At 43.1% G+C, this 60,948-nt stretch overlaps 6 protein-coding genes across 6 annotated transcripts; 3 read left to right on the forward strand and 3 right to left on the reverse strand.

Annotated features, from left to right (window-relative positions):
- Positions 1-4,959: 4,959 nt before the first annotated feature.
- On the reverse strand, positions 4,960-8,455 carry LOC306753175 (homeobox protein engrailed-1-B-like; the record flags this gene model as incomplete). Its single annotated transcript, XM_079237032.1, has 2 exons — positions 4,960-5,732; positions 7,906-8,455. The coding sequence occupies 2 exons, from the start codon at positions 8,453-8,455 to the stop codon at positions 5,410-5,412; spliced, it is 873 nt and encodes a 290-aa protein (XP_079093158.1). The 3' UTR covers positions 4,960-5,409.
- Positions 8,456-23,199: 14,744 nt separating this feature from the next.
- On the reverse strand, positions 23,200-24,502 carry c1ql2 (complement component 1, q subcomponent-like 2; the record flags this gene model as incomplete). The annotated part of the gene is made up of 2 exons (XM_079237033.1): positions 23,200-23,379; positions 23,906-24,502. The coding sequence occupies 2 exons, from the start codon at positions 24,500-24,502 to the stop codon at positions 23,200-23,202; spliced, it is 777 nt and encodes a 258-aa protein (XP_079093159.1).
- Positions 24,503-30,787: 6,285 nt separating this feature from the next.
- steap3 (STEAP family member 3, metalloreductase) lies at positions 30,788-34,818 on the forward strand (the record flags this gene model as incomplete). Its single annotated transcript, XM_079236585.1, has 5 exons — positions 30,788-31,015; positions 31,499-31,765; positions 31,860-32,384; positions 32,475-32,633; positions 34,531-34,818. 5 exons carry the CDS (start codon positions 30,788-30,790, stop codon positions 34,816-34,818), a joined length of 1,467 nt encoding a protein of 488 aa, XP_079092711.1.
- Positions 34,819-36,471: 1,653 nt separating this feature from the next.
- LOC306752840 (acyl-CoA-binding protein-like) lies at positions 36,472-38,646 on the forward strand. Its single transcript, XM_079236656.1, has 4 exons — positions 36,472-36,525; positions 36,801-36,918; positions 37,879-37,941; positions 38,092-38,646. Exons 1-4 carry the CDS (start codon positions 36,520-36,522, stop codon positions 38,175-38,177), a joined length of 273 nt encoding a protein of 90 aa, XP_079092782.1. The 5' UTR covers positions 36,472-36,519; the 3' UTR covers positions 38,178-38,646.
- Positions 38,647-39,544: 898 nt separating this feature from the next.
- On the reverse strand, positions 39,545-43,549 carry sctr (secretin receptor; the record flags this gene model as incomplete). Its single annotated transcript, XM_079236524.1, has 13 exons — positions 39,545-39,730; positions 39,823-39,864; positions 39,962-40,100; positions 40,339-40,430; positions 40,842-40,911; positions 41,013-41,073; positions 41,176-41,329; positions 41,401-41,533; positions 41,618-41,727; positions 42,297-42,403; positions 42,773-42,886; positions 43,336-43,435; positions 43,508-43,549. 13 exons carry the CDS (start codon positions 43,547-43,549, stop codon positions 39,545-39,547), a joined length of 1,350 nt encoding a protein of 449 aa, XP_079092650.1.
- Positions 43,550-45,021: 1,472 nt separating this feature from the next.
- Positions 45,022-60,747, forward strand: cfap221 (cilia and flagella associated protein 221; the record flags this gene model as incomplete). Its single annotated transcript, XM_079236846.1, has 24 exons — positions 45,022-45,142; positions 45,317-45,417; positions 45,814-45,900; positions 46,019-46,114; positions 46,419-46,519; positions 46,726-46,829; positions 47,741-47,900; positions 50,131-50,245; positions 50,658-50,784; positions 50,967-51,078; positions 51,471-51,558; positions 52,739-52,828; positions 53,258-53,353; positions 53,728-53,815; positions 54,099-54,187; positions 54,562-54,642; positions 55,550-55,657; positions 55,803-55,976; positions 56,105-56,190; positions 56,342-56,417; positions 56,651-56,751; positions 59,459-59,581; positions 59,656-59,763; positions 60,618-60,747. The coding sequence occupies 24 exons, from the start codon at positions 45,022-45,024 to the stop codon at positions 60,745-60,747; spliced, it is 2,562 nt and encodes an 853-aa protein (XP_079092972.1).
- Positions 60,748-60,948: the final 201 nt, after the last annotated feature.

Consider the following 60,948-nt stretch of genomic DNA (forward strand, 5'->3'; position numbering starts at 1 on the left):
TGTCATCCACCCGGCCCTTTTGTTTTTCCCTCTTTTCTCGTGGAATACAGATGTTTCCTTCACGTTTCCGCACCTCGCCGCTGTTTTGCAGTCAAACTCCTCGCACGGATTAATGCGCTGCATGTGATGACTTATTTTGATGTCGATGAAGCAGATAAAACTTTTTTTTTAAGTATCGCACGCCGCATAGCTGTGATGGAATTTCAGCAACGCCTGCTTTTTTATTAGGGCTAGAGAACTGCGCCGCCTCCCCAGTAGCATGTTATTTATTGGAAGATTACATCGCATCTTTAAAAAAACTAAAACAAAAACAGAGTTGGTTGAGGATGACTGGATTCTCGGGGACCAAAGAAAGTCACATCTTCGCCCCTATATGACATAGATTTCGAACATTTGATTCATGTAATTCCAGTGCTGTTTTATTAAAAACATGCAAGACCCCATGGAAAAAAGCAGTTTTTACAGAGAAGGAAGCCGTCCTTTGAACGTGAAAAGGGAGTCTCTTGACTCTCTCTTTAGGCCTGAACCAGTCTGCATTACATCCAGTGTTTTCGTGATACCCCTCCACCACCACCACCCTCTCCACACCCCCTTCCTTCAAATCACCCCCTGTTGGGCAGAGTAAACAAGAGGCGCTGTGTATATCCTCCATGTAATCTGGATTTAGCTCGGTGAGATGGCGGCTGTTGGAGCAGAGGGCCCCCCTGGACGCTCAGCTGCATTGTGGGAGGTTCCCTCTCAATGCCACCTTTGTCTGTCAGAGTCTGTGTTTGTGTGTGCGTGTGTGCATGTGTGTGTGTGTGAGTTGGAGATAGTCCAGTTGACAGCCCACAATAAGTCATGAGTAAACTTCCCCCGCGGTGAGAACCGATCTTGGTATACGTGAACGCTTGAAAACACCCTGGACTCAGACACACACACACACACACACACACACACACACACACACACACACACACACACACTGCAAATGTTCTTCCAAGTCAAGTGCAAAGAGGACTTGACCCCTCTATGGTTCACAGACAAACCAATAACATTAGTGAGGACTAAGTTCCAGCTGTAATTCATACTAATCTTTCACACATTTAACCGACTGAAACTCAAATCCAACTTGATTTAAGACTGGAATCTGAGTTGTTTTGCATTTATTTTACCATATAAGAAATTATTATTATTATTAGTTTGATGATCTACAGCTAAAGCAAGAGAGCAGCTACATTGTCTATAGCTAGCCGGTGAGTTAGTATGTGTCACCTAAAAATGTTCAGTATTACATATACTTAAAAAAAGTAATTAGTTTGGCCTTGGCATTCGAGCTAGCAAGTGCTAACTGGCTAAACTCTGTGGTAGTTGCTCATTTGAGCAGCAGGAGGCTCGTAATTGGCTGAAAGATGAGAGGTGGGCGGGCGACACTAACAGACATGAAGAAGTAAAGTGTGCCATTATGAAAATAAAAAATAAGGAAAGTGGCAAGAAATAAAAGCTGAACTCTGACGGGACTGAGCAGTTTGATCCAACAGACAAACTCCATTAAAACCAATGAAAACAATAGATCCTGTGTTCCCATCATGCACCTGGATGAGGTGTTAATCCTTTATACATGTTAGTCCATTATGGAGGCAGCAGCCAGGAAGGAATCCCTCTAAACTTGTGTGTGTGTGTGTGTGTGTGTGTGTGTGTGTGTGTGTGTGTAAGCGGTCTCTCGCCTTTTTGTTATTTTATTTTTTTAAATAATGTGCACATGCTCGTGCGTCTCTGCGTGGCCGCGTTTCATTGCGCGTGCACGTATATTCGTCTTCCACTTCCGTGTTGACGTGCATTTTCCAGCAGCAGCTTGCAAAACAAACACTCAGTTCGCGCGGACTGGTGAGGTCACCGCCCCTCTTGGTTTGAGTGACAGGTGGTTGGCCCGCATGCTTCTGCAGGAGGGGAGTTATGTATGTGTTTTACTTAACTTTTGTAGTTAAATAAAAGTAGAAATAAAAGTAGTGCGTTCGGAATTTTCTAAGTAAAAGTACATTATTGTTGTCAGATAAGAACTTCGTGTCTCGTTATGCAGACACTCTTTATAAAATGTAGATTATTATATTGTGTTTCGTCCGAGGTGGAGCCAATAACTACTTTATGTAGTGTACTTAACTATTAGAATGCGTCATATTGTATCAGCTTCATTGCAGTGTAATTCTTTGTTGCATCCGGTGCCTCGTGGAATGTAACATTCCTCATTATATATATATTTTTTAAATAAAACCTATTTAATTAGCTAATTTCAGACGCGTGAATTACGCACCAACGCCACCTCTGCTGTACTTTGTGCGGATATTATTATATAACATGTTCTCGGGTTGAGGCCCCGAATACAAAACTCCCTCCCTTTTTTTTTTAAAGCACCAGAGATTTCCAGAGTGTATTCTCCTTTTTATTGCTTTCATTTGCATATAAATTAAATCCATATTGTGCCTGCGAGGCAGACTATGCTAACTATGCAAACGATCCCCGGCTTTTCTTTGTTTTACAGATAAACCCTCCGCTCCCTAAACGACGAGGTGGCAGAGGAGGGGGGGAGTCATCTCGCTGTTTCATAATTGTATGAATTTTAAATACATTGTCAGCGGATCCTCTTCCGCGTGCACAGCGGGGAATGAGCCTATGATATTAGGAGCTGTGCATGGGGTTATAATGGCAGCCTCTTCACCTCTGTGCACACAGACACACACAGACACACAGAACCCCCCCCCCCCCCCCCCCCACACACACACACACACACACACACACACACACACACACACACACACACAGACACACACACAGACACACACACGTGCGGGCCAGATGGCCACCAAGCCCGCGTGTGTAACTTTTCCTCAGCACAAAAACAAACCCTTCATTCAACTCCTATTCACAACAAAGTGCGTTACGCAGTCCCCTGGAAGTGTCTTAAAATGTGCGTTAGACCCACAGAGGCCCATCTGAAGAGACGTGCATGATACACCGATGTGTGTCATTGCACATGAAATCGAGCCCTATGAATATTCATTCACAAATTTCAGTGACATTAAATTATTCCTAATATTGCTGTTGCCCTCGAGGTTTCACTGCTGCTGCACAGATATATGCTGCACTTTTTTTGTTTGTTTAAAGCAGGTTAACCTGCACAAGAGCTCTGCTGCCGACTGCGACATCAAGATGAAAAGCAAGAATCCCTGCATGAAATATGGAGTTTTAAAAATAATCATAAATAAATATGAGCAAAATCTTGTTTAAAAAAATCCAATACAATCAAATGTTGCACATTAACAGGCGCATGTGACGGTCAAGTAAATAAATAAGGTCTTTATAATTTAATTTAAAAAGATGAGGTGTTAATTAAACGTGAAATAACCTGCCTATATAAACCATAGCGAGTCCCTGCTCGTCATTATTAAAATCAATTATTAACACGCTATGCTGTGTTCTTATTAAATCCCCCGCTCTATAGGCTGAGCACCAACACGCAGCACTTGGAATAATTAAAAAGCCCAAAACGCGGAGGCCGTGAACTCCTCCGCCGCAGACCTCTGCAGGCTCGTTAGCTCTTAATTAAATAATCCGGTTGTTGGTGAGCAGACTCTTTTCATAGAGATGTTCAGATTTAAAGCCTTCGCTTTCTCATCAATTACACAATGCGATCAGAGGGAGACTTCTCCTCTGGCGTATTTATGTGTGTTAGGGAAAATATATCTGCTTTCACTGTCATGGCAAATAACTCGGCACACATATTAGAAGCTTTTTTTTCAAGTTTTCAGAGGAGGTTTACGCCTCATTTGATGCAAAATGTCTTACAAGGAAGCGTTTTTTTTCTTCTTTTATAATTGGAGACAATAGGATTAAAAAATATAAGTAGCTAAACAGGATAATGTAAGTGGAAATGACTGCGAATTATAAAAGAGGCCGAACTGGTTTACATGATGATATGAATCTCACTTTCCCTGAGAGTATAGACGAAGTGAAATTAAAAACGAAGTGCGTTTTTGTGCCTTTGTAATGTGTTTTCCTTCAACAGCCCCATGAAAATGTAAATGAAATTTCTAAAAATAATATATTTTTTTTAAACTCCCATGCGTTGAGAAACAATCAACAAGAGCTAGAAACCACTTCCCCGTCATCATACAATCACATGCAGGGACCTCAACTTTGTCTGCTCACGCTGACCTTGAGCACACACACACACACACACACACACACACACACACACACACACACACACACACACACACACACACACACACCCGCCATGTCACAGGGTTCACAGCCAGGCTCCATCAAACCTGAACCTGAGGTCACGTGAGGTCAAACAGGCCACATGTACCCCATGTTCCTCCCTCACAGCAGAGAAGAAGCTCCCTGACCCTGACAGGGTTTTTCAGTGAATGTATTCATTCCATTTACGCTCCAGGAATCCAAGCGAGTGAAACCTCACCAGAGATGTTAAACCTTGTAAATGCAGGAATAGATTAATAGGTGAAACGCTATCCATTATGGGGAAACAAGCGGTGTCTGATTAGTGAAACAGGAACTGCAGAGTCCTTGTGTGTGCGTGCCATCATCTCACATAGAAAATAATACTTTAAAAAAAATAAGAAGGTTAAATCATCCATATGATAGTGAGAAATAATTTTAAAGCCTTATTAAATAGGGGTTACTCCTGTATATTTGCTGCATGAACTATGTTTTATGTTTATAGGCATTTTGGGAAGTCCAGTTCAAGCCGTGCTGGTTGTGAGGTTGGAGTGACAACGTTATAATAATAATAATAATAATAATAATAATAATTATAATAAAATTGCCCTTCACTATTTTCTTCTTAAAATTCCAACTACTAAATGAAATTAAATAAATAATTTCCGCTGATAAAAAATATGCTTTTTTTCCTGTGGGAACGGATGAAAGAAGGAAAAGTTTAGGTCCATATCGACCGCTCTCTCTTTATTTCAGACTACACGTGAACATATTAAAAATCTTTGGCTTGTTTTGAGTCTGCGGGCTGGTGTGTGGAGGGGAGAACGTGGCGCTATGTGAAGACATGGGGACCACAAAAACACTACAAACCTAAAGAACCAGTTCGACATCCTATAACAGTGAGGACAGACAGGAAGGATCCGGGTGAGCGGTGAAATTAAATATACTGTATACAACATGATAACAGTTTTTGGCTATATAAACTTTAATAACGATCGTTCATTTATATAATTATGTCCATATACTGTCACCATAAACAGAAATCTGTGTTTTTAAATAGCGTCTCCACTTCCAGTTTATTTTTTTCTCCTTTCTTTTTTCCATTTCGATCGTCATTATCTCCAAAAGCCCCAAAAAGTCAGGTGGCGGCCCTCGGCGGGGCCGCGCCTGGGCGGGAGCGCGCCCGGGCCTCTACTCGCTGTCCTCCTTGTCCTCCTGCACGGTGGTGGTGGAGTGGTTGTACAGTCCTTGGGCCATGAGCTGCAGGGCCAGCCCGTTCTTGTAGCCGGTGGCCTTTTTGATCTTGGCCCGCTTGTTCTGGAACCAGATCTTGATCTGGGACTCGTTGAGGTTGAGTTCCTGCGCCAGCGCCTGTCTGCGCTGCTCCGTGATGTACCGGTTGGCCTGGAACTCGGTTTTCAGTCTCTGCAGCTGCTCGGCGGTGAACGCCGTCCGGGGCCGCTTGTCCTCTTTGGGGCTGCTCTTCTTCTTTTTCAGTTTGCGTGTCCTCGGGCCTGGCGTGGAAACAACAATGGGAATAAAATATTTATTCTACTGCCTCAGCAAGAGCACAGCGTGGGCATCAAATGTAGGTCACCTCCTAAAACACGCTCGATCAATTCGTCTGCTTGAGTCTTCACAATAAAAATATATAATACTTTATAATAACACGCTATGAAGCATTAGTTAATACTTCATTTGCATGGTGAATTCATCATATATAAAGTGTGCAACAATGCTTTATTAATAATGAATTAAGTGTTTCTCATACTTAACTAATGCTTTGTAGCGTGCAGTTACACACAGCTCGGATCCACGGCGGCCTCGTCCCAACACCAGGATGTACTCATAACCATATTCACCATAAAGCTATTCCATGCGGATTCTTCCACACATTTAAAAACAAAAGAGCAATAACACACTGACCGAGTTCCAGTCATTTTAACTTATTTTAAATCATTTATAGAGAATTGTAGCGAAGCGCTTGTGACTAATTCCTCCGCCGCGCAATATAGGGCCATACAGCGGGTCTGACATCACGTGATTATGAATTCATATCCAACTAATATTAACTGGTATTGAATCCGAGAGAGCCTCCTCGGGTCACGTGTGTGTGTGTGTGTGTGTGTCTAGAGTAGAGTTATGACGCATTCATAAAGTTGTATTGCATTCATAAAGTTGTATTGCATTGCCGTAACGTGGCGAAATGAACGCAGAGCTCACGTAGCATGGATTAGCACGAGACCACAAACTGTCACAACATCCCGCAGCTCCACCCCGCCGCGTGGGGCGAGGAGCCGGGACGTTAACACGAGCTGCACACACTTTAAGAAAGAAAGAAAGAAAAGGCACGCGATAAACGGAAATAAAATGAAACAAAAAGTAACGGCAGGGCCTTTGACCTTCGTCCCTCGTTTCTCTAGAACTGAGCAGGAGAGCACGAGCCGCTAAACACAACAACACGTGAGTGTTAATTCTCCACGAGGAGGTTAAAATTAGGTATTGTGTCCAATTATACGACACATTTTTGACTTGTTGTTGCTGCTGTTGCTGTTATTATAATTGATATTTAAGAGCACTTATTTTCACTGTAAATTACAAGCTTATAAATACTTGAATGCATCCCCTGGACAAACCATAGCTGACAGTCACCCGTTCAGGTTAAAAGGAAATAATTGCAGTGAATTAAAATGTAATTCTCTGTTTTGTTACACATATTATTATATATTTGTAAAATAAAGCACAATGACTGCAGATATTCTGGCCCCATGTGTTTCATTTCGTTACATTTATTTGATATATAATAAAAACGTGCACTGCATTTTGAAAAATACGCCTCGTCTATGGGATCATTTATTGAGGTAAAACATATATATGGTAACAAAAACGGGTGAAAGGGACGCGGTGAAGTTGTTTTGTGGCTTTAAAAAAAAAAGTATCAGTATAATATCTGCGTAATGTTAACGTAAATGATACCTCGGGCTGCTATCTGCCACAATACAGCTGCGGTGTCGGAGCCGTGTATCTATACTGATATAGTTCAGCTATGAAATATAATCCATAATCAATCATACATTTCTGAGAACATGCGCTGTCTTTTGCTTACGCAGAGGAAAACATCTCAACGAATACAGACTTGCACCACAACGGAGGCCTTATAATACATGTATTACTACTTTCATCCATAAAGGGAATTAGACATTGCATTGGAAATTATTCCCACGTTTGAGCTGACTAAATTGCACATTAATAAATATCCTGCAACACAGATGAGACACTTTATCCCATAATGCGATTGTATTTCTGTGTGTGTGTGGGTGTGTGTGGGTGTGGGTGTGTGTGTGTGTGTGTGTGTGTGTGTGTGTGTGTGTGTGTGAGTGTGAGTGTGAGACAGAGAGAAGAGTAATATAAATGACCTGTTTGGTTTATGACCTTATACTTACACTATTCATTTTTATTTTGGTAATGTCTGTCCCTATTTAATTTAAATAAATAATTGTTTTTTTAAAATGTAGTTAAATTCACACTGGAAAGCATTAAGCTACATATACAAAATAAAATACTATGTCATGGATAACTCTGAAGGAGTTTAATAATACTGGAGGAAGACGCGGCTGTCAACCCGACCGAGCTCCCCGGCAATCAAACCCCGCAGGCGGACGAATTCGGGGACTATTAGCGCCTTACCAGATGAGGGCCGGTCCGAGTAGCGCGTGCAGTAAACCCACGCGGGCCACAGCATCGGCTGGCTCTCCTTCGTGGGCGTGGAGCCTCCATTGCTACCGCTCACGACCATTATCGACGAGGGGCTGTCCGCATATCTGCCGCTGCCGGCGCCCGCCGCCTCGCCCGGTTTCGACGACTTCTGCTTGGACGAGGGCGAGGAGGACGTGGACGAGGACGACGAGGAAGAGGAGGAGGAGGAGGGCGACGAAGAGGGGCTGTCGCTGCTGCAGTTGGAGTCCAGGCAGAGGCTGCCGGCGTGCGGCGGCCTCGCGCCCAGCGGGTTGACGTTCTCCCGGCCCGGCGTCTGGCTACGCTCGCGGTGGCCGGGCTCCTTCCGGCAGCCGAAGTCCGGCCGCAGGATGTTGTCGATGAAAAAGTTCGTGGTTCGGTGGGCCTGCTGGGCCGCCTGGTGGGGTAAAATCACGGGAGGGGATGGGAGGTTTGGCGACAGGGACATGCTCTCCTCCTCGGTCGAGTCCCGGCTGCCGTGGGGCTCCTTCCGCTCCTCCATACAGAAATGTTCGGCCTCTCCGCGCCAAACTTCCACTTGTTGCTCGCGCTCCAGTCCGCCCTCTCGGTATCCAGTTCAGTCGGACGGCATGTAAAATGCACAAAACGAGCCTCTGTCGCTGGAGAAGAACGACCAAACACCTGCGCTAATGTTGATATCACCTACAGCGGCGACATGTCTCCTAAAACCCGTCCGAGACCTCCACGCGCACAACTCCACGCTCTGCCCGCTGTCCCTGCCGCTCTCCGCTGCTGCAGCGTAATATCTGTGTATTCGCTCTTCCTAAACTCCCCTAAAACCTTCACCCCCTCTCCTCCTCCTCCGTGTGTTTCTTTCTCCCAGCCGGAAGCACGTGTGCGCGTTCACGTGCAAGCGGACCAATCGGGCGCGGAGATCGTCCCTGTCACAATTGACGACGTCCAATGAGGTGGTTCAGGGAGCGCTTTGAGCGCGAGCACGCGCTACAACATAGAGGTCCCCTCCCCTGTGCGCGCGTAGTTCGATCGATTTCGGGGAAGCGCACGTGCGCACACACGCACGCAGCAGCAAAACAAAAACAACAGCGGGACGGCCACCATTATACATGTTACAGTGCCTGAAGTACTCTTTCTTCAATCACATATTGTTTACTTATATCCTAAACGTACATGCATTTATGAGAAATGTATATTAATAATGTGACTAAAACAATATATTTTGAATTTAGTTGAAGCTCGGCTAGGCAGGTGTTTATGGTCAGCGTTGACTCCAAAATGCCCAAAATGGAGGTGATATTTTCACAAAATGTTGCTATTATAGAATGAAATCTAAGTAAGCTAAACGTCTCTAAAAAGGTCTATACTTTTGTCATTGTCATTTCCTTTTTTTTTTACATTTTATATTATTTTTATTAGACTTTCTTCTCTTTCTTTCTCCTCCCGCGTGACGCATTTATCCTATTCGTGATTTAAACACCCTGATTTTGTACACACACTATTTGTATTTTTTTGTAAAAGAGTATATAAAGTTTTAAAAGCACAATGACGACTTACAGCGCCGGAATGTGTCTCGATAGTGGCTTTGTAAAAAAATAAAAAATAAAGATCTCTAATAAGAATAAAATCGCCACCATGCAGGCTCTAATTGGCGATTTGAAATAATAACATGAATAATCATAAAAGCAACAGCATGAAAGCGGGGACGTGTTGATGGTGAAATCTTTATCCCACAGGCCGGAGTAAGGAGCCGTGGCTACTTAATTAAATTCCAATTAGGGACAGTATCAATATGCTGTTTAGCCGCAGCCCTTTGTGGGCAAACGAGCACTCAGCGCGCTCTTATCTGCGCGCAAAGCGAGCGCTCCTCGAGAGCGGCTGCAGAAGATAATTTATAGCTTTTAATTAGTCTTCATTCCGCCCGATCGGCCCGGCGTTCATCACGGGGAGCGGGGGAGTGAGGACAAAATAAATAAAAAAAACGAGTGAAAAGCGCTGTCACCGGTCCCTGGCAGGGCCCTTAATCACCGCGAGGCAGGGGCCGCGCTACAAGCCGCGTAATTTCCAAGGTGCTGATAAAGCGTGTTGAATAATAGCGGGGGCCCCTCGGAGACACCATTTACAGGAATGGCTTTATTGACGGCTTAACGTTGGTAATTCATTTTACCTTTCATGTATCGGGAGCCGGATTTGTCGCCGTAATAGGATGATAAATGCACTGACGGATCGCAGCCCCGCTTTTTATTGAGTAGCCCATATAGTCAGTGCGCTGCTTCGCGCGCGCGCGCTCGTGCGCACGCATGCACGCACGATGGCGTATGATGAGGCTCTTGTTAAAAAGCTGTCTGGAGTAAAGGCGTGACAGTGAGGGCAGACTGCACTCTTCTGCTTCTGTAACGCACACGCACGCAGACACACACACACACACACACACACACACACACACACACACACACACACACACACACAGCAATGTGATTATTTTACTTCCTGCGTGGAGGATTAGATGAGACAAACGAAGGAAAGCTGTCTTTATGAACATACATTTGATCTTGTGATCTGTTTGTGATTCTGCCTTCATTCTGGCTCGCCATATAGGCATTATTTTAAATAATAGTATTATTTATAAATATTGGCCTTTATGGAACACTGAGATAAGTGTTCCATAAAGGCCAATATTTAGTTTTAATAACGACCTCTCTTTGTTTCCCTCCAGCTACCTGAAGACTGAGCATTTTTAAATAGGTCACATGTTATAAAGTAAATTGTTTCCCCCATAAAGATAAACATGTAAAACAAAACACATTGTAAGACTATTCTTCTTATAAAAAAAACAACCCTGTTAAACGTATTAAAACCCAAACAGCAGCTCCATCATCCTACATATGTAACAATTTGACGTTGATAAAATCTTTCACCTTCCAAAGTATATTATATAATAATGTGGTCATCTGAATTAAACACATTAAACAGTGAAAGTGGAACCTTTTGTTGTGCCCACAAAAGAAAACGCTTCACTATTTTACTTTCTTCCTTTTTTTCATGAGATAAATGTGCTTTGTTTGTGCTGAAACAACAACAACAACTCCTCTTCACTATGTCAGATGAAGTAAAAAATAAAAAAGTGTTCATATGACAAGATAAGGTGCGATAGTTCGCTCTTTGAGTGGATTCTGTCTCAAAGCCTGCAGCTGCGGGACTGTGCTGCCACCTAGTGGAGGACAACGGGAGGTTACTGTACAGAGAGAGAGAGAGAGAGAGAGAGAGAGAGAGAGAGAGAGAGAGAGAGAGAGAGAGAGAGAGAGAGACAGTACTGTCTTTCTAAGAGGCTGCAAGGTTCTGCGCATGCGTCCTCTTTATTCTGATTATTTTTACCTATGTCAATTTGAATTTTCAGTAAAAGTTGACAAAAAAAGAGATCATAAGGGCTTTATTTGTCATCCTCAATAAAAAGACAACAAGGACCCTTTATTTGTGGATACAAGTGCATTAAATCAGGTGATAAATGCAGATAAAGCACATTTATGGGATTCCATCTGGCCTCAATGACGACCGACCGGTTGCCCTCAGCTCATGTGATGAAGGTGCTGGAGAGGCTGGGCTTGGCCCACCTCCGACCGCAGGTCACATCATCACTGGACCCTCTGCAATTTGCTTACCAGCCTCATGTGGGAGTGGGCGACGCCATCATCTACCTGCTGCAACGAGCTCAGTCGCACCTGGATGGAACCGGTGTCTCTGTCAGAGTCCCTTTCTTTGACTTCTCCAGTGCATTTAACACCATCCAACCACTGCTGCTGAGTGAGAAGCTGCGGGTGGTGGGGCTCAACGCGTCCACCGTCTCCTGGATCACTGACTACCTCACAGGCAGACCACAGTTTGTCAGACTGGGCCGTGTGCTGTCTGAAACGGTGGTCGTGATGTTGGAGCCGTTGACACCAACAGACTTAACAAACTGGTTAAGAAGGCCGGCTCCATCATCGGCTGCAAACATGACTACCGGTGGTAGAGAGGAGGACACTGAAGAAAGTATTGTCCATATTGGAGAACGGAACCCGGACCGCCCTCTCCACCTACTGCAGGGACAGCGGAGCACTTTCTCCTGAAGATTCCTCACGCGCCGCTGTCACAAGGACCGAGGAGAACATTCCTGCTCACGGCAATAAGACTTTACAATAAATCGCCTCTGGCCAGATCCTCCGTCAAGTGACCATCAACAACAGCCCTTCCACCGCTTTTGTTGTCTAGTTAGTCGCTGTACATTTTTTATACACTTCATATACTTTGCATTTTTGCACTTTCTTTATTGTTTAATTTCCTAAATTATTACGCTCTACTGTTTTGTTTTGTTGTATGTATTGAGTATTTTGCATTTCTGCTATTTTTTTGTGATATTTTGTGATATCTTTTATATTTATTTTAAATGTTCTGCTATTTTGTTATCTTTCCCATCCATCTATCTATCTATCTATCTATCTATCTATCTATCTATCTATCTATCTATCTATCTATCTATCTATCTATCTATCTATCCATCCATCTATGTTTTTGCTAGGAAACAGTGTGAACCTCTGGGCTCAAAGTATCCACATCTGGAAAGAGACATTCAATAGAAAGTATGGAACTTTGTCGACATCTAGTGACTTTGATGTGTAAGTGCATGATCTTTTAATTTGTATTTTATTTTATTTTTTAAGGTATTTCACTTTGGACATGACATGTTACATATTGTAAAGAGTAATACACCTACCAATCTGCACTCTAGATTGATGTTAGGCCTCATTCAACTTTATTTATCTGTTTTTGTTCAAGGACCGAGTAAATAGGAAGAGCATAATAAATAAATTAATACATAAGTTAAATACATTTAACATACGTACATTTCTTTAAGTTTATTTGTAAAACACCCTTCAAGCTTACAGGCTATTCAAAAGTGTTTTACGCGAGCTGGAGAAATACATGAGAACGACATAAAATAAAATAAATGCTTGACTAAAATGAAAGAGTACAATTTATTTTACTTTTAAATGTCAGTCAAACTAAATGTATTCACAAGTATCCTGGTATTTAATGCACACTCTGTTGGATTAGATGTATTCACACACGACAGATACATACCAACTTGTAAATACATTACATCACATTTATTTTGTGAAAATGGCACAAACACTTTTTAATAAATGATTAAGTTGTCTGTGAACTACATCAAAAACAAAATGATTAAGTTGCAATACTGTGCTTGTCCGCCAGGTGTCAGAGTGAAGCAGCTGGAGAGAAAAGAAGAGGAAGGGGGAAAAAGGACACCAAGCTTTTGTAACATTTCCCTTTGGCACACACACACACACACACACACACACACACACACACACACACACACACACACACACACACACACACACACACACACACAAACATAAAGATTAGGAAGCACAATGGAAACATTAATCAGAATAAAATGCAAAACAGGATAAGAGCGAAATATGCCTCTCTTCCACCATAAAAAGCCAATAAAACCAACAACAAAAGCGTTGTTGAGACTGAAATGTAATTTGTGTTTTAAAAATGTCACCTCAACTTGTAAAAAACACAGCTGATGAATGAATAGTGGCCATCACAGGGGTTGACTTTTCCACTATTTGACGTTTCACAACTTTGTGTCACATTTTAGCAGAGATTTCGCAAACAGGGATGGATTTCCAACGGCGGGGCCCTCAACCATCGCTCTGCCATTAGTATTGAAATTGGGGACACGTTTGCATGCTAAACGGAGATTATCATTCACTTAGCTTCTCCTCTCTCTCTCTCTGTCTCTCTCTCCAAGGTCCAGGATCTCTGCAGTAATAATACATGAAGGGCTCCTCTCCCTCATCCATTAATCAGGAGGGAGGCTGAGGTAAAGGAGGGCTGATCTTTGGCCCTCACACACACACTTGCACCTACCATTAATTATAGAAGGGGATATTAATGCAGATAAATAATTAAGCTTCAGGGGGCTCTCTTTAGAGTCCTAATGAGAAGTGTGGGCGTGGGGGCAGATTGCTCTTCGGTCTTATTACACCTCGCGGAGAAGTTTGTGAAAGCTTCAGCTGATGATAAACGAGGTCCGTTTGGTAATTGGCAAATCAAATCGATGGGCTCACTTCGCCGGGCTGGTGTTAACACGGTGGCCCCCGTCCTGGGCTGGATGGGTGGGGCTCACAAACTTCTAGATCGTTATACATCAAACCATTTGGTTCAGACATGCGTGGTCCCCCAGAGGCGAAGAAGCTGCGAGGTCAGTCACGGCACATGCATGAAAGCCGTCATGCGGCCCACGTCTCGCGAATTCACGATTGGTATATGTTGTCGTCCACCCCATCATGCACGAGAGCTTTTCTGGCCTATTTAATGGGACACGCGTAAGCGGATGCAGCAGCGTCTCAACATGTGTGTGCGCGCGCACTCTCATCGTCCATGCGGCCCGGGGCCACTCTAACCTTTCAGCCCGACTCTCTGAGGATCGTCTCTCTCGTCAGGCGTCCTCGGCCTGTCAGTGCCGTCAACCAGAGGAGAGAGATGAAAGATATAGTCCTCATTGGCTTTGTTACAATAAAACGCCGCCTGCTCCAAATGACTTATTTCCTCAACCTTTACTCCCCTATATTTTACGAATGACAGATTGCGTGACACGGGGGATTGTTGGGAAGAAAAATAACCTCCTCAGAGTTCTCCTCATAAATTAATGACATCTCGGATAAGTCGCTGTCAGATTTGAAAGCAGACAGGTGACAGGTGATTTTTGCGTGGGAAATAAAGCAATCTGAAGTGTAATCTCAAATTAATGCCCAAAAACCACGGGCTTCGATTCTGTTTCCTAATAGTAAGCAAAGGGTCTAACAGAAAGACCAAGAAGAAGAGCTTTAATAATAAGTTGAAATGAGGTGGAACTTACTTTAAAGGCTCTAAAACTCTCATGACAAGCCGGGGGAGGAGGCAGGACATAAATAATGACGATTTAAATGTGTGAGAGGGGATGAGGAGACGGCAGCCGGCAGGGAGAGGTGGTTGATGGGATGAGAGGAGTGTGTGTGTGTGTGTGTGTGTGTGTGTGTGTGTGTGTGTGTGATTGATCTCCGCCTAGGCTCCTTTAGCCTTTCATTATGGTCCCGGCTCCGAGAACAAGACAGGTGTTTCTGACAGTTCTGCCATTTTCCTGCCCGGCTGCAAATCATCTGCGTGAATGTATGCAAGCTCGTGTATTTCTGGCTATTATAAGATCAAATGTCCTCTCGGAAAGATATACTGTAAATGTAATTGCCTGGGTGAAAAGCATTCAAGATGACATTTTGTGTAAGGTAGAAAATATAGTCAAAGTTTAGAGCAGCCTAAAGGTCAAAGGTGTTGCGATGGAAAGGAAAAGTTTGATATTTTCTGAAATGTGCTTATTGGTTTCTTGAGAGTGAGACGAGAAGATTGATATCACACTCAATAGCTGTATGCTTATTGTGAAGCTAGCGCCATTCGCTTAGCTCAGCATAAGGACTGGAAGGCAGCTAGCCGGGTCGTTTTTATATTTCTGTTCATGTACGGATTAATCAAACCAGATGTCACATGTTAAGTCGTGAGCTTTAGAGAGGCTGGACAGAAGCTAAGCTAGCCATCTCCTGGCTTTAGCTTCAAAGTTAGATACAGATACAAGAGTGCAAATAAGAGTATTTCCCAATGTCACACTATTTCTTTACAATTAGAGAGCAATGTATTTCCATGAGCACATTTAGCTGCAGAGTAATGAAATGAAAATAAAAATAAAATAATAAAAATAATTCAGCAACGATTGAACATAGAGCAGTAACACTGATACCAATACAAGTTTGAAATATGACATTGTGCACCTGTGACATCACATTACAGTGGCGTTATCTTCAGGAATTACAATCACAAATAATGAGTGCAAATTTTGGGTCCTTAAAATGATTTTTTTGCCTTGCATCAGGATGAAACATGACATAACCAAATCATTTTTGCCTTGTGGTTATGGGATGATCCTCTCTGTCTTGTTTTGGCCATGCTAGCCATTATAGGGCTGCAGCTAATGATTATATTCCTCATTATTGTATTAGTTGTTCTCTCTAAAGAAATGTCAGGAAATGGTAAACAAATAAATAAAGGGCCATAAAAACTTCTCAAAGCTCGAGTTAACTTATTCAAATGTCTTGTTTTGTCTAACCAACAGTAAAACATCTGAATATATTTAGTTTATCGTCATAGAGGGGGGAAAACAAGCCAAAACAAGATCTTTTCTTTTGTATGGAAATGGGCTTCAATGACTTGATTGATTATAGCAGTTGTTGCAGTCTCATAGCTCTGCACAGTGATGTTAGAATCACTCGAAGAGCCGCTTTAAATCAATGAAAACCACCGTTTACTAGCTGCCACTGCAGCCTTTTACGGGTTATGTCCTTTCAGCAGCAACAATAATCTGTGGGACCATATATATGACGATTCGGGGACCCATAATGACTGGGAGGTGTGCAGTATTCGACAGGAGATATATTCATGAGCCTGGTAGCGCATCGTCTTTGAAAAAGCACCCACAACATTATATTATTCTGCAAATAAGCTTAACCCCGAGTTTAAACCCTCAGGGAGTTATTTGTCTTTTTTGTGTTCTACTTCTATGAGAGGATTTTATTTATTTTTTATCCCCTTCACTGTTTACTGTGTCTTTCTCTTTTGCTCTCTTCTCTTCGTTTCTCAAGTCTTTCCCCTCGTTTGGCCGATTAAACCACAAAAGAGATGTAATTTTCGAAGTGCAGACTGGCAGATGCAGTGAGTCAGCATTTGGCTGAGTCATTATCCGGCACATGAATCCTGGGTAATACTGGGAATTTATTCCGCTGGAGCAAAATATGAATGAGTGTCTCCGTCTCTCCGTTTTGTGTGTGTGTTGTTTATGTTCAGGACAACTCATTTTATTTCTCATGTTGTTTGGACATCTGTTCTTAGTGTGCATAGCAATATTTGAGCAATTTTATTTTAGAAAGTATTGAATAATAATTGTGTAATATATTACAAAACATATTGTCATCATCTACTATACGATTAAGTATATGAGTTAGTCTAAATGTACTTAAAGTATCGAAATTGAACATATTCATCATGGCCACCTGTCAACATCGGCCATTTTAAATTTAGTGCGTTTTTCGTGTATTTTATCCAAACTTCATCGGATCCCTTAAACATTTGGTTGGTATGACCTTCCAGCTAATGTGGCGCTTAACTGCGAAGGAATAGTCGATACGTCCAATAATGACATCATAGGTCATGTGACAACGCGCCATTTTCAGCACTTTACAGGTATACAGGTATGGAACTTTCCAGAACTCTTCCTCGAGGAGTCAACAGATCCATCTCAAATTTGGTCAGCAGAATCTCAAAACATTCAGTGTCTTAACCTGTGAAGCTTTCGGGTTTTCTTGGAACGGCGTCCCTTTGGCGAGGCGGGAAGTTTGCATGTTTTGCCGTAACTCAGGGTGCTGCTGTTTGACTTGACTTTACGCGCTCCAATCCGTCCCAAATTGCACATAATGGACAATCTACTAACTCTGCCTTCAGCAAAAAGAAAAACACACTTATTCATTTCTCAATAGTCCCTAAAACCCCTAAACATTCAGTGTATTCCTCATACAAATGATCAAATACAGTTTCATCTACCAGGCCGTCAGAAAGTCATTGTGCCGCCGTACACAGCCACGTCTTTACTCGAAACCGGAGCGGCTCTCCGGTTTCCCCTCCTTTCTTTTATTTCCCAGTGAGGATCCCGGCCGCGAGCGCAGCACCTTGGATAAGACTCGACAAACAAACAAAAGAGGAAGATAAGCAGAAGGTTTGTAGGTGTCAGATTCCGGCTCTCCCCCTCTGCTGGGTCCCTTCAGACGTCCTTCTTGTATAGTTCTTACATTTTTTATTTTTGTTAGGCTCATGCACACTTTTGGCATTTGCATCTCAAGCACGCGCGTCACACCTGGATCAATCATGGCGGGGAGCAAATCAGTGCGACGAAAGACTGAGGAGAGGTTTTCAAAATGTCCCCCCGATGATTGGCGGCCTGTGCGGGGAGCTCGTCGACTGCAATCTTTCACGCCGATTGGCAATCAGGCGCTTGCTGAAATCAACAGAGGCCGGCTGCTCCTAACCGCTGGTGTGTTTGGGCTTCAATAGATGAGACTCTTTACTCACAGGGTTTCAATTAAAAAAAATCATAGTTTACTGTAACGAGGGCGACATGTTCAACACCAAAAGACTGCAGAGACACATACTTTCATTACGCCGGTATGATGCCTGTTGCTCAGCTGCCTGTCAAGCTGCATTCTCCTGAACACAATGTGTATGTGTGTGTGTGTGTGTGTCCTACTTATCTCATCCATCAGAGAATTTCACTACTCCGTCTGTCAGTCAGCGATCCCTCACTGTCACCCAGACATGGGGGGGATGGATGATCATCTATAGTGTTTTATATATGTGTGTGTGCGAGTGTGTGTGTGTGTGTGTGTTCATCCGTCTGGCAGCCGGGTGACACGCACTGCTGTTGATGTCTCAGTTGGTGTCAGCAGCTCCACTTTTCATCTTAAGTGTGTCTGCAGTGGAGGCTGAGAGCCTGTACAAGACCATCATGCTTTGATCTTTAAACGCTTTGAGAGGAGGGGCCCTGTGGGGCCACACAGAGCCCCAAAACAACAACAACCACAAAAACACTTGGTCATCATTAAACCGTGAGCATCTTTTTGTCTCGCAAACGCTGCTGTCTGTTTACATGACTAAAATTTTTTTAAAGGCCCTCTTAATTGTGTGAAATGAACAAAAATCAATCGATCAAATGCTAATAGGTTAAAACTACTCAAAACTAAGTTACACATATTAATAGCTAACGCAGCTCTGTCTGTCTCCGTACTGCAGCTAGGGTCGGCTTTAACCTTCTAAAAACCAATCCCCCCTAGGGGGAAAGACTGAGCGATTGTTATATAAAACTGTAAATCATTGCTTGTTTTATGAGAAAATGCCCCAAACTGCTGTATTTGGATGTATTGAACACCATAAGTAGTATACAAGTGAAATATATGGTTTGGTACAAAATTCAAATGTCACAGATGCGCGCAAATGTGCCCCAATGAAAATGTTTAAGTCCTCGTCTGGATTTTCTCTGTACTAAACCCTCTCTAACTTTGTTCTGCTTCAATTTATCAAAGTCAACCTTTGCAGAGAGAATGTTCACATATTGTGCTATGATTTGGGTTCGAGTTGGACCTTACAGCTGCATCATTTCAAAGAAATAATCATCCTGAAAGTGATTTTTTTCTCAGCGGACCTGGAACCTTTTAAAAAAAAATTCTGTGTCATCTTCATTTACTCCTAACCAGTAACATATAGACAGATATTTACACATCTGAACAAAATATCACATGTGTACCAAATTATTCAAATAGCCCTAGTGGATGCAGAGATACACCCTTTTTTGTTTGTGTCTGCAATTTTCGAGGAAAGGGCCTAAAAGTAGGTTGGTGTTCTATTGTTTAAGGTATACTGCGCTGGATACTTCTCTCTGGATTTATTACCTCGGTAGACATTTTAAACACGAGTTTATGGTCTCAATCTCTTGTTTCAAGTCTTCTTCAACTCTTTAGTAAATTATGGTCCCATTTAGAGTAAAAATAGAGCATAAAGCGGAATATGCTTTAGGGCGGCACTACGTTGTGATTGACAGGTCGCTACCACGGCGTTGCCAGGTCTGGGAGTTGTACATGCGTTTGTGTCAAAACTTAACCTTATGAAAGTTACTTGTAAAATGTTTGATCACCGGAAATTGTTTTACTCAGCGTTTGGTTGCATTTAGCTCCGCCCTCTCGTGTCACTTTGGTTGCACAACAAGGTGACAACGACCCAAAACCAAGATGGCGACGGCCAAAATGTCGAACTCAAGGCTTTCCAAACCAATGGGTGCTGACGTCACGCTGGATTCTTCCCCTTCTTATGAAACAGGCTATGTTCCCCCAGCGGCTCAATGACAAGAGCACATCCCCTGACCGCGGACTGACAGAACACGGCCCGGTGGACCACCTGCAGCATCCCACGAGGCAGCGAGAGTGAAAGCCAACCCAGATGATCCCTTGGTGTGGAGCGAGCTTCGTCCGCTGGGGTTTTGCCTCGGCTAACCCTCCACAGTGTACCTTTAATTCATCCTGCTGTATTCCCCATAAATGCGTCTCACGCTGAGCTTTTTCCCATATCTGCACATAAACTGTACAATCTTTGTAAAAAAAAACCTTGTGGGGACGTCTATCCATCTCTTTTTGTTTTTCAACAGCTCGAGAAGAACACAGTCCCCTCTGAGGAGGACAGAGCTCATTTGTAGAGCAAATCAAAATAAGCTGCCACCTTAATAGAGGTTTATCTAACCAGGCATGCTAATATTTGTTTTCCATGATTTCCATTTAAATTGACAGCGCTGGTGTGTAAACAGCTGTTTAGTGTGTGTTCCTGAGGGGGAATGGGGTAAAAAGATATTATAATAAAAAAAAACACAAACACAAAACCGCCATCATCTTAATGAAAGCTTACAGCCATGTTTGAGTCTGGTAAAGCATTTTGCAAATCTTAATACAAGTTAATCAGAAGTGAAACAAAGGAGCCGGCAGCCACCGCTTTTATTTATTTTTTATATCTGAGACGATCTGAAGAGACGCATGTTATTTATGTTTCCTCATGCTGAGGACTCGCACAGACAGCCTGTTGCTAACAGTCTGCTCTCTGTGGCCACTCAGCCGTCCTTCAAATTAAGAGCGTTGAAGTTTCAGAAGTACTGTTTACAGTATGCTAAACATGTTAATGTTAAAACGCTTCTCCTGTCTTCGTAATCAAAACATAATGATATTCTGTTTACTTTGTAATATGACAAATCCTTTGTTTTACAGATCACATATTTTTTTTAAATTTAATGATTTGGTATATTATAAAATAATGCAGACAATGTACAGAGCTAAAGCAAAGTCACTGCCAGACTGTGTACAAAGGTTGTTTTCAATACATATGAGTGTAAATATGATTTGAGAGATGTTTGTAAGTTTATTGTACAAAAAGCTAAAAAAGGGATTAAAAGAAGTATTTCTATTGTAGGAGTTCAATTATGGAACAACGCTAACATGAATGTTAGAACGGTCAACTCATCTTTGGGTTTCAAAAGGATTATCTATAAAACAATTGTTGAGGGTTACAAGTGTGAATGAAATGCATGTATATGGAAGATGTATGTATATGTATGTATATATATATATATATATATATATATATTCTTTATTTCGAATTAATTATCTGATTTAATTGATGATAATAATTTAGGATAGGAATATATAAGCATGTTTTGCTTCTACCTATACCTTTTCAGTCATTTTGTTTTGTATATTATATAGAATATTGTATTGTATTGAAATGATTGACTGAATAAAACACACAAACAAAAACAAAGAGAAGCGGTATAACAATCGATTATCAAAATAGTTGCAGATTCAATTATCCGTCGATCAATGAATAAACTACGAATTTCTTGACTTTGTCCATTTGCATTAAGCGAGGCTCACTGACCACAAATGTCTGCAAGCTACAGCCGAGCAAAGGACATTCAGGAGGCACCTGGACCCCGCACTGTAGGCGACAATGCAATGCAACATATTTGGACAGGCAGCCTGCGGAGCAATATTTATATATATGTATTTATATATATGGCTATGACATTAAATCAAACACGAAACACTTGGATTCACTTAGTCAGGGATGTTCACACAAAGGCAACTTTTTGTCAAACAATATTTATTTGCATATATATATGACAACAAAATGTAACCGATTCGGTATCAATGCAAGACATCCGAATTTGCGTCCTTCAGGTGTGGTTACTGGGTTATTTAGTGAAACACGACTCGAAGCGCCACGGTTTACTTTCGCGGCGGCGATCGAGTTGGCCTAGATTTATTGCAGCTCATCGAAACGCGTTTAGAACACGTTCCGCTGACCTCATCGGACGCCGACTGTGTCTTCTAAAACCCGTCCAGCTCATCCAGTTGTTGCTCCCATTTTGCCATGTATGCTGATGATGCTCTTACTTGTGGGCAGATATCAAATAAATAAATAAATATCACGGGAAAATGGCGGTAATTCACGTGACCGTATATTTTAGGAACCATTCGAAGGCCCTGTCGCAACAGAAAGTGGCACGAAAATATTTGGTTGCAGAAGCTTGATGACGTCGGGAACTACTGCAGCTGGCGAGCTAACGGCTAACATGCTAGCTAGCTGGGAACATGCTATCCAGCTGGGAACATGCTAGCCAGCTGGTCCGCCACCGTAATAGTCTTGGTTTTAAGCTAGCAAGCTTAACAACTGTCAGCGACAAGCTTGCTAGCAAAGTCGCTCACAGGACGATAAGTTTGTTGTTTATTTAAATGACTCATGTCTCACAGCTATCCGCAAAACACGTCTCTTTAGCGAAACAGTTGACACTCCAACGTGGGGACGTTAAACTAAAGTGAACGCTACTAACCCTTCACATTTTGGGCTCTCCGGCTGCTCTCTGTTTGTAAATCTGTTAGACCAAGTTCACCAACTAGTTGAAAAACTAGCGTGTTTTATTACCGCAAAAGAAGGGGCTAAGTCGGCGTGGAACACCCTGGTGTTAAATACCAGTGTGACTGGGCCTTGAGTCCAAACACTGGACTCTCAAAACAGCTGATCTGATGTTTCATCTCTTGTTTTCTTTGATTTCCCTCTTCTTTCTGTTTCCATTGGAGCCTGACATATTAGGTGCCATTAATACACACAGCTCTGGGGCGACGCTCCCCCCTAGAGAATTTTAGAAATGGTGTCAAAGGAATTTAAGAATGATGCCTCCTCGGCTCAGAGCGCGTTCCGGGGTGTTACTGCGGGTCTGCGCGAGGAGGATCCGTACTCTGGTGACAGCAGAGCAGTTGAACTCGAGTCAAACACACACACACACACACACACACACACACACACACACACACACACACACACACACACACACACACACACACACACACACACACACGCACACGCACACACGCACACGCACACGCAACATACAAAAGGTCTCTCGCTAAATGAACAAGAACATATACACGGTTGCAGATAATACGCCTGTGTGCTGCGCCACGCGCCTTCAAACGAGGACAAAACACAATTTGGACTTGTGATGGGAACAGTTCTCGGCGCCGGGTTGCCCGTCTAGTCGGGGTACAGGATGAAGCCGGAGAAGGTGCTGTACTTGTTGTTGTTGCCCCCGTGCGCCTTGCCGCCGTCCAGTTTCACGTAGATCTCGTCTCCGGAGTCCAGGTGCAGCACGGCGCTGTTGCTGGCGTAGTCGTAGTTCTGGTCGGCGTCCTGGGCGATGGCGCTGGCCCGAACCTGAGGGGACGAGACTTCATTAGTAGATCAGAGACGAGAAAGTTCACTTATGGCTGAGAGGCAAACAAAACCCAGCTGTGATGCAGCTTTAAAAATAGACACTCAAAGGGAATGCTGGGTAAACTAGAGGTTAACACCACTATAGCTATAGGATAGTCGTAAATAAAATTATGAAATCCCCCTAAACCCCCCACCCTTGCAGGGTCTTTAACGACCACAGCTGATGTGAGTATCTGACCCCTCATCCAGCTGCAGCTGTAAACATCTGACTCATCAAAAAAAAAAGGGGGGGGGGGGGGGCACATACACAATCAGCTCGTGTTTGGCCAGAAATATCCCCGATGTTACCATGAAATCATCCCTGATGAATAGTAAGAGTAGGCAGGTATATAGATGATGTTAATGGAAAGAAGGGATCGAGCCTAGTGCGTAAAATGAGGATGACTCTGGAATGTTATAATCTTTATTTAGAACAAAATAAATGGACTATATTCTGCTAGTTTCTATACGCCATCTACACTCTCACCTGTCCGTTTTTGCACAGGTCGGCCCACATGCTGGTCCCGTCCCCTCCCCGCATCAACACATGGTAGGTGAAGAAGTAGATCCCGGACACATGGCAGGTGAACTTCCCGGTGCTCGCGTCGTAGTGGTTCCCCAAGTTTGTAATCACGTCGTCAAACTTCAGCACCTCGTATCCCTCGTGCGGGTTCTTCAGGCCGACGTAGAACGCGATCCTGAAACTGTTGGCGGTGGAGTTCGCACCGTCCGTCTCGCCGTTGTCGGGGCCAGCGGGTCCGGACACCGCGAGCCTGCCGTCGCCGCGCTGCCCCGGTGGCCCCCTCGGTCCCGGGGCTCCCGGCTCTCCCGGCGGGCCCCTGGACCCGGGTTTACCGGGTCGCCCCGGCTCTCCGCGGCTTCCTTGCGCCATCGGCGGCAGCGGCGGCGCGGCGACGCCGTTCACGTTCTGGATCACCTCCATGGCGGTGGCGCCGCCAGGTTTCGGGGTGTACGGGTCGCAAACCATCCGACAGGTGCCCATCATCTCGTAGTAGTGCGCGGAGGTCTCCGGGGTGCGGAGCAGCAGCAGCGGGACGGCGACGGCCAGAGCCAGCAGAACCATCGCGACGACGCTCACCAGGAAGACCGACCACTTCCTCCGCGCAGCTCGCGGACGGAGGGACGACAGGAAACCCGCGGAGCCGCTCTGGGGGGGAATTGTGACGGAGGGCAGGGGGGGGCTTTTTAGGACGACGGAAAAGAAACAGAGACCAAGTTGATTAAGTGTGCATCCCTCGGCCCGGCTCTTCTAATTGGCGGCTTCGAGCCCTTTGGGCAGCGGCTGTGAGCGGGCAGCGGGGAGCGCGTCCTGGATGGATGGATGGGTGCGCGCGTAGAGCGGCGGTCCAGCTGCGGCCAGCTGTCAAAGTTAGCGAGGGGAAGACCGGAAAACAAGGGGGAGGTGGCCTTCACATTAAAACAGCGGGACGGGGGGCGCCTCTGAATAGAAAATAGAAAGACATCAGCTGAGTAATTTAAAACAGACACACAGGTGTAATGGCATGAGGTGGGTCAGAACCAAAACGGAAGCTCCTTTTTAATAAGCATTCATTAGGATGGGAGGCTGCACATTCTCTTGGTCATAATTATAATTTGCAGTCATATGTCAGAAGGCCACTTCTGTACTTTTTTTTAGAGGTACTTATTACTTGCTTTATATTTCTCCTCCGCTGCAATACAGAGGGAGGTGTTGTACTTTAGTCCACTGCGTGTATTTGACAGCAATAATTAGCCGATTAGCAGATCTGTTTAGGAATAAAAAATGTACACTTTAAAAAAAAATCAGTTTATGAACTGATACATTGTGACACCGAACAGTATGAAGCGGTTTAATGAGCTGCTCCTCAACCGTGCGTCATTAATAATGACACACCGACAGTGACCGTGCTGCATAATTCACCATCAGTAATATTTCTGCATTTGGAATTTGAATTGAGTATATTTCCAATATGGTATATTGCAGCTTTACTTAAGTAGACAGGCTAACTTCCGAATATTGATATATTATATACGTGATTAAACTTATAGCAGATTCTCGACAGGGGTTTTATTTTCTAATGCGCAACAGGAAGTGCTCTGTTTCCTTTCGACTGACTTGACGAGAGGTACAGCCGGTGCGTAAAGTTTAAGTCCGCGCAATTGTCACTCAATATTGCACACAATGGATTCAGCAAAGAACACATGTTTATTTACATGTGGGGAAAACATCTCGATAATGTTATACTGTATTGTGTCACTCTGTGCATATATACATGTCAAATGCCAAATGATTGCATATTTATTGTTCATAAATCTCGACGGTGTGGAGCTGGTTTGTGTTTTCTTATAGGTGGAATACATTAGAGGTCAAATATTACCATACCATTTATTCACCCATTCCCTTTTTGTAAACAGATCCATAAATTCTTCAGTTGCAAGATTGGGGATTTGGATTTATGTCGAGACCATCCACATATTATCATATATCAGTCAGTGCTCAAAATGTATTTATATTTTGTAATCTTTTTGGGCAATCCATTAATCCATTATTGCCATCTACAGTAAGCTCCCAAAATCAACACTTAAATGAATGAAAAATAGATAGATTTTTACTTTTAACATAAATTAATATAATAATAAAAAATAAATAAGAATAAAGGTTAAAGACACGTTTAAACTTGTGATGATAACAGTAAGTAAATATGTCAGAATATTTGACTCGAAGGGTCTTTTCAAAGTCAGAGCTAATGGCTGAGGGCATGTCCACTGCGGTGACGACGCCAAATGACCAATCGCATTGGTCGTTCAAACGCTCACACATGCACACATTTAGACAGAAGGAGGTGGGTGGCGGGGGGGAGAAGATAATATATACAGGAAATGGAGCGGAGATGTCTGACGGCTGTCCACACCTTCGGCTCCGAGCTCCCCAGCTGCAGGGACGCTCTTTTTGATGTCTTGTTTCGCGAAGGTGGAGAGCCACGGGCCTTGAATTCTGATTCTCCAGCAAATTAAAATTCCCCCCTGTGCACAGGCAATCATTACTCTGTTGCATACAGATGTGCCTAAACACCTCGTTAGCCGTGCACTTGTTCATGAGCACGTCAGCCGAAGTGGGAGAGCGCCACCAAGGCCGCTTCCACCAGTGGAAAACAATGTGTGTGGCGGCCTCGTGGTTCAGATTTGCTCCGAAACTAAACAGCCTCTTCTTTCACCCCATGCTATACCCTTCCACCGAGTTTCATGACAACTGGACCAGTAGTTCTTCCGTAATCTTGCTGACAAACAAAAACAACCTTTATGGCGGCGTTAATAAGACCAGCGATGCCGTTTATTGGTTATTTCCAAAGAGTACAAGTTTCTGAGACACTCAGTATGAGCGTTTGCTCATTGAAAATAAAAACATCTATAGATTTTGTCCCTGGAGTTCAATCACCCCCCACACCCTGAAAGACCTGTAATTCTTCAAAAGTGCGGGTTGGGAACTAAGCACCTGGAATTGGAGCACAGGCCCCACATCCACAGCAGAGGCTTTAGAGCTCAAGGCGATGTTGGGAAATCTTCAGAGGCCGGAGACAAGGCTTATCCGAAGCCCACAGTCACACTGCAGAAAACCAACCCCTCCCTACCCCCTAAGCAATTTTCAACTCGTGCTCAGCTCAGCTTTTGACTCCACTGAACATGGCTTCAGCCGGGCCTGCTCATGTCTGAAGGTGAGAAAGAGTCACGTGGAAAATGAAAATTGTGTGTGGGGGGAGGGGGGTTCAAATCTGAGGGCAGTCCTGACGAAACTGAAAATCCATCTTTGAATTTTCATCCACAGCGAATGACAATAATCATCTGCGGGAAAACAAGCGAGCGCAGAGAGGCACGCGGAGAACTCGGTCACGCGAGTGCAGGAGTGACCTTTACCCAGGGTTAGTACAGTGAGCAGCATCTTGAGGCTGTGGTGAGCCACGCACGGCACACTGTCCACAGTGTGCGCCGCAGCTGCTGCTGAGATTACCCTGGTCTATCCCAGCTGCATGTAAGTGTCTCTGTCACATTGACCACACTGTGAGACACATGAGTCATCAGTCCATCGTTATAGCTGCATTTGGACTTTAAACTGTATGCATTCAGGTAAACACTGAAACACAAAGACTGCTTCCTGAGCACTTTTATATTGTAGAGAGAGTGCATTCAGACCCTTTACTGGAGTGAAAGTAGTGACACCACTAAATTACACAAAGTCCAGCATTCAGAATGCAACAAAACCCTGTTTTTATACTATTTGGAGCATTTGCGTGACGAATTACTGCACTGAATTGACTTTGCTGTGGGAAACTTTCACAGTGCAACAACAATGCATTGGTGAGAACCTGCAACATCAGCTCCTGTCTCAACATGTGTCCCTAATCCCCGATGAAGGGAACTGAAGACGCCTCCGCACTCGAAAGCACAGAAACAAATGTCCTCCTCCATGTGACGCTTTGACAGTGAAGTCCCGTCAGATGTTAACATGGCTCTACCTGTCCACCTTCGGGCTAACAGCCTACGACCGAGCCGCACACTTCTCTGACACAATATTTCCCATCCTAGTCTGAGATTGCCGGGGTAATAATAATAGGATATGAACCTGAAAACAGCATCAAGGAAAGGTTAAGAGACCCTGCTGTGTGCCACTGCTGCCATTCGTTAGCTTAACATTTTCAGCCGAGATCACCAGGCTTGTTTCAGGGCGAGTAGTAAATCTGTCCCCAGCGAATCAGAATAACTTCCATTGATTTGGCTTGTGAGATTAATGGGTTACCACTCTGGGAAACGCCAGTAATCGATGCCTATGAATGAAAAATCTCCAAATTAGTATATGTATCTCAAGGATAGTGACCTTAAAAGTGCAAGATCCCAGATTGGGAGCATTTCTGTTGCCTCTTGACGGCTCTCCACATGGTGGCGGCTATAAGATAACAGCTTAACAGCGAACAGTGCAAACAAACTACGGCAAAATATACAAATTAAACAAGAGTAAAACAGATATTTAACTGTGAACAGTACGGAAGAATGTTCCAATTGTTGTAAGTCATCATGGTGACAACCACGCCAGTGTGGTAAAGTGTTGCTGTTTGCCGGGAAGAGAGCGGACGCAGCTCTGGAGACGTACCTGGCTAGTTAGCTAGGTGCTAGCTTGTCCTCATTTTTATGTAACCCGTGAAGCACGATTAGCAATGCTAACTAACTAGCCAGCTGTCCACTAGTTAGCTAGCTATCTTGCTAATGCCTAAATGCTATACAGGTTACCGATAACGAGCCGAACAAAGATGTCACTCAGCTTGCTACAGCAATGCGCTTTAACGCTGCGCGGATAAAGCATTAAGTTGTTAAATTGTACTCATTTAACGCTACTCTGTCTCCCTAACGCTTCGTAGTGGTGCTCACAAAAATGGCCGCCCCTCTGGAAGGAACTAGATGGTGTGGTTGTGCGATGGCGCTGTCTGTCAGACAAGCTGCTGTCGGCTCTAAACAGAGCAGCTCAAAGCTGCGGCCATGAGTTCGACAATGGCCGCGCTCACATGCACTAAAAAGCACGAGCAACCATCCAGGTTATTTCAACAGATCAGGGAGAAGCACACTCACACACACACAGAGGGAAAGCGGCTTCATGCTCTGTTTAGGCTTGATGTTACTCCGCTCTATCTGTATATAGCAAATATTTGTTTACTGCTATATTAATGTTCAGAATGTAAAGTACAGCTCCTCTAAGCGGTGTAAACAAACACAAGGCCATGGCCCAGAGAGAGTGAAAGAGAGGGTGGCATGCAGGCGCTGTGTGTGTGCGCGTGTGTGTGTGTGTGTGTGTGTGTGTGTGTGTGTGTGTGTGTGTGTGTGTGGTGACACTGATGCAGTGCTGGGAGCCAGAGGGGTTCAACCTTTTGCAAGTGGCAAAGGCAGACTTGATGAAGTCATGTTGACAGCGCGTAGCCCGCGGCCGGACATCTTTTTAACGCGCTTTTTTTGCTCTAATCCTAAAGCCTGTTTTATCAAATACACTGACAGCAGCAGATGGAGTCCAGGGAGAAACTGCTATTAACAGTCTGCGTCTAATGAGACAATAAAAAAATTATTAATTTTTTTCTCAACAGAATACAATTTGTGAAAAAAGACAACCAAACCATCGACACAGCAAAAAGAAGACAACCTCTACACGCTAATATGATCTCAATCACAATGTGTTCATGTTAATTCAGCAAGTTATTCTAGGATGTTTGCTTGTGGATTATCAATAAACACGGCCGACGTGGTGGAAATACCATTCATGTAGGATGTTTGCTTATAAACAAAAGTATTGGACACATTTTTATTTATGTATACCTTTTATTTGTAAGGTGTTTTGATTGTTTTGATGTGTTGCAAATCTGCAATATAATATATAATACACTCCTGGATCATATTCATTGTATTTCTACATTGGTGGAGCCCACTCTCTCTCTCTCTCTCTGTGTCTTTTTGTTTTATCTTCTGCACACACGCGGAGGCGTGGCTGGGGAGGGGCGGGGCTTTGGCAGGAGCGTCACGTGACTCACGTTATCAGGAAGAACCGTCCACAGAGCGGAGAAGCGGGCTGAGTAAGTACCTGAAAGTAGATAAAAATATCGCCTGGTGAGTACTAACAGAAGCTAAGTATACCTAGTTGTGTTAGGTAAGATATCGTTTTTATTCAAATGCACGTTTATATTTATCGACGTCGTCGTGGTCGCTCAGGAGAGGAACTTTATTCCGGGGGAAAGTTTCCACGAGTTGAGTCAAGGACATCGAGGTGGCGTCAACTCGCGTTTCTGTTTTGAGGAGAATACCAGCGTGGATTCGTTGCTTTTAATTAAGCGTGTTTTCGCTCGTCGCTCGGCTGTAATGAGCCATGAGTTGAAAGTGTTTCTGAAGAGTCGCGTGTTTTTGGTGAATTCGGCTCACGACTGGAGGATTTTCAACAGGAGCTGATGTAAAATGTACGTTTGCACTTACTCCAGCGCTAATGTGGGCCAAGTGTCGCACGTGGAGTGGTTCTCATGGTAATGTTGTGGCATCCAGTTTTCTGTGCCAGCTGGATGACTTACTTTCTTATGGCTGTGTAAACAATGTCTAGTCTAGGACATGTCAGCTGAGAGAGAAAGATAATGGGAATCCCAGAGCAGATGAAACTGCATGTTTTAATTATTTATTTAAAAGGTTTAAACTTAACAGAGTCTGTAAGTAAATACAAAAGTTAATATCTTAAAGTCTAATTAAAAATGCTCTCCTTTCTGTTTCATGACTGCATTTTAGGAACCAGTTGAGGTATAATGAGGTCATATAAACCAACCACAATGTTTATGTCCTCCTGTCCCAGTGTATTATGTCTGATGAGATGGCGCGACCTTTAATCCGAGGCCGGGGTGAAGGAGGATGCTCCCGGCGCCTCGAGGCCTCCGCGTCCGAACCCGACGGCCCGGTTGTTGGCATTCTGGGCACGGGCGACTTCTCCCGCTCGCTGGCTAGAAGGCTGGTGGCCTCCGGCTACCAAGTGGTGGTGGGCAGTCGAAACCCCAAGCGCTCTGCGGCTCTGTTCCCCGAGGAGGCCGAGGTGACAACACTGACACTCTCATTCACACTCGCCACATAATTGGTGTTTTGCTCTCTCTCCCTGTAGGGATAATGATATACTTACACTGTATTTACCCATGAGGCATGATAACTGTTATTATCCTGAATAGATGCATATCTATTGTAGTAGACAATAGAGCAGCTAATCTGGCTTTTTTTTTGTTTAAGTTTCCTCTTTGTATCATCACACTGTCAGTTGGGACAGCTCTCATGTTTGTGTGCTATTATGAATCTAGAGCCAAGAGACGCTTAGCGTTAAGCCTGAAGCAGAAGGAAACAGATGCACTGTACTATACTCCACTGTACTCGGTCTACTAAGTGTTCCAATGAGGATGAATGTTAGATTGGACATAATTTAACCAATGATGTCTTCTTTTGCTAGTTATTTAGTTGACCACATGACACTACGATGTTCCCGTGATTATGTACTTTGAGTCCAACCACGTCTGCCTCTGTCTTCCAGGTGACCTCCCAGGTGGAGGCCGCCAACCAGGCCGACCTGGTCTTTGTCGCGGTGTTCCCCGAGCACCACTCCACGCTGGTGGAGCTGAAGCCCGCGCTCGCCGGGAAGACGCTGGTGGATGTCAGCAACGGCTTGAGCATCAACCGAAGCGGGCCTTCGAATGCCGAGCAGCTGGCGGAGCTGTTCCCGGAGAGTTCTGTGGTCAAAGGGTTCAACACCATATCGGCCTGGACGCTCCAGGTGGGACCTCGGGATGGAAGCAGGCAGGTAGGATACATGCGCTGTGGTGCAGATAAAAAAAAAAAAAGAGGATGTCCAGATTTAGGGAATTTCTGAACCCAACATCACCGTCTCTCTCCAGATTTTGCTGTGCAGCAACAACAGCGGGGCCAAGAGCTCGGTGATGCAGCTCTGTCGCAGCATGGGCTTCATCCCCGTCGACATGGGCCTCCTCTCCTCCTCCCTGGAGATCGAAAACATCCCCCTCCGTCTCTTCCCCTCCTGGCGCGGCCCCGTCCTCTGCACGCTGTCCCTGTTCGCCTTCTTCTACGTGTACAACTTCCTCCGCGACGTCCTGCAGCCCTTCGTCGTGTTGGGGAAGAACGTCTTCTACAAAATGCCCATCGAGACCGTCAACACCACCCTCCCCATCGTGGCCCTGGTGACGCTGTCGCTGGTCTACCTGCCCGGCTTGTGCGGCGCTCTCCTCCAGCTGTGGTGGGGCACCAAGTACAACCGCTTCCCCTGTTGGCTGGACCGCTGGCTGACGAGCAGGAAGCAGCTGGGCCTGTGCAGCTTCTTTTGCGCGGCGCTGCACACCGTCTACAGCCTGTGTCTCCCCCTGAGGAAGTCCGCCCGCTTCAAACTGCTCATCGAATCAAAGCGGGTGAGGGGTTAGACGCAAACAGAGTGCACGCTAAATACCCCCACCACTGGACACGGTGAGGATTGATTTGTTTTGCTGTGTGACGTCCAGGTGACGGAGGAGGCCGTGTGGGTGGACGTGGAGGTGTGGAGGATGGAGCTTTACCTCTCGGCGGGCATCATGGCCCTCGGACTGCTCTCCCTGCTGGCTGTCACCTCGCTGCCCTCGGTGGCCAACACCGTCAACTGGAGGGAGTTCAGCTTCATCCAGGTACCCACAAACACACACATTGTTCTAGTTACATAAAGAAGTGTAGAATCAAATACCCCCCTCCTCTCATAGTGCCCCGTTTCCTATAAATACATACCGCTACAAGGCTGGGTTTCTATTCTTCTTGGTCGCAGCGGGGTCAAAGTCAGATAGCATTAATACAGACTGATGGCCAAAGACTGACAGCCTGACACTTGACACATACAACATACAGGCTCGGGCATCACACACACCACGTCTCCCACATGCAAACACTGTCTGCACTCCCACAGCTGTCCCAGATTTGCGGTTAAACTCGGACTGTGACAAAGCCATCAGGAGAGTCGTGAGTCACGCGCTTCCTCCTTCTCCGCCGCCTTAACCCCCCTCCCTCGTCGCGGCCTCCATTTCTCCAGCGCTCGCGGCCCGTCGGTGGTCGCCTTTTCATCTTTCAGTTCGGCTAATCCGCCGGCCGTCAGATTAGCTGCGTGCCGACAGCCGGCGCGTTAAAAAAGCAAACCTCTCTGCAGCGAGACTCGCCGCCCGCAGCTGCAGGACAGCGTGTGTGTTATCTGTTGTGTGTGTGTGTGTGTGTGTGAGTGTCAGTCTCATACATGATTTACCAACTACACACTAAGAATCTGCCTCATCCCCTCAAGGCAGAACATTGTCCACTTGACCTGTGCGTTTTGAATAAAAAAAAACTGTTAAGCTAATTGAAACTGCTGTAAATCCCAAAAAAACTGTGTGCGTCTGTGTGTTTCAGCAGTTCCTCACTGTCCATTGAGTGAGCTACCTGTCAGTCCACATTACTTCATGTTTACAGCTCTTGGATTGTATGTAAAAAGACAAGAACTAAAATGCAACAGTGTATGATGTAATTTAAAACGTGACCGAATGTTCTTGCGGCAATTTCATTTGGAGCGATGTGAGAGATTTTGAGGTCAAAATGATTAGCGTAGTATTTTTTGTAAAGAGTAATTGTGTACTAACAGTGATCATTGCATAAAATACCACATATTGACACCCGGTGACAAGTTTTAGTTAACAGAAATGTCAAAAATGTCCCTTTTGATTAGTTTTAAGTAATGCCCTAATCTCAGTAACCTACTGTCACAAAAAGACCTGTGCGTGTGCGTGTGCACGTGGTTTTTAAAAGGAGAAATAGTTTCCTGAAATAGCTGGGCACTGTCGGTTAAGACAACCTTACTCCAGCAGGAGGATGTAGTCCTATTTTCAGCTGACATGGATGTCACCTTTTTCATGGCAGATGTTTTGTCATGTCGGAGCAGGGGAAGCATAACTACCATCATGGTTTTGTATGTGCTCTCTGAAGAGGCTCCACTTGTTTGAAACGTTATTGTGATGCTCTGAGGATAAAAAAAACAAAAACACTCCTCCTCTTGCAGTTCTCAAGAAATATCACTAGCAATGCGTTTTTTTTCCTTCTTTTGCCCTCAATCTACGACGGCTATTTTAGCTGCTTCTTTCTTTCTAAATTGCTGCTATTCCCCGTCACGTATTTGAAAGCACCACAAAAAAAAAAAAATGTCATCACTCCTGTCAAGCGGAAAACAATTATGATCTGCTCTGCCCAGTTATTGTGTGAACCAGGGGAAATGAGGCCATTTTAACCCCTTGGCCTCAACCTTGGGATTTTTTTTAATTGGCGTGCCCTGTAGGTACATTATATAGCACGCACACACACACACATGCACGCTGGTGTGGTTCATGCGGGTCATGAGTGGTAGGTCAGTGTGTTTCCTCGGGTTCTGTAACACAGTGAGCTAATGTAGTGAACTGGCTGGACTGTGAGCTGAAGAGGAGTCACCTCAATTATTATTTTTAAACCATGTGTGTCATATAATTAGAGGACAGGACGATTATTACGCTGACGCCCCTGTTTCTCCTCCTGCAGTCCACAGTAGGTTACTGCGCCTTGTTCACGGCCACCGTCCACACCCTCCTCTTCGGCTGGGACCGCGCCTTCGATCTGGCCCGGTACCACTTCTACATGCCTCCCACCTTCGCGCTGGCCCTGGTTCTTCCCATCGTGGCCCTGCTGGGTCGCCTGGCCCTGCTCGCGCCCTGCCTGGCCCGGCGGCTCGGGCAGATCCGCCGCGGCTGGGAGAAGAGCCGAAACATCCGCTTCGCCCTGCCGGAAGACGGCTGCCGCAACGGGCTGGAAGACACCAGCTATGTGTGAGGGTCCAGACTAGTGTGTGTGTGTGTCTCTGTGTGTCTCACAGGAGATGAATAATGTACACACAGTTGGAATGTATTGAAGGCTCCTCTCGAAGGCTTTTTGAGAGAGTTCGGAGACGTGTGAGCGTCTTAAAAGATTAGCTGGTAGTTCCTTCGAGGTGGTTGACCAGTAGAGCTGTGGCCGTCACCCGTATTGCACTATGCATCCTCACTAACGAGTACTTAGTTAGTTATGCTTAACTTATTGTTACGTGAACTGGTCAGAACAATGTTAGCTTCTGGTTTCATTTATGCAACTTCAGAAGAACCTGAAGACTTTACAACCGAAACAGCACATCAGAATTTTGCCTAAGTTCATATTTGAGTCTCTGAAATGTGATATTTTTCTTCTTTCTTTTCACTCTGATCATCAGAAGCAGACATGGCCTTGTGGATTCCTGTCAGTAAATTGTTTTATTTATTTTTTGCACTTCAAGACTGCTGCAGACTTTTTGTTTTTACATAATTTTTTTTTCTTTTTTTTTGCGATACATCAAACTGTTGGACTTTATGGGAATTATCGGGCTGCGGGACGGAGGAGAACACTGTTGTGTTTTGGTTCCAGTTTGTTAACTTTTGAAGAACAAGATGAATCTGTGTTACCCGAAAGTCCCAACTAGTCCCTCCCCCCCAATGGTTTGTGTACAGGCCGGAGAGCCGACGTCTCGCTAAGTGTTGCTTTGCATCGTCTAGTTTAGACAAGTTGTTACACTTGTTAGTTCCTTTTTTATTTAAAATATGGTTACCACTTAGGTGTTGTACTGAACTGACCTGCTGATCAGAACACATTTGACTTACAAAAATATCAAAAAGGATGTTGTGTGATTTCAGCCCTTTTTGTGTCATGAGTTTGTATTCTCTGTTTTGTGTTCTTGCCAAAGATCATGCTGTTACGTGATAAGTAGATGTTCTCTGAATCAAAATGCCACACTAGTGTACTTTTAACCTCGAACGCATGAATGTGAAGAATTCAAATGGAAATTTCTCGAACATATATAATAAATCCTTTTTTCTATATCATTGTTCCATCTTAGTATTTTATTCATGTCTTTAAAATAATGTGAAATATATTTATTTGTGAGAAGTTCTCAATTGTGTCCCAGGCTGAATAAATCTTAATTATTTAAAGATTAGTGATAAAAGCTAATTCTCATCTCAGGCCAAGCCAAAGTGTGCAACATCAGATCCTTAAACGTGTGGATGCTGCCATCTTGTGGCGGAGAATCAGATCTTTTTAAACTAAACTTTTAAATTATATATATATATATATATATATATATATATATATATATATATATATATTATAATTGAATTGCAGTGCTGCAAGTGTAACTAGAAACTCAGTGTTCTATGTCCATGGCTGCATCTTGGTTCCATCTGAGGTATGTCATTTAAATCTGGTTATTGTGGAATACAATTCATGGCTTCTATCAAGCATTTAGTTTTGTTTTTTTCTTCACATTTTGTTCTGCATTGCATCTTAAGTCATCACATACCGCTCCCTCATTATTTAATTAGAGAACTGAAAAGCAGGTGGCTGCATGCTATCTGATGACGTCGTGGCTTTAAACCGCCTCCCACTTTATTATGACAAAGAACGGCACCCAGGACGAGTTGGACGAGCACCAGCAGCAGCAGGGCGTGCCAGTTTCTCCTAGCAGTCATGAATGTAAGTACTGTGTCTTCTAGTTCTGAGCCTTTCCTACCATGTTTCATTGATGATTTACGGTACCATTAAGTTGTCTTTTAGTTTGTTTTGCTGATCCACAGGTAGCTTGTTACAGAGCCGGAGTCTCTCCACTTAGCTACATGTGTTAAGTCTTGTGTAGATGTAATGTGAGGCCATAAGCCACATGGAACTAGAACAAAAGTCAAAAGTAAGTCTGCTTTCAGAATACCAACATTTTTTACCAGTTTTTAGATTGTTTTGCATCTGCCCCCCAGGAATCCTTTGAAAGGGCAGTAGAGGACGTGAAGGTGCTGAAGCAGAGGCCCGGGTACGGAGTCCTGGGAGACGTATATGGCCTCTATAAGCAGGCCACGGTCGGTGACGTTAACATCGGTGAGTCTCTCTTCGTTGAGGTTTCTGCCGCTGTAGAATCCACATGGAAAGTGATCCAGTTTCTATGCACAGGAGGACTCCCAGGCAGGGTGGGGTGAGGAAGAATGAGGTCTAACGAGTTTCTGTGTCTTTCTGTCAACACGATCCCAGACCTGATACCTTTTTCCATAAAACTATTTATTTGAAAGAAAAAAGAAGAATTTGTATTGAAATGGAAAAAAAAAAACACTTTAACTGCACAAAAAAAAGGAAGGAACATTAACATGAATATTCAAAATGAGGGTTTTAAAGCAACTGGCAACTTAGTTTATTCCATTATAACATTAAATGAGCAAACGGCTACATTAAAGTTGCTGAAGTCCATATACAATGTGGTGTGTGTGTTCACTCTGCTCATGCCTTTTAGTGCACGTGAACGGAGTATTTCCACTTTGTGCAACTTCTATTGCATTCCTCTTCAGTGACAAAACTTGAACTATTTACTCCACTACCTTTTGTTTGGCAGCTTTAGTTACTTGACAGATTGAAATTAGAGATCCAACTACAACAGTAAAATGCTGCAGTTATACATCTCAATGATATAATATATAATAGCGAGGATTTTAGAAATACTGATGTCAGGAGTCCAAACCCCCATCTGTGAATGTTTTAATTATTTGTATTTGATCTATTAAGAACATTTTCCCCTTTTTTGTTTAACATTTATCTCTCAATATTAACATTTAAATACTATTCCAAAGCCTATAATTGGTGAAGAAATGCACTTCTTTATTTAATTATTAATTTGTTTAAAACTAGTCAAATTAAAAAATAGTAAGTCGTGGAATCAGACTGTAAAATACCCCTCATTTACGTTTTCTGATGCTAAAATGTGACGATAATAGTCTGTACTTTTACCTATGATAATTAAAATACATTTTGTTTCAGTTATTGATGGTTTATTTGCTTTTACGTCCACAGACCGTCCGGCGTTTTTTGACCTCGCTGGACGAGGAAAATGGGATGCATGGTCGAAAAAGAAAGGTCAGAACTTTATGTAGAACTTTAAGAAAAAAAAAAAAAGAGTGGAAGCAAAACATGAAACTGATAATAATAAATATTCTGCCTTTTTACATGGATAAACAGATTTATTTTCTTGCAAAAAAAACAACTGGTTTGCTTTTTAACCGACAGGTCTGTCCAAAGAAGAAGCAATGATCGCCTATATTGACCTGGTGGAGGATCTGAAAGAAAGATATGGGTTCCCTGAAATTATGTAGCCTTTTCAATGTCTTATCTCTCCTCTTGTTGTCAGTAGAACCTTAATATTTACACCATTCCGAACAGACTGGACACGCTGCTGTACTCTCTGGTTCTTTATTACTGTGTAAGTCATGATGGGTCCAGATGCTTGAGGGCACAGAGAGTACTTACTGGTGCTCTAATTTATAAAGGCGTGTCAAGGAAGAGCAACACTTTGGGAAGTAACACTGATTTGCTTTCTTGCTGAGAAAAAACAACAACCGGCTAGCCTTTATGCTAAGCTAAGCTACTCGTCTGCTGGCTCTAGCTTCATATTTAGCTTTCAGACATTAAAGAGTGGTATCAATCTTTTCGTCTAACTCTCAGCAAGAACGTGAAAAGATGCGTTTCCTAAAATGTCTAACTAATGTTTTTAAGTGCGAACACAATGTACGTTCACCCATGAAATCAGTTTAAATAAAGAGCATCTGTTTACAGGACTGGCTATCAATAATCAGACTGAACTTGTGCCTGATGTCCTCGAAGAAACAACTTTGAAAGGCCAAATATCCTACATGTTACAAATATAAATAATAGAAACACTGTGTGTATATAACGCAATACAATTCGACAGCATTATAAACTACAGCCCCCAAAACAATTATTAATGCGCTGCATATACTTTGCTCAGTAGTCTGGAAAGCAACTCTGGTGATGTCATAGTGATGTCATCAGGGTTTTCAGACTGGGCTTGAGAGAGCGATATAATATATATATATATATATATATATATATATATATATATATATATATATATATATATATATATATTATTTTATTTTAACAGGAAGCCTGCATTACAAATAGGGGGCATTGAGTTCGACAGACATCCATGAAAAGACGCTGTTGAGTTGCATTATGGGAAATGTAGGTTCAAGTGGGTTTTTGGAGCTTTAACTGTACCAGGGACAAAAGGGTGGGATATATCGCTCTCTGCTTAATCAATTTGGATACTTTTTTTTTATAATCTGTGTCATCCAAGACCCCAGAACTTAATGGCGTGATACTAAATGAATGCAGTACCCCTTTAAGTTGTTTTTCCAATTTTCTATCTGTTACTCCTGGACTTTAAATCATCGAATAATTTCCACTGTAATCTTGCAACAGTATTTAGGTTAATCACTACAAAAGAGAAGTGTAAGGCCTCCAGCCAACTAACTGGGCCTCAGCAGTGTATTTCACATCCTTACATCACCAAATAACACTCCAGAGATTAGAAGAATACGCATTCGACAGTATTAAACACTCGAGCTGCAGGTGTGCACTATATGACCGTCGGCACTAAGCCGGGATCCATTAAAGTATCGACGAGGAGAGCGAGGACATGAGCCCGTCCTAACTCGATTCACATCTCCACCGTATCCACGGGCAGTCCGCTGGCTGTCGGGCTGCCTGGAGAGCAGGGCAGCAGGGACACCTGTGTGTGGGGAGACCCACTGTGGCTGATGGAGCCGTGCTGCTGCCGGCGCCGGCTGGGGAGGTGCCGAGTCAGCCGCCACCGCCGCCACCTCCTCTGGATCTCATGCTGCACCTGGAAATGTTTGCATCACATTCAACGCCACATCTGCTTCACGCTTTTAAACTCGGGAGCCTTTACGAACTTTTGCTCCGACCGGTTCTTACCTCTCCGTTCATGAAGCAGTAGAGCACGGCGACCACGAAACCCTTCGGTGATGGAAAGAGAGAGACAGAGGTCAGTGATTGTGATGTTGTTTGTCATTGATCGGTCGCTCTATCTTTCTCAGACATGCGGCGCGTTTACCTGTGTGGATGACAGAGCGAGCTCGGCAAACGTCCATATCTTAAACACTGAGCTGCTGACTTCAACGGGCAAGAAAACAAACAGGATGTAATGCAGACCAAACAGAGTCACCAGAAAAAACGTGGATTTGATCAGCCTCCTGGTGAAAGAAAAAAACAAAGGGCCTTATACCTATTGTACGGTGTCTTTGTATTTGCATCTGTGTGTACTTTTACTGGGATTAGCAAAAGGGAACGGTCTCTCGCTCATCCTTTTATGTAAAATACATTCCCATCCCTGTCCCTCAAAGACACTACCTTTTCATCTGTAAACCACTACCTACTGCTTCAAATCAACAAAACGTAGTAGTAGTAGAGGTAGTAGTGATCTCTACTCACTTATACTGGTAGAATTCATTCCTCTGTGCATCTGGCATGCGGAGTTTGTTCACCAGTATCCTCAAAAGGCCAAAGAAAAAGATGAGATTTATCTGAAATGATTAAAACACTGTTGTTATGCCGTTTTGTCATGCAAATAGTTTGACATTTTGGGATATTGGCTTTCTTGCCAAGAGTTAGATGAGCAGACTGATACCACTCATGTATGCTGAATATGGAGCTAGCATCTGCAGCCAGTTAGCTTAGCATAAAGACTGGAACAAAGCACTGTACAGACTTATTAGAAAGCTGATTTGGTTTTAATTTTTGTGGACAGAACCAAGCTAGCTCTTCCCCCATGTTTCCAGTCTGTATGCTAAGCTAGGCTAACCAGCTGCTGGCTGTTAATTCAAATTTAGCATGTGTGTGGTATCAATTATCTCGTGTAACTCTTGGCGAGAAGGTGTATCTCTCAGTACGTCAAAACATCTTTAGATAATGTTTAAAAGAAAAAGGTTTTTTACCGATATCGTCAGAAGGACCGGCACTCGAAGTATCCACCAAATCCATTCATGCCGCCTGGTTTCCCAGCAGCTACGGCAATAAAAATAAGAAATCCTAATAACATCATATGCTTAATAAATAACATAGATAACTGCAAATCAACGAGTGAAACACACGTTTGACCCTCTTACCCCTCGTCTTCATAGAAATACTTGGCACATCCCCAGGACACAATAACGATCAACGGTAAGCCTGTGGGATGGAAATAAATCTTGGGTAAACCTAAAAAGACAGAGTGGGTGTTTGTAAAGGGAGAGGGAGGCGCACTTGCTTTCTGTGACCATGTGTCCCTACCCCAGCTTAGGACGATGTACCACGCGAGGTGTTTCCTCAGGGAGAAGAAGGAGCGGCTCACCAGGGTAAACAGGAAGTGTCCCTCCGCCAGCAGCCAGCTGTAGTTTGCCAGGATGGAGTAGTTGGACAACGTCAGCGCCACCTTACATGCCACCTGAGGAGAGAAGGTGTGTTAATCATGGATTAAAGGGGATGACAAGACGGAGGGTGTCCATCCATCCATACCGGGTAGTAGTCACAGTGGTAGAGCGCCTCATCGGTGAACAGCAGAGAGTCTCTGACGAAGATGAAGATGGCTCTCAGGATGAAGGACATAAACAGCTGGATGTGGATGTGGTTCCTGGTGCAGTGCAGCTTTCTGGAGGGATAATAACACCCTCAGTTTCCAGGGAAGGGCCCTTCAATGCAATTCACCTACGACGGCGAAGGGAAAGATTCTCACCTAAACAGGCAGAATATGGTGACGGCGATGGAGAGGGAGATGAGCGAGAGCGTGTATCCGGCCGTGTACATGGTCTTCACGTAGGAGAAATACATGTGGGTGTCTGAGGACTGAAAAAGGGGAGGAGAGCATCACTTTATCACCCGCTTCTCAGACAGAAGGACCGGTCTCAATTTATTTGTGTTTTGGGTAATTATAGGGGGCAAGTCTAGAATTAAGTATGTTTTAAAAAAAAAATATATATATATTTCTTGTTTATTGTAAAAGTGTGACAGAAATACACTTGCTAATGTTTTACTACAAAAGACACACATAACTGCCCTATAATGCTTAAACACCCTTCCAGTTAGAGCAGATTTTTTGACACACTTTAAACCTTCTCATTTTGACCGAAACAAATTGAATTAACTTTTTAAAAAAAGAAGAAGTTTGCTTTTATACATTTGTGGCAGAAAAGTAAGTGATGCTTCTAAGATACTCGCTTCCCATTGGCTCACAGACACAAGTGTGCATATAAATCATAGTTATAGTCATTTAAACATTATTCCAGCTTCTCCATCACCTCAAACGATACAAAGTGTGCGAGTATAGTATTTTTGATGATGCAAAAACATTGGGTGCTTCATAGGTTTATTTTGGATCTACTACAGGTACTGTGTGCATATTAGATACCACCAACCTCTCCAAGAAAGTGGAGTGTCTCATTGAAAGTGTATCCGCATGAGTCCTCGTGTGGGACGAGCGGGTCCGTCCACCCGCTGGCAGTGCAGTTGCGGTGCACTTTATCTGCAAAATAGCAAAACAATCTTGCGTGTGTGTATGTATGTGTGTGTATATATATATATATATATATATATATTATTTTTTTTGTGTGTGGCATGTAGATGTAAATGTGGACTAATTGCACAGTAAAAAGCTGCACAACCATTACTTTCCCTCTTCAGGTGCTTCAATAAACATCTGCTTCTTCAGATAACTCATCACACAAATCCATCATTCTCATCTCGCGACATAAACACAGTTTTATGGCTGAATGTTTGGATAGAGACCCATAAGAAAACAAATCAGCTTCCTGGCAAATGATTGACTAGTTCAATGTGGACTAGATAATGGCTGTCTGTTTGTACGTTGGTGTGTGTATGTGTGGAAGCTCACCATCCGAGTTGAAGAACTCCGGACACGGCTGAGAGACGGTTTCCCCAAGAGAAGCAGGTGGCCAGCAGTTCAGGTCATCCCACATTCCCTTACAGTGTACACTGATATTGTTTTCTTCATGCGTGGGACATAAATCATACATACACCTTTTTTTTCATTTGCTGGGATTCTATACAAATAATAATAAAGAAATATGTTCATGCCACAAGATCAGATCTGGATTAATCCTGATCCTTTAGTTTAAAATGCAGTCTGCCTCCTGTAAATTTCGTATTTCAGGGTGCATTGTGTTATGTGACCACTAGGTGTCACTAAAACATTGCATCACATTTCTGTGAGGTTCAACGATTTTATTAATCAGAGATAAACATTTTTTATAATCGAAAGCAGCAATCCGGATTCCAGTCCATATATATATATATATATATATATATATATATATATATATATATATATATATATATATATATATATATATATATATATATATATATATATTTGTTTTAACACAATTGGTGAATAAAATACACAACTTGTACCGTATCAATACACTATTAACTCACCTGTTGCTTTGTGTGAATTATAAAGCAGCAGATCTGCCATGCACTTTTCCTCCTCTTTCACAAGGTTAACATGAGGCTGACACCCTGATGACGATTTTGCCTGTTAAATAAACAATAATTTACTTGATCTAAAGATACGTAGATTAAAATAAACATGCATATATTTGCTCACCTGGGGTAACAGTAGCACTCCAATAAGTCCAACTTTTTTCATTGTGTCTGACGGGTTCTGGTTAGAAAAGCAAGCATCCTGCCATGCAGCAGATATATGAGGTCTGAAAATCAAAAATAGGCATACTCAGTGTCGATAATTATGCACGGTATTCCTTGGGATAACCTGGTAAGCGCCTACCTATCAAGGCAGTTATAATAAAATGGAAACTTCCAGTCAGAACTTTCAAAATAACGTCTGAGTTATATGTGGTCACATATATCTAGTGTTTTCTAGGCAGCAGAGCTTTAGTGAATAAGACATTTGAATTCATACGATCTGTCTTTACTGTCTATAATCAAGCAAATTATAACAAGCAATACGTACAGAGTGAGGTTTGTAGTTTATGCTTTTATTTTGAAAGTTACATGACTGGCTTTCGGTATGATTCTGGGTAATTGACGTAGTTTAATGGGACTTGCAGACAACATGATCGCTCGTGCCCGGATGTTGGTTCCGCCCATTCAGAGCACGAGCGCCTCTATGGCAACGCTAGTGTTTGAGATCGGGTCCTCCCCTCTTCATCAGCGCGAGCTGCAGGTGTGCGGCGTTAAACACAAACGCTTCTGGCGCGAGACCAGACGGAACGCGGCTGCTTTATCTGAACAACTAAATACAACCCGTTTTCTAAAGCTTAGCTAAGTAAGTTCAGAAGGGCCGTCGTTAAAACATTTTTTTCTTCATGAAAGCTGATAAAACTCTTAATAAAGTGCGAGTTAAGTTAACGCTAACAACTTGTAGCTTCGGAACATTAAGCTAGCAGCACCGGAGTTATTTGGTATTGTTCGCTTATTTGCTAAGGTTGCACTTCGGTTTGCTACACCTACACAATATAGCTAACTGTCAATATTATACATTTTGAGACCGCTAGCCTATCTTTCTATTTCCGACGGTAAAGTAAGCTGCTGTATCCGAAATATGACGTTAATTAATTCATGTTAACGCGACATAAAGCTTTTGTTAAATATGAGCAGCGCCAATACGGTGTATTCAAATTGTATTTAGACGCCTTCACTTTTTTCTCTTTTAGTTCTTTAGCGTCATGATAAAATGTGTTCTCATATTTATTAGCCTAATCAGTCTACACTCAATACCCCATAATGACTTGCGTTAGCTCAGGTGCTTCCCATTTCTCTTGCTCACCATAGACTACTAGTCTACTTCCGGGTTGGAGTCTAACTGTGGTCAATTTAATTGATTGAAACTATAAAAATACATATACACACGTATATGTATTTATAAATAGATGTACATATTGTGTGTGCCTTTTTAACTACTTGATTGCATTTACTGACGTATCTACAAATTACACACATAATAACCTGCTGTCCTTCCGTGTCTTTCCTCTTGTATTCTGATTATAAATTCATAGGCTTTCCAACACAATATTTCCCAACACGCCGCTGTCTCCTTCTCTGCCCTCCAGCCTTCTGTCATTTCCCTCATGAGGAGCGAGAGCTGACCTCTTGGCTAGGATGGAGGTGGCCCAGCAGACACACAGGGAGCCCCTCAGGAGTGGAACCCCTCGGCCTCTGAGCCGGCTGGTGGAGGCGAGCAGGAGCACAGCCAACATTCCCAATCATCTACTGGAATCAAGTACATATTAAGCCTGACCCCTGAAACCCTCTGATATTCATACTGTATTCAGCCTCACACTTTAAGTTTATATATATATATATATATATATATATATATATATATATATATATATATTTATGTCAAACCTCTTCGCTTATTACATTTCACTAATTGCTTTCCCCCCCCTTATAGAAATCTATGCCAAACTGCAAAGCAACAGCCTGATCCATGTAGAGCCTCCAGAGCTTCACTTCAGTGGGTTTGAGCTGGGGAAGGATTACACAAAGATCCTGGTGAGAAAATTACTGTTAATATTTTTTTGTAACTGTCCCTATCACAGGTAGTTTACTGAGTCATTTATGAAAATATAATCTTGCATGATGGAAAGTGGTCACGAGTCACTTTCTGTGTCACCAGACTTGAATGCAGCATCCAGGGCTTTAAGCAGGAAGTGGACCTTGGTATTAGGCCATGGCGTTTGTTTGGGTTGTGTCGTAGCAATATTCCTAACGTAAATTCATCTCATTTGGATTCCATCCAGGCTAAATTTGATTTAATTGAATAGGCAGTAATTTTACCCCATATATACAAGATGAAGCACTGGATGTAAACACTAAGAATGTGGAACATTTTTTTCAAGTGCACATGATTGGATGGAACATTTCTTCTCTCCTCTTCCCCTCTCTCAGAAACTAATCAACATCTCATCTGAAGTCATGAATATTCACATCATCCCCACCCAAACCAAGCACTTCCAAACAACTTACACCAAAAAGGTCTCTTTTTTTATTTTTTATTACAAATTGCTGACCTAAAACTAACATCATGACTCCGCTTGTCAATTAGTGTTGTTTCCGATGATTCAACCTCATTCCTATCTGTCTACCTTCCAAGTATCGACTCATCCCAGGCCTCGCCTACACACTGAAGGTCAGGCTCTGTCCCGACGAGTGGCGTTACTTCTACGACTGCATTCGGGTTCACTGCAAGGTCAGGATCCGTTTGCGCGCCACTGTGGCCGCTGCGCTGCGGTTTGTTTTACACTTACATCTTTAGATCTTTAGCGGAAGCTGGAAATCACAGATGAGTCTGAAAGGACTTCACATTGATATTTGTCGAGAAAGCAAACAGTCAAATAACCAAGAGAAACAGTTCCAAGCTTCCTTCACTCCGCTGCTTTGATTATACGTTCCCATGTTTACTTTGAGAGAGATCTCTTATCTGTCTTACCTCCAGATCTACTCACGTTTCCTCTCTTGTCTCGTTCTTTCAACTCACCCACACTCTTTCCAAGGGGGAAGAGAACCTGTTAATTCCAGTTCATGCTTACCCTGTCATCGATGACCTGCGCATCCCTCCTCATATCGACCTACCAGCCGTACCACTTGGGCAAAGGTGTGTGCGCGCGCGTGTGTGTGTGTGTCCGTGTGCATGACGTACAGTATGTGTTGTGGTCTTCAGTGGACTGTTTTTGACCCCCCTCCCCCATCTGCCCAAGGGCTTGGCTGTCTCTTTGTATTCTTCCATACAACCAAGCATGATTCCATTCACCCGTTGGTGTCACATCATAGAACATTTTATTTTTTTCCACCTGTCTCTAGTGTTCACCATGCTATTCCTCTGAGATGCAGCTGCCCCATTGCCTTTGAGTTCCAGGTGTATGTTATTCAGCCCCATGAGGCCTTCTCCATCCATCCCCTTACAGGTATGGACTAGTGAAATCATTTCATTTCACGTCAAGGATTTCTACGCGTTTGCGTTTTGTCTTGCGCTCTATTTAACTGTGATACATTTTAGAATTTGCCTTTAAGGTAGAATGGATGAATGAAGTCGTTTTTCCATCGATGGTTCTCATTTTGCTCACCAAATTAAGGACATAAGCCATCAGGAGAGCAGGTGTGCTGCGTTTTCTCAAAAGCTTTGACTGGTTGTGTATTAAACAAGTCGCCACAGAACTTGAAGGATGCTTCCACTAAGCAGTATTCATGGTCTGGGAAGCATCATAACACATGGCGGAAACCAGCACTTAGACTTACAGCTGCAGGTTTAACTTGCGTACAAACCTGGAATGAGAAGAAGAGATACAGATGAGTATTTTTATTTTGGAAGTGCTTTTGTTTTTTCCTCTCCAAGCACACACACACACACACCATGGCTACGTTACACTAGACCTTACAATATAAAGAAAATGTACTTCTACCTCTTTAATTGTTTGCAACTGACTTCGTTTGGGGGAATTGTGTGCTGTCCGTTTAGCCAGTTGTTGCTGGTATCTTAATGCAGATGAAGCTGTGGTGCTCCCCAGGTTGGAGCGGTGTCGTCCTTCGATCAAAGGATCGGCGCCTGTCTCCGCTAGTCCATGTCGATGTGTCCCTTGCAAGACACTTAACCCAGATTTCCCCTCGTAGGCTGTTCCTGCGGTGTATGAATGTTAGTTAGTCCTGATGGGCAGGTGGCACCTTGCATGGTCCCATCAGTGTATGAATGGGTGAATGATGATTAGTGTTAAACGCTTTGAGTGGTCAAAAGACTAGATGAAGTTATCTTGGTACAGTCCATTTACCATTTATATACAGACAGAAACACCTGCTCATCCCTGTGGTCTTGCTCTTTCAGGTGTGATACCAGCCAGCGGCGAAGAGACGATCACAGTGACCTTCAGTCCTTTCCAATATGAGACTTGTCAGGTCACCATCCAGCTGATCATCTCGCAGTTCAACACCAGACCGTACCTCTGTACTATCACTGGGAGCTCCGCCCCTCACCTAGCCCTCAGGTAATTACAGCGATTGTTGTTTAGTAGAAGGATCCTCAATTAGCAAAAACACAATGTATGCATTCTCTCTAATAACCAGCAGGGGGCGACACCTCTGGTTGCAAAAAAAAGTCTGATTATATAGAAGTCTATGAGAAAATGACTCTACTTCACACTTGATTTATTACCTCAGTAAATATTGTAAACATGACTTTATGGTTTCAAGCTCCAGTTTAAAGACTTACATCGGCAAGTTGTTAATTTAGTACGTTATGGTCTCATTTAGCATATAGACCATAATGCAGGGTATGCTGTAGTGCGTGGCTACTTTGGGATTGACAGGTCATTAACACGGCGTTGTCTACCTTCATGAAGCTTCATCGTAGCCATTTCGGTCGCTTACAAATGTCTTATTGAGCATTCGTTTTTTTTGCTCCACCCTCTTCTGTCACTTTTTGTGTCATCAAAACAAGATGGCATATATTCTATGAGTGTTAGGCATCTTGTTGTTTTTTTCTCTCTGTTATCTTATGATACTATGCCATCTCATACATCTCTTTGCTCCCTCCACAAGTTCACGCCAACTCTCCAGGTTCTATTGACATTTTTAGCGAAAGTAGAATCAGACGGTACATCCTAGTAGATTAGTTGACTAATTTTTGGTTTTAGTGGACTAAGATTTCTTTGGTCGATAAGTAATTTTTTTTTATGCATTTTCACGCTGAATGAGTAATTTTCAAGAAACCTATGAGCGCATCTCTGGTAAACACACGATTTAAAGCTGTGCTTTTGTGTGATTCTTTGTAGAGAAACTCAAAATCATCTCATCAATTAGTTGACAAAATCGTGTGAGTGTTAGTCGACTAAGAATGTATTAAGTTGAGGACATCCCTCATGTTAATACTTAAGTTGCAGCACATGTTGCTGTTATATAACAGCGTGAAAATACTTCAGGTTGAACCTCACTTGGTTCTTCCCCATGGTGCTTAATTTGGCCGTCATGAGAAATATATGATACGATCAAATGGTCTCTCCTCACTGTCCAGTAATGATAACAGCTTGTGTGTGCAAACTAATTAGCAAACTAGCTGGTCCGTGTTGGGGAAAGAGCAAGCGCCCAACTGGATTCAACTGGAAAATGGGCTTGTGTGATGATCTGAAGTTCCCATTAGTTTTTGTTTTTTTTCTCAGCCAGTGTGAAACCTAATGTTTAACTCCGTTTCCATGAGAAAGATGGTGCCATCCATCACACCGCAGTAGCTCCATCCACCACACTGTCTTGGTGTTATCTCGGCTGAAAGTTAATAATTCATGAAAATAGCTCGGTAGCTGGTACAGTGATATCGAGATGGATATGCCTCCCAATGGATGTTTAGCATATTATAAAACATTCCCCCTCTGTTTGTCGTTCCCCGCAGTAGAACCAAATAAAAGATGAGATGTGTGCTATTGAAAGATTAAGAATTGAATGCAAGAGCCAATGTTTTTCCAGCTGGAACCGTGGCCTGATACTCGCCTGTTGCTTGTCGTCCCCTGCCTGACTTATCTGACTTTTATTGAGGCTGTTCTTAAAATACACAGATCATTTTGATATCTCGGACTGACTTTGCTACTATTTTGCATTTTCCATCCCTTGAAATAAATCCCTAAATAATGTAATAAAATAAATATATAAAATAAATTTATGATGTTTAGCTGTTATTGTGTGAGAAGTGTTGACTCAACTCTGCGGTCAATAAAGACAGCGGTTAGTGATGCTGTTGCGTCTATATTGAGAAATCTTTTTTCATTATCGTTCCCCCTCCATTTACATGAAGTGGACACTGACACAATCTGACAGCTGAAGAAATGCAAACATAATGAAAATTAATTACCTGGCTTCTGACCTCGTTGCTCAGCCTCCCTGCCACCCTCACAGCCTCCCCACTGTCCATATATCATCATATAAACACCCAATTTCGAGCCGGTCTCACTCCGCCACGTCCTGGACCTCAAAACAAAAACGAGCCAATTACTGTGCTCTCCACGACCTCCCCACTGTTTCATTTCCCCCCATCCACTGCGTGCTTCTTCCAGATTCTTCCACTAGCGGCCTCAAATGAGTTGCAGAAACTGTCACTTGCAGTCAAATGAGCGTTCTATACTGATGAATCTATTTTCGCCCCTTACTAATGTGTGCAATCCTGCCTTAATTAAAAAAAAAGTTTTTCACCATAACATGTACTTTGGCGCTTACTTTTCTGCATCACAGTGAGCTGGAGAGAAAGTCAGGTCATGCGGTGTCTGCAGAATATAAAGGACCTTCTGCTGCCAGCCAAATGGCCCCTCGAAGGAAAACCAAATGCAGGTCAACCAACAGATCAAAGGTAGTGGATGTGGGTCAGTGACAGTCTGATACTGTGAAAAATGAGATTAAGAGGTTGATGAATGAATTCTTATGCTGTCAATAGTTATGAGAGGCTCTCCTGCGCCTTCAGGAAAAAGAACAATGTAAGATGTGCTTATTTGTTTCTCACCTCAATTAGTTTGACACTTCATTTTCGATTAAGAGAAGAAAGAACCTAATTTTCTATTACCTTTTTTTTGTATTCGAACAGAGTAGTATCCTTGCAAAGTGAAGCAATGGGGTTCCTTTGCAAAAGAAAACAAAATAGTTCTGAGTTTTCTTCTCGTAAATCTTTCACTTTAATCTCAGAGAACATTCAAGTTTCTGTCTCGTACATACGTTGTCGTAGTTATCCTTTGGTTCATGCTGTTATTTATTTCCCTGTCCTCTAGACATTGACAGATCAGGCTGGTGTTAAGGCCGAACCAAAGCCTCCAGTAGATGTCTGCAGTCCTGCGGGGGTGGCAAAGATGCTGATCAAAGACAGCGATAAGCTCAGCTGTAAAGACCTGAGGGAAGGTAGATGCCACCCAATGGTTTTACTCTTTTCACGTTTTTATGACATGCATGTCACCTCTGCAAGCCTGTAGGGTCCTGTTATATTCTTCTTTGGCGCAGTATCCTTTCTATAAAGTAAATGGCATTTCAGATTATTCATATGAAATGTGTCTCTTATTTTGCCGCTGCCCCCTTTACTTCAGCCATATCCTGCGGCAGCATAGTTGGTCTGCAGAACAGGCAGATGAAGGAAGCCCTCTTCATGAAAAAGGTTCAACAAAATGTGAAGGATGAGCAAGCCAACCAGCTCGGATGGTAGGCCAATACCATCATTAGATGTGAAATGCATGTTTTATTTTAAAAGCATACACTGCATCACATTTACCACAAGCTAAATATAATCATGATGTCAAAATCATAAAATATGTGATTTTTGTTTTTACCAAATGTTGAAGACGTTCTGGGGGGAAATAATTGGCGAAATGTTGAGGAAAGCTTCTTGTTTTAGATCAAGAATTTGTGATATTTTTGTACTGAAACAGAAATCATGTCCATGCAAATTACATTTAAGTTAAGAAGGAACTTACAGATACATGAAATAAGATTATTATGAAATGTGTCTTGCTTGTATTGTCACTTTTTTTTCCATATTCTTTTTTTTTTCAAATAAAAAAAACATTTTTATTATATATGTATATTTGATTCAGGAAAGTCCATCTTGGTAAGGACCCCGTGTCGGAGCACACCAGGTGGCAGATAGCAGAGGAGAGAGAGATCGCGCTGCATGAATACATGGTAAGAATTTCACTTAATGTGGACATAAAGAAACAGTCTGCCCTTTGTTATTCTTACAGCTAGTGTTACAGAACAGTCCAATATCGAGCAGGGCGGTTTCAAAATCCCCCAGAATTGGCAATCAGCACTTCCTGTTTGCAGTAAACCCACAGGGTTAGTTTGATACTGAGGTCATCTTTAAAAGTGATGATTCTCAGCCAAGTTCTGTCCTTACATGTTTGTCTGTGACTGAGGGTCTGAATTCATTAAAGATACAGATCTAGTAGTCCTGTTCATGTAAGGCCTATTTCAGTCAACATGACATTTACTGGATGTGGCCGTAGCAAGACACCGTACACATACCAGTGTCACAACCCGATTCAGCAGTGGTATTATTAGATCCACACTGTGATTTTCACCCTGTCATGCTGTCCCTGATTGCTTTGCTTCACGGAGGAAATATGCAGACTAAGATGAAAAAAACTTTTGAAATACGTGTGTGTGTTTCCTCAGAAGAAAGTTATTTGAATAGTTGACAGAACTCTCACCGACACTTAACAGCACTTCCTCCCCCGACTCCTCTCCACCTGCACTGTTTATAACACGCACACTGCCATAAAGTCTGCGTTTACGGCCTTATTTCACCACACTCTGTTTTTTTATGTGCTGTTTTTATGATAGGATGATCTAGTATATGCTGTCACTGGAGTCTTGACTGCAGGCCAAAACATAAAAAAGTCAACAGAGAAGCCGTCCTCCTCCGTTTGTATCACAGTTTACAGCGTTGTTGCTTAACCAATGGTTTTGTTTCCAGGACAAGAATTGGGAGAAGGACTTTTTGTCAAAACCATAAGTTCATTGTCAAATGATTGAGCGATACCTTGACATATCATTCCTACAAACAGACGAGACCATACTCCACGGGATTAGTTGTCACGGTTGCTATAGTTCGGTAGAATTACGACATACCTCATCAAGCTTATTTCTTCCTGTAACAAAGAGACTGTTGCCTCTTCAGCCAAAGGATTTCAAGGCGTCCTTACGCTAGAGAATAAACATGTTGGAAGATTTATTTTCTCCATTGGCCATGCACCATCTGTCACTGCCAGAACTCTGAAGGGTTTAGCAAAAATAGAAAGAGCAGCACCTACTTTTTGCTTTCTGCCATATACCAATCTCCCTTTGTACTCTTTTGTCGTAGGTCAAACGGGGAGATAGGCGGCACGAGGAAGACTTTGCTGCTGGGAAGCCTACACTTTCCTCCAGACGAGTGGTGTGTGAAGCAGGACAGGTAATCGTCCGCTGTGGTGTTTTACACACCTGGGGGAGTGATGAAGATCATCGCTGTCTTCAGGATTTGAGCAGATTTGCCCTCATACTCTCCATATCAAAATTCAGAACCTCCTCTATCTCATCTGCAACACTACAGTACTCACAAACTTCAGTTAATGCTGAGTAGATCAATATTTTGTTCTGCTAAATGTGTGGATACCAAGTCATTACACATCGAGATAATACATGGTGCTTTATTCTTTGGTCGTGAATTAAATTAATCTGCAATTTGATTCAATTTAACAGTCAGTTCAACACTGTAATTTCTCCTTTTTAAATACGCATAGCTTGAGACTCCATGAAATTTCACTGTATGTTCCTTTTCATTTGCACATGGCAAACGAGCACACCAAAGTCAGCAATAAGTGTGTGTTGTGACGTCTTCCAGGCCTGCGAGGGAGCCCCGTCCTTCCAGGTTTACCCCAGCTTTCAGTGGGAGCTGAGACAAAGAGCGCTCAGACTGTTCCAGCAGGCCGCACGCAAGGTAACCACATCCGCGGGCTGTACAGTCACCGAGGTACATGTCCGGATGCACACATCCAAACGCATTTACACAGATGCAAAGATGCAGCACATGCATGCACATGCTTTCCTCTTCCCTCAGGAGTGGACTAGTGTCTCTGTCCCTTTAGTTCAGCCTTGTGTAAACTCCTCACACTAAATGTATAATATTCTTTACAGCACAGTTGATTTCCCTCTTAAAGCCACAGGAAGAGCACGCTTCTCTTTTCCTAGTGGCAGGTAAAACAGGTTTTTTCTCCATGTGTTTTGTTTTTCATGTGTAACTACGTCCATGTCCTTCCTTTTGGATGTGACTGGCCAGGAACTAACGTCCCGGCACTCCTCTCTCCCTCGCAGATAGTGATCCGATGTCGCATGAACCGGAGACTGACCTGTTTGAAGAAACTGTCAGACAGCAGGAGGAACTTGCCCTTGGCAAAGAAAGGTTTTGATTATCCCATAATCTCCTCATTCAGAAGTAATCTCATTATGCCATGTCAGTAAAGCATGCTTAATTGAGTTCATTCCCCAGAGGTAAAATTGAATCCCCCTCTGGTTATTATAAGCGTCCTAGAACATACATGCACGCCTCAGGGACAGGGCTATTTATGGTGTTTTTAATCATACATTAAATGTTGCAACATTTCTCACTGACCCTGACAAATAAAGATCTGTAGAAATTAACTTTTTTTTGTTGTAAGTATTAATTTTCTCACCTTTTTCTGTAGAAGAGGAGACGACCTGTGATATGAAGATCTCACCAGACAAAGTCTTTCCATTTGCTTTCCCTGTTTTCTCTAATGAAGATGATCCACTGGTGAGTACATTACATCACTGACAACTGTATAAAATAAATACAGTTGTTAGTGTGAAATATAATTACCCATCAATGTCAGAAAATGTAATCAGCAGGAACAGGATAGCTGAACCCCTTTTCTTTGGTTTGTCTTGTTAACTGAAATCCTAAACTACCTAAATGGGTTCTGACATGAAAAAAAGAGCGCACATTAAACAATTTTCAGTCATTATTTTTCCCTTGAAAGATGTCTTTGATCTAGCCGTGGAATCAAAGGGGAAGCTCACGTTTCACCACTTGGATTAAATCTCTCATTATTCCCGAAAGCCCCGCAGGGAAAAGGCCTCTGTGTTCAATTGAACAAATAATGCCACTTGTCGTCTTGATATTTCCAGGCTCCCGGTAATTTGGTCCCGTTGCCTGTGGATCCTATTGACGTGACTGTGACGACACGTATTCCTTTCTTCAAGCTTCAAGTAGGCATTTATCGCAGCACCTGGTCGTCCTAACATCATGCTGGCAAATCTTTTTGCTTCTGTTTACTTCTCAGCAGCAGCGGTGGTGGAGAGTACTTGAGTGCGTTTACTCAAGTACTATTTGACAATAATATCCTTTTAATGCCACCTAATACTTCTACTCCACTGGAAATATTGTACCGCTGGTATTGTCTCTAAGAAGGCTTTTGAGGACTTTTACTTGTAACTGAGTACTTTTAAAGTATTTTTTTGTCGTGGTACTTTTACTTAACCCTCCCTTTAAAAAAAGTTTCCCTGGTGTCTGAATGTCTGCGTCCAAAAACCATCAAATGATACATTGATATTATTTTCTACATTTGCGAAGTTAAATTTTCTCACCAACTTTAGTCCTTCTCAAATATTAATTCATTATCAGAATTCTAGCCCATTAAAAAACGGTGTGTTTAATAATGCCACTGTTTTTTAATAGAAAAAAATAATTATTTTCTGCAATATCCACAGTCTGGGATATGTCAACAATTAGCAACATTGATTTTGATGCATTTGATTTTTTTGTGTGCAGCAAACCAGGAACAAATAATTTGTTAACATGAGAAAATGGCTCAATGTGGTGGGATGTAATTTTGAAGCATGGTTCTATTTTGTAATGGACATTTTTTGTTTATTTAATTTGTTTCAATGGGGACATTTTTGTCCTCAAGGGACTCACTGTCTGTAAATATTTTGGCTTATCATAGATTTATTAGAGGGGCTGAGGGGGAACTTCCAAAAATCTCTCACCCTTTGCAAATAATGTTCTATCTGAGTACTTCCCCCACAACTGCCCAACATGCATAATTAATAGGACACGTAACAATGTAAAAACATGCGTTTGACATTCTGCTTACTTGATTTGTTCTGTCACTAGGTTCCCCAGCACTATAAGCTCATGGGCTACCGGACTCTGTCCGCCTGGGATGCTTTTAACTCTTATATTCCCACCACTCTGGCCAGACCACTCCGCACTGGAGCTCCGGTAACCCTGCAGTTCCTGGATTACAACATACACATTTCAATATTAGAGAAATAGATTTATTCATTTATTTCTTCGCTCAACCACTCCGATCCACCTACCTTTTTTTTTTTTTAAATGTCTCTCTGCATTGTTGTCCCTTTTTTAGGACGAGCCGGTGCCCAATGAGGTCGGAGCGCAATCTCCCACGGCAGTGGACTCTCAAGCACGGCAGGGACAGCAGCATGAAAATGAGAAGGAGGAAGTGAAGGCTACCCGTCTCTCCTTCAGCGCTCCCGAAGCTCTGCTCAGACCTTTTCCTGCAAACCCACTCCGAATTTTCGTATGGCTGTCATTCACCATCATTGATTCAAAGTCGAAAATAGAACGTTAAGTGTGTTTCTGTACGTGATACATGATGCAGATCAGTGTGATGGAACTGTTGTTTCTGTGTTTATTTCATGCGTTTAGGACCCAGATCCAGGCCTGCAGACTTACAAACCGACCCCTAAGTACCTGGAGAGTGACTTGGAGTTCTACCTCTGCCCGCTGCCCAGGTAATAACAACACATTACTAAATAAATATGTATATTATTATAAATATGTAGTTATACCGTAAGTCTTTGCTTTAGGAAAGATAAGTATTCTCTGTGCTTATATTAGATACTGCCCAGCTATAGGCCTGATTGTTCTGCTTTCTGTATGCAGGCATCCAATCCCTGAGAGCAACATGTGTGGCAGAGAGACACGGACCACACACACTCCGAAGTCTCTGCACCACAAGGTATTTTCTTTTCAGAGACTTTGCACTTTGTTTCTCCAAACTGGGTTCAAAGAAACTGACAGGTGCAGCCAGCACAGGAGCGAAGCGATGCTGTGGACGAGAGCAGCAGCAAAACATGTTTTAGACCCCTGAAATAAACAATATCAATGTGCTTTAATTAAAACATTTTCACCCCTGTACCGGTCTGTCTGACTGGAACTGAAGCAGCTGTCTGTGCTCTCTTCAAACCACAGGAGGTGATCCCAGGGATCATGACATGGAAGGATTTTGATACATTCAACTCAAGGTTACTGTCCAACCAACCTGCTTTCACCAGTGACTATCCCCCACGCAGGTAGGCCAGAACCCAACTTTATCACGGTGTAAAATGTCAAGTTGTACCAGAGTTCCCTCACACCGCAGTTACAAGACATATAGTATACATTACATATGGTATATTCCACCAGAGGTTACCATGTAAAACTGCAGAGAACCTCCAACTGGAATGTACGAGTACATGTTTACACTACTTGTTTACAGAAGGGGAAAAGGCTGTTGTTCACTTCCGCTGTCCATATCTTTCCAGCCCGTGGAAGAATTTGAACGTATGACCTCGTGGTAGTAAGTCATTCTAGCTACTCCAGCTTTTGACAGTCAGAAGTAGCATTTTCATTCATATGATTTAACGGTACATAGAGTAGGGTGCATCTCGTTGTCCCCGTTTGTAATACACAGGCTTATATTACTGGGTTAACAAGTGGTCCCTTGGAGTAGACCTTAATCTTCCTGGAGTAAATATTGATCCTGTCAAATTGCCAAGACAAAGCTTGAATATTTAATAGCTGGAGATTCCATTCATCATCATGTCAGGCAGCGTTACAGAAACATGACCCTTGTACGGTCTCGCCAGTGTTAACGCTCACACTTATGTTCTGTTGATGATTCAGGGCTGATTGCTCACCGCAGGAGGACTCTTGGTCCGGCTGCTCTTTGGGGCGTAGTCGGTCGACAGACTTGTTTGCTTTTGTAGTCTTGACTTGTTTATTTGCACAGCTTACAAATCACGTTGTTCCCTTTCTCTGGCTCTCCTTATTGTTGTTTGGTTTGAAACCCCCCCAAAAAATCACCCAATAGGTGCATTTGCATTATTTTTACCAAGGAGAGCAGACATCTTTCCCACATGTTGGGGCGACATGGGTAATTACTAAAGCTGTACAGAATAGTTTGAAGCTTCATTCGTAACGTTGGCATTCAAATTATTATTATTAATAATTTACGTGCAGTAGTCCTCAAGCTTCCACCTTCTCTTCCTGTCTCTCTCTCTCTCTCTCTCTCTCTCTCTCTCTCTCTATCTCTCTCTCTCTCTCTCTCTCTCTCTCTCTCTCACACACACACACACACAGGATTTCTCTTGATTGCAATGCACTTTGGATTGAAGTGATGCGCGTTGATACGACGGCAGGGATCTGACTTAGTTTCACCTTGTTTGACTTATTTTTTTAAGGAAAATGTGAATTTAAAACCTGATGTACTAAGTATATCACCTGGGTAGGAACGTATCGTCATATGATAATTCTTGCCTGGAGTACTATTGTATACCTCGAGGGAAATACTTTCTGCAGAATCAAAGTCATACGGCGGCAAAGAGCCCAGTCTGTCTTCACTTACAGTGTGAAATAATGATTTATTCAGCCATGATCCTAAATGGACAGTGACGACATTACCATATTTTTCCGTAGTGTATTAGTGAACACAGCAGGGGGTCGTCCCATGTGGTGCACTGTGTGCTTCTCTATGCAGCCTGTAACAAGGATTACCCCTCATGTATGCTCAACATTCTGGTTCTGACCCTTTCAACGGAATTAATCTCCTGTACATTGTAATTTCTCTCGCGTGAAACAATTTCCAGACTTCATTGGACACGATCCCCAAGTTATTAGGGCGGCCACTGTTCGCATGGTGTCCCCGTGAATGCGTGGGTTTGAATCCGACTCCGCCACAGCCCTGTCTCCTCACCTTTCTGTCTACTTCCCATTTCTCCTCACCTTCCCCGCGTTACATAATCAGATGCCTGGCAAGGCGAGGTCTCCCCTCTATGCCTGTCAGCACGGATCTGCGCGATAACCGCAGATATATTCTTCTTTTGTCGTGCAAGAGATGACTCTCCCCGGCCTCCCTGCTCAGTCGTATCCGTTTTCCACCTATGCATCGGCGGTTACACCCACAGGCTCTCCGGTTATCTTACCAACAAGAACAATAGCATTTATGTCAGCTGGCAATGTTGGAAGATGAGAGTGAACTTGACAGACTTTAAAACTGTGACTCTGGGTTCAACTGAAACCCATAATACACGAGTTTGATTAAAACTCCTGCTTTTGATTTAGTAATTTAGTATCGAGTTATCTAACAAGCCACTGTTCACACCAAATGTCAGACTGTTAAGAGACCAGCTGGTCAACATAGTGGAGCGTTTAGCGGCTAAAGAGCCAGATATTTCCCTCAAGAGTTGGTGGAGACTTCAAACAGAGCTGAGAGCGAGTGAATACTGGACTCGCATTCATAAACGGCTGGCTGGAAACGAGCAACTGTTGTCGTAACCAGCAGACTGTTCACACTGAACTAACATGTCTGCTCTGCATCACATGACTGTATTGATCGAGCGTTGAATTAATGACCTCTTCTACTCAATGTTATATTTTCCAGTATTATTTGACTGTTAGATATTCTACAGTACATATTGTTTGCCATCGTCTCCTGCTTTTCCTCTTAACTGTACTTTGATGTCTCTTGCCATCGTTGCCAATTATTGTATCTATCTGCCTTGCAGTGCACCATTACATGTATGTTCATTAAGCTCCTGTGTCATTTTCCGTGTACACAAAACCCAAACCTGTGGCTTGTCTGTGTTATAATTCTATTTTGTGCTCGTAAATGGGAGATCTCTTATCATTCCCGATCAAACTGCGATTTCAAACAACCCAAAGCGGTCCTTTCATCTGAGTGAGATGGAGGAGATATCTGACCATTATCTCGTTCCGGTAATGTGTGGTCTGGCTCTTCAGGGGAAAAAGCAGTGTGTGTGTCCTCTATAGGTGTGTCGACTACAGCACAGATACACTTCCCCTCACGGCACCTCCTCCTCTCACCGGCCCTCCTGGTGATCTGCCGCCACTAATGGACAAACCGTAAGCATCGACATCCAGTGATCTTCTTGTCAGAAGCTCTTCCCCGCTCAGATTATGTGTTGGTCTTTGTTCAGATACGAAGGCTCAGGAGTGCAACTCAGGCCAGAGATTATCCGAGCAGAGTTCTTGTCTGCAGAAGCTCTGGTCTCCAATAGCAACCTCACCAGCGGAACAACAGTCAGGTAAGTCTGGCACGATGTGTGTGTGTTGCAGAGACAAAGATCACTCAAGAGACATTTTAGGCAGAGTGATTGCTTAGGAAGGAAGCGCCTTCTATGCAATGAATAAGATGAATGTTTGCGCATCGCCACATACAGACACAAATAGTTTTAAGAAGGATAAACCAAACATGAAGTGAATCAATGTTGCAAATCTTGCACCTGGAGTTCCGTCCAACAAAAGCTTCCTGGACGCAGGAACACTCGGATGCTACTTTTTCATAACAAGGAAACAGAAGGAAATTCAATCTTGTTAGTCATTATCTTTCATCATTAATCAAGATTGCGTTGTTGGTTTCATAATGGACTTCCATAATTGTAGCAAAGCCTCATCATCGAGGATGAACTGTGAATGAACTGTGTTCACTCACCTTCCCTACAGTCAGGAGCTAACATGCATTCTAATCAGGCAAATTCATCATGCACGTCATTTTCAGGTCTAGATGCTTGCGATAATATAGTGATTCTGGGCTAAAATCACTATATTATTGCGTATTATTAAGGTCGATCCAACCTTGCAAAGTTTTAGTTGTAATTTTATCTTCTGCATTTAGGCCATGACTTTAATCTCTAAATATTCATATTTTAATATACTTTTGTCTAGGAATGTATTAGATCTTAATTTTTCAGATGGCATTTTTACAATTTTTCAACATTACTGTAATTTGAATCAATACGAACCTCAGTACTGCTTATTAGAGCTTGAATTGATTTTCAGTATAGATGCTTGATTATGAATGCTGAATCAGGCTCTAGTTTAGCAACCAGTCCTCTTGACCAGTTTAAATTCCTCTGTCTCTTCCATCGCTCCGTCACAGGCACCAGAGGGAGCTTCAGATAGAGGCGACCTACAGGTCTGAGTGCAACCAGTTGGGGAAAAGAGTGATGGCCAGACTGAAGCACTTTGGAGTCACTGACAGAACTTCACCGGGAGAGGACTGTGAATAGGCAAACACCCCCCACCCCCACACACACTACCAGAAACACCTTCAAATACGCTCTGTGCAAACAGACACTCACACATGAATAAACACAATAACACAATCGCAACACCACAAATACCATCCTACTCACCGATACCAGACTCTGCATTGTTTGCCTGGCCACTTCCGTAAAATAAAACCCGGGTACTTTATCGCCCACGTATAA

The sequence above is a fragment of the Taurulus bubalis genome, assembly GCF_910589615.1.
Source record: "Taurulus bubalis genome assembly, chromosome: 21".
Taxonomy (NCBI): Eukaryota; Metazoa; Chordata; class Actinopteri; order Perciformes; family Cottidae; genus Taurulus; species Taurulus bubalis.

Bases quoted from the DNA above. Each gene is read 5' to 3' on its own strand.
- LOC306752840 (XM_079236656.1), top strand. The intron at 36,919-37,878 runs GTGAGTCTCTCT...TTACGTCCACAG, and splicing joins GGTCGGTGACGTTAACATCG to ACCGTCCGGCGTTTTTTGAC. The intron at 37,942-38,091 runs GTCAGAACTTTA...TTTAACCGACAG, and splicing joins TGCATGGTCGAAAAAGAAAG to GTCTGTCCAAAGAAGAAGCA.